This window comes from Theobroma cacao, chromosome 4 (genome assembly GCF_000208745.1).
Source record: "Theobroma cacao cultivar B97-61/B2 chromosome 4, Criollo_cocoa_genome_V2, whole genome shotgun sequence".
Classification (NCBI taxonomy): Eukaryota; Viridiplantae; Streptophyta; class Magnoliopsida; order Malvales; family Malvaceae; genus Theobroma; species Theobroma cacao.
Genome location: NC_030853.1, coordinates 22,636,743 through 22,705,073, shown reverse-complemented (window position 1 = coordinate 22,705,073; position 68,331 = coordinate 22,636,743). Strand labels below are relative to the sequence as shown.

Here is a 68,331-nt window from a genome sequence, read left to right as displayed (position 1 = left end):
TATATGAATTGGATAAGACTTAACAAAACAGTGGAAATCAAGAAGACTACATACTTGGTAACAAAATGTGTTGTTTAGATACACGGTATGAGAAATTCCTCCACCAACTCTCTTCAAACTTTCTATGCATTTTTTTTTAGTATGATCATAGGAAAAGTTCAAGACAGGAGAGAGAAGTAGAGATATATGTGGAAAAACAACAAGATGTAGAAAAGTATTCGATAAGAAAATTTAAAGTATTAGATTCCTACTAAGAAAATAATTCCTCAAAGACTACAAATTGGAGAGAATAGTTTTATGGAAATTCACAATCAATTTTTCTATAATTTCTTTCTAAGGTTTCTTTAAACAAGTAAGTTCTTTTTACAACAATATTGTGTTTTATTTATACAATTTCTTCTTTTTTTAATTTTACTCAAAGTTTCTTATAAAAAATTTTTATTTAAGTTCAAATGCCACAATCAAATTCTGCTAAATTTAAATTTAAATTATTAATTTGGATCTACAAAAAATTTGTAAGTACAAAATAAAATGGAATCAAATGATCAAGTAGTAAGAAAATATTTTTAGATATTTCTTAACACCATAAATCTTTTACACTTAAACATTTGGTTTATTAATAAGTATATATATTATCTACTTAAAGATTAATATTTTTAAATATTTTTTCAATTTAGTTTTTAAATACTTTAATTTTATTTAATTTAATCTCTGTTTTATATATTTTTATTTAATTTAATCCTTATGACGTGACACAACATTTTTTAGAAAATTTTTTTCTCGTTCTGCCATGTCAACATTACCACATGGTATCGACACGTTAACATGGCCCTCATCATCATATTAATGCCACTTGGCGCTACCACATCATCACGTCGATACCACGACATCGTCATGTCATCAAAATGTGTCATGTCAGTACTGACGTCGTTTTTTTTAACGATAAAATTGAATATCGTTAGGAAAGGAACTAAATTAAAGTAATTCTTAAAATCAAAGATTAAATTATTTCGATTTTAAGTATATGGACTAAATTGAACAAAACATATGAGTATAGAAACTTGGTGGGTATTTTGACCTTAAAAAAATAATATAAGAGAAATAAGAAAGCTTGAGGCGTGTTTTAAAATACTTTTTTAAAGAGTTGTTGCTTGTTATGGGAATATGCAACAACAAATTTATTGCAAAATGCTTTTTGAAAATTGAAGTCTATTTTAGAAGTAAATTTTCTTTTATAAACACTGAAAAATTGTGTCTGTTATGTTTCAATTGATGTGTCTGTTGTGTTTTAAACACTTTGTTATGTTTTAATCTTGAATCGTCACATTTAAATAAGACTTTAAGTATTACAAAACTATCTAATAAATCGTCATAATAGGCAACAATTCTTTAAAATTATTAGAAAAATAATAAACGAGAAAGAGTAAGAAGGCTTGAGACGTGCTGTAACACACTATCTGTAAAGAGTTGTTTACAAGGACTCTCCAAAATACAACAAGTTTATTACAAAATGGTTTTTGAAAGTTAAAGTCTGTTTTGAAAGTGTTTTGTTTTATACACACTAAAAATTGTACCTATTATACTTCAACAGATGTACCTATTGAAAACACTAAACAATTAATCAATGTATTTCAATAATTTTATTTGTTAAAAATACTTTCTCTTATTTTAAGAGAGATGTTTTAATTTGGAACAGTCATATTTGAATAATTAAGACTCCCAGTATTCCATCACTAATTTCATTTGCACTATTCCAACGTTAATTACCGATCACATCTACTTAATTGTTGACATGGGGACGCACGCGCTTATAGAAAGGGAGAAGTTTTACATCTTGCCATCCAAGGAGCTGTTTGCACTTCGCAGCTCTTTTTCAGAAGAGAAAAACACAATATTAATTTCTACACTTCAGATTACAAAAGAAACTACTCTATCTATAATCAGTTCATCCAGGTGACAAGCTAGCTAACCCCCCATCAAAACTCAAGCAAGTCATCTAAATCAACAGAATCCACCACTCCAGAGATGACATCCGCATGATCAGCAGCTGACAACACTGTCATTTGAGCTGATGACTCGAACGTCGTTAAGTGGTCAGGTGACAGGAGATAATCGGGTGATGATGTGGATAGGTTGTAGGTGATGTCACTTGGCATATCTTCTTTGCTTTCCTGCTTCACTGGTGGGAAAGCTGAGAACATGGAGTTGTCTTGCTTGTTGGTGTTTGCAAAGCTGAGGAGTATGGACGAGTCCTTGGAAGTGGAATCCAGGATGAGTTGAGAAGCCTTGAGCAGATTTTTGCAAGTGTGATGGCCGTAATATGTTGTTCCGTACTTTGGCGGGTCGTCTTCAATCTGCTGGACTTGCTTGGTTGCTTGGCAGCCCTGATCATGCTTATGGGTGCATCTGTAGTAGTTTCTGCACAGAAATATGTCCCTCCTAGAATTAATTTTCCTCTCACAAGGCAACTTCATAATGAATCAAAGCTAGAAAGCAAAAGCTATCAAAATATAATTAAATAGGGTTTTAAAGAAAATAGCATAAGTATGACCGTGTGATCACAACCAGTTTCATTTGATGTATAGCTTGACCTAATATTTAGCAAAGGAACTATATATTAATTTAATCATTTTCTGAAGTGACACGAGGTAGCTCTCTATTTCCTTATGTTTTTACTCATAAGAATATCTATATGGCACAAGACATGCTTAAAAGCAACTTTTGTCTAAACCAACATTAGAAAAGAAAAATGGAGAAAATCCTACTCATAAGAGGAAAAATCCACCCTGTCTACCAGATGAAAAATTAGGAAAGACTTCGTATTTCTTAAGCTAATTTCCAGTATCTTTCTTGATCATGAACAACCTTGATGATGATTTAATCTGGTGAAAATGAGCGGCGAAAAATTACCTTGGGTGTTTGGCGTTGAGGATTACTTTCTGTCCGTATTTTCTCCATGCATGGCCATCATCAATCAGAGTAGGACTGTCTCTTGTCCATGAGTGTTCACTCTTCCTACCATAAATAAATTCCAGTTAACTGTTAGCCACCTCCAAAGATTGCATTAAGGAACTCTAAAGTAAATTCGTACGCTAAAGTGATAAAAAAGAATTTTAATTTTTTTCCCAAAGAATAATAGAAAAGAAAATGTAAAAAATTAATAAAATAATAAAAAGGTGAAAAGATAAATAGTATAAAGGAAAAGCATGAAACTCAATCCATTGAATTGACAATGATAAATCAAATTGTCTAAATCCAGATGCAGTAAAACCATAAGAGATCTACTAATTATTGTTGCTGAAAAGCACATATATATCTTCTTTTATTTCTAAAACAAAGTTAAAAATATAAACACAAAATATACTCGCTCATATTTTACACAAAAGATTCGAATCAAACCCTCCGAGCAAGGGAAAGCTGGATTCAAATTCAACATCCGTTGCAAAATGCAATTGCCTTTGGCAATGCTACTATTTCTTTGTCAACTTAACATCTAAGACAAGGCAATGAGGGTGTCCGTACTTGTCTTCATCAAACAAATTAAAAAAAAACAAAAAAAAAATACCCTAGCTGAGAAACCTAGACGGATATAACAATTTCTGGTTTTTTATGGGAAAAGAAAATAGTAGAAATGATGAAGAGAATATAATTATTACCTTCTTTTGTAACATCCTCTTCGGTCCTTTTGTGTTGAACTCTTAATGCTCTCTCCCGATTCCTCGGATTTCCGACCATCCCAACTCATGTTGCTGTTCCTGGGATTCTGGGAAACCTCGTCATAGTCACCACTACTGCTTCTTAATATCGAAAGCGTGTTCGCAAACGAGTTCAAGATTTTCGTTACTAGATCTTCACTTCCCAACAAACCATCATCTCCGAAAGATTTAGTAAGGAGATCTCGCAACTGATTTGTCAAGTCCCTGCCTCGAGCAAGTTCTTCAATTGCTTTCCTTCGACCCGAAGACATGTTCTCCGACCAAGCCTACTGCAATTTTTTCTTTTTTTTGCGCGTGATTAAGTTTAGAAAACACTAACCTAAGCGATAAGGAGACAGAAGCCTTTATATCCAAGGTAAAAGTTAAAGCACAGCTACATTGCAAATGCCAGGAAGAGAAAAGGAAGCAAACGAGGAAAATTCCACGTATTGAGGACTTATGATTGCTATCAATGCCACGCGCGGTTGATGCAGACGCCTAACCATGAACGGTAACTCGTCTCACGTTAAGGACATTTTAAAAACGGATTATAAAGGCATTGTGACGGCCGTTAGCTTGTATATTCATTTATGCGAAGGAGGTTGTTAGCGGATTTAACTGCAGCGCGTGGGAAGACGTCGGAGCCTCTCGCGATTGTCTGGTGATGTCATAAAATATATGTCATCCTTTCATCGTCAGCACCCGAGCCATCTGACGTGCCATCATAAAAAAATATACAAGCTGAATTATTATATTATTTGTTGTTTACTATGTTAATTTTTATCTGACATATTGAAAAGACAATAGTAGCCCTTGAGAGCAGTCTTCGAGATGGACTTTTGTGGTAGGAGGGGGTAAATTATAGGGAGAATTGGGGGCCATTTGGGTGCATAAAAGACGACAAGAGTTGGGTTGTTTAAATAATTAAATGACCAAAAAAAATGATTGTTAATTGAAGTAATGAACTAAGCTCAGCCTCGGTGTGGATAGACATGCAGATGCAGTAGGGAGTGGTACTGTGCGGTGAACAATCATCATCGTCCTTGCCGAGAATACGCTATTGTGATCCCAGCATCAAAAGGGCTCAATCATAGGACATGTTTTTAATGTGCATAATGTACCATATCTCTCTTATCCGACGGCTACCATCCTATTCCTACGCAGGTAAGATGAATCAGGTGGTCAAGATTTCGAGCCTTTTTCTTGGTTGGATAGAGTTAATATTTTCAGCTCTTAAACCTTTCGTTAGGGCCAGGGGTCATCTTGACAAACACTAATCAATTAACGACCCAAACACTCATACAGAGTTGATTCTACTCATCAAGGGTTTACCCCACCGTCTAATTTACCGCAAAAAAAGCAAAAAAGTAGAAAACATTTGTTAGAGTTTTGTAAACCCTAATTCTTATTCGCGTAACCTAATAAAGAAACATATTTGAACATGTTAAAATGCTCGACTATTTATAAAAGTATATCTATTTCTGAATTTAATTTGTTGTAATTTACTATTTTAATACTAGTTACAAGTAGTCGGAGTGTTCAACAGTTAGCATTTCCCTATGTTATTAGAGATTGAGAACCTTTTATGTGTAACAGACCAGATGCCAAAGCCGAAGTACATGGTGTCTCCCATCTTTCTGTTTCTAGTTTAAACAATATATTTTAAGGATTTAGAAGAAAATCCAGGATATTTAAACACCGATATGTGTAGGGTTAGTAGTCGAAATCAGTCTACTGCAAGAATCAGATGTGATACTATTTGGTGCGACCTCATCGAGTTAAATCCATTCGTTGCATTGGATTCGGTTTGTATTCATTAGGAAGACATGTATTAGTAATTTATATGTTTTTACACTAAGCAATTCAACTAATTAAATTATAAGATTTTTCTTACACATGACATAGTTAGATGAAATGGTGTTAGAGTCATATTTTATCTTTATTGATTTAGCGTATACTTTGTTGTGGCTATGGAGATTAGAGATTCCCTATGGGGAGCACATGCACGTTCTAATGTTATGGCTACTTTTAGGAATTTTTAGTGAAGGAAGGATCTAGGAATGATCCAATTTGTCCCTTATGCTAAAAATAAAGAGGAAAACTACATTGAACATGTCTTGTTGCAGTGTGAATGGGTTAAATTAAGGGGTTTGGTTTGGTACAAGGGTGGGGTGCAAAAATATACCAGAGGGCAGTAACAACACTGGATAAAATGGATAAAGAAGGTTCTTCAGATGGACAATTTGGATATACAGTGAAAAAATGTTGATAATGTAGCTTTCATTTGTTAGAACATCTAGAAGGGCAGATGTGAGGCTTGTTTTACAGGTCAAAATCCAAATGCCTTGCTGACATCACAAAGAATTAAACACAAAGGGCTATATATGGTAGAATTTTGGGGCATCATGCAACCAAAAAAAGAAAAATTAAAGTATAATGTAAAGCAGGATATAGATTAAAAAAAAAAGGAGAAATTGGAAAGACCGGGTGAGGGGTGGGTAAAGGTAAATCCTAATGGTGCTTTTAATAATACATATATAACCAAAAGCTGTAATTAGTATAATTGTAGTAGTTGATTGGAAGGTTGTAAATGCAAACTCTGCTTTCGAGAAGGGATTAAACTAGTTGGGGAGGTGTTTGAGACCAAGAAAGACCTATCTAAAATGGAAATTAATGCCACTGGTGAAAGACGTACAAGCTTCCTTGGTGCATACACTGGAAAATGATGGACTCCCAGCACTCCCTGTAGACACACAGTGATTTAGGGTACAAGATAGGAGGAGATAGACCTTCTCATACTTGTGCCCTCAATATTTTTAAAGAGTTTACATGTGCATAATTTTTATAGTTGTACGATAAAGTTTTTGTTGAGTTGTATATAACATGTAACTGGCTAGATAGCTAAAGTGCATGCCCCTTCAGGTGTAGAAAGTTTTTTTTTTTTTCATCCCTATTTCCACATTATACATGCATGATCAATGATAAATAAATTTAGCAACCCATCTTTTCAATTTTTTTTTATAGAATTGGAAAATTATTGAAAATGATTTTTCAGTTTTCTAACCACATTAGAAACCCTTTGTTTTTCCTACCAAAAAGTAAATCCTTTTTATTTCATTTTTCAAAATTAAATTATTTAACTTATATATTAGCGATCATAGTTAGAGTATAGATAAAAATAAAAATATAAAATGGTTTTCTACAATTATTTACGTTGAGTTTTGTCTTTTGATGCACTGTTTGGTAGATTTGGTCATCAGTGCTGATTATAATACTGTATTAAAAATGTTAGATAACATGGGAACACACAGGAGTAAGGAAGAAAGAAAGCTGGTGGTTGGATTCGCCAAGTTTAATTGGTCCAATTAAATATTAATTTGGAGCTTGAAGTTGATCTGAACAAAGAATTTGACTTCACATTTGGTGATGTAATTTCCACGAGGAGACACTGCAACAACCATCAATGTTTGTTTAATTCTTTCTAACCTAAAAACTTTGCTTAGGTGCAAGAGGAATAGCAGATACTAGGTAGTTTGTTTTAGGAATTAATTGTCATGACAGCTAGCTCCAATAAGAAGATAATGTTTTTTATTTCTTTCTTGTCATACATTGGAGAAAATGTTGTCATTTGTACCCCAGACTTCCTATTGGGACATCCCACTTTGATTTAACTTAAAAATTTTATTCTTATAAATCTACTGGGACAACTAAAAAAAATAATGTTTAATTATAGTCATATTTTCTTTGTATAATGTTTTTAAAATTTTTTTAAAATTAAATAAGTATGTATTCTTTTTTTATATTCAATCAAATTTATATATTTTTATTTTGAATCAAATAGACATTTATAAGTATCGTTTGACTAATTGTCATCGTTGTTTGCTTATTTATGTGCACATAATGTTGATGTAGAAGCTAAAAATGTTATGCGATCATATCATTATGCCACATAAACATATTCTGTCATCATTTACTACTACATTTTAGCTTACTACATCAACACATGGAGATATAAAATGATAAGTGATATTTTAATTAATAATAATTAATTTACCATTAATTACAAAATCTTATTGATCCAGGATAAAAATATAAAAATTTGATTAAAGTTGAAAATTAACTACTCCGTCTAACTCTTTTTTGTCCTATGCACATCCTCTTCTTATTTTCGAGTTCTTAATATTCCTGTAACTTTTATTACAAATTAATTAACTTTTCAAACATTATTTTTGTTTTTAGTTTTTGCATTTTGATATTATGAAAGAGATTTGAGTAAACTAGTAATTGGTCATTTTTTGTTCAACTACCATTGAAAGGTCACAGTTTGGTCATTAAATATTTATATTAAGTCGCATATTTTAGACACTAACGAGACCTTTCGCTAGCATTCCGCGTCAAGCTTGTAGTTCAAAAATGGTGACCTGAAAGGCTAACAAAGCGTTCTATCGGTGTCTAACAGTAGCTGATCAGCAAAGGCAACATGTAATAGTAGTGGTCAAAATTTAACTTTCAAAAGTATACGAAACTGTCCAAAAAAAAAAAAACATGGTAACTAAATGAATAGTTTACTTAAAAGTGTTGAATCTCTCCCTGTAACTATAAGAGTAGTTTCCTTCGGAGGAATGGACATCCTTAAATCTGCAAGTTAACATTCATGTTTATACTATCCGAGTCTGATTAAAACTCACTTCATCATTATAATATTTCTTAATGAAAGTCAAGTAGTCAATGCCTACAAATGTTTTTAGTTACATGTCCGATAACCATATTTATATATATGAAACAACATAAGGCTGAAGATATTTGTGTATAATTAGATGATGTATCATGCATATGTCAAAGAGTCATTATTTTCTTTCTTAAAAACTAACTTAACGAGTACGTTAATAAATATAAAATCTCTTTTATTTATTTGACGTGAAATTTCATGTATGTTTTTTACTTGTAACATTTTTTAGAATCATTTTGTTTATTTTGATTTGATGTGACATCAAAATCTAATTTAGATTGACTTTGACACGATTTTCTCGAGAAATCATCTCAAAATCTCTCCCCCACTTATCTAATATTGAATTTTGAAATACATGTATGCTCTACGTTAACTTTCGTGCTTCTCCAACAGATGATAGACATTGGAAAACTAAGTGTGTTTTTTTTTTTGGAAAGCAACCGTGAGAATTAGAGGATTAATGGGTATTGAGAGAAGTGAAGAAGGAAATGGATGCATTAAAATCTTTCTTCTTAAATTTTAGTACATGTATTAAGCCAAACATGGCTTCAAAAACCGGAATGATGCAGTTGGGTTTCCCTTTTACAGTACTTGACCACACATGTAGAAACACAAAAGCAAAATAGATGGTCATACAAAACATTTCCGACTGAATGGCTGCAACGTCTAGAAATGAAAGGCAGGAGGAAGGATGATTGGTTCGGTTGAACATATCAAGGAGGCAGGGGGCGTTGATCAGTAAATACTATTGACTGTAGCTTCACATTTAACTATCTCCAACACAGGGATGGATAAATGAACGTGGGAGTGGACTCTGTGGGACCCCCAAACATAAACAAGTTTTGTCCTGCTTTGGTCTCACACTTGAGATTTATGTAGGCCACCAAGTACGGATCATAACTCACCTTCTCAAATCTCAACTCGACATTAATATTTAAAGACAAACCCAACACCCAACAACTTCTTGTCCTATGTGATTAAGACTCGTTATTTCTCTTTTGGGGAAACTATTTACAAATCAAATACGAATGCAAGAAATTCTGCTGAGGCAAGCCTCAGGTTGAAGCCCTTGAGGCTTAAAAGGGAGTTTACAATATCATATCGGCAAACAGATTCATAAGAATTACTTATTTATATCATGTATTGCTCTCAACACCTCATTCTATTTGGAAAAAAAAAAAAGTTACCTGATTTTTATACAGTTCTTATATAATGTTACTATACAGTTTTCCACTATTTTTTCTATCATTTTTCCTTTAAATGACTCATCCTCTCCGTTGCCCTAATACTCTGATGGAGTTTTGACTCACCAACTGTTCATTAAATTCAAATAAATATCAACCAGATTTAGGAGATTCCTCTTTCCACCCATTTCCTGACCAGAGCTGAATCATCCAAATGACATTGCTGTATAGTATACATCATCCAGGCCACTCTCCTTTGCTATCACCTTCCTCTCTTTCCCTCCCCATAAGAACATTGATTATCCTGCTGCGCTGTCAAATGTCAATCATTTGTTTCACATGCTTGCGCAAAATCAGCTTTTGCAACTCATCTGAGGAATCAGAATCACACAACGTCAACAAGGTCCACCACAAAAACTGATAACACTAAATATACTAAACTTCCAGGCCGCATACATGATACAAGGATGTGTTAGATGACCGCCCCCGCACGGCGAGAAAATAGCTAAAACTGTATTAATGCATTTTATCAGAAGTAATGGTTCCAAACTATCTTTTATCATGAAATTCTGGATTCAAAGCTCAAAGAAATTAAGACTAAATAAGTAGCTGGATGACTTATTCTGTGTTTCTCCCAAAATTCGCAGCATGAAAGCAGGGTGGGGGTGGAAGGAACAGCTGCTATCAATTTCAAAATTACTCTGAAGCATTATGTTACAATATTAGAAAGAACTCCATTCCAGGCTTGGCAAATGGTAGCCTACCCTGTCCAAGATTTAGACCCTTCACTACTAAGGTTACTCTACCAAGCAATAAGTGCATTTGCTCAAAAAATTTTAGTACCACACTGACTACAGCATGCAAGTTACACTTAATGCAAAACAAAGTCCCAAAATGGCAAGGAAAGCCCAGTAGGTAAAATATTTGAAAGGGCTGCATATAAAATTTCCAGCTTCTAGATAATATACAAGATAATCACTGGCCTCAAATTTTGCATGGAACAGTATTTACATGCAGGTACCTACAAATTTAAGCTTCCAAACATACCAATAAAAACACATATGAAGGCTATTTAGTGACATCTAAACTAGCAAAAAAAAATTCCCTCAAATCTATTTTAAGTAAAATTCTTAAAGATCTTAAGATCATGTGAATCACAACCAAGAAAGATTCTTCTCAATTTTAGCAAAGGTGATCACCACATTTTGTCCATTTCAATATAAAAAATTTACTAATTGTGGGAAAACAGTTCACATAGGATGCTTCTGTTATAAATGTTGACTAATTTCATTAGTAACAGGTGTATGCATCTTGAGTAACATGAAAAGATAGGAACATGTGCGTACCGTAACTTACAATTGCATGCCACAGGACAGCCATATGATGGACAGAGTCAGAAAACCATCTCAATAGAGGGTGTAATGTACATGTTAACTGGACGCTTCATCTGGTTTTGACCTCAAATTAGGAGGCAATTATCTTAGTATCTCTGCTTCTCTGGCTATTTGAATATCTGAAGGCCAAAAAATCTGATGTACAACTTTGACAAGAAAGCGAGGAAGTAAAGCAACAATTATTATGAGCAAAATGGTGAGCCAATAGGTGGGTGACGTTGCCAGATGGTAGATTGTCCTGCCAAATGTAAGAATAATATGAACTCACTCCAATAAAACTTTAGAATCATAAACCAAGAAATCATATTCTCTGAGGCGAAACTAACCAGTAATTTGGGAAGATAGGTATAGAATCCAATACCACCATACAGGCATATGTAATCATTATTGATCCCCACACTGCAACATGTGTAATGAATACCCAACGCCGAATGTCCATTGCCAAGTGAATATTAACAAGAACAACAACAGCAATAGTCCACAAACTGCCCATGCTCCATATATCAATCGAGCTCTCCTTATACATAAAGAGAGGTATATAGAACAGAACAAGGCTCTGCCATAGTGTGTCAATCATTGTTATCCAGAAGAGTTGCAGATTATAGGCCTCATGTCTATGCCCTGCACCATAAAGTTTTGGATACTGTAGAAGTGTCCTATGACTTAAGTCCTTGTCCAGAATGCCAACAACAATAGTAGGGACAGATGTGTATATAACAGAATAAAATACACTACTCCAATCTGTTAATGCAGAAGTTGTTGAAAAGGCTGTGCATAATATGTACCTACAACATAGAAAAAGCATGAAATGTTAAACCCACATCCATTAACTACACAAGTTACAGAAGAACGAGAGCAGAACTTGATATTTCTTGATACTGAAAACACTGAATTGCTACATGTTTGGCCCACATAAAGACTCTACAGCATAAAATTGCCCATCACTGAAGATCTAAAAAAGAATCTTCCCAATACTTAAAAAGAGGCACTAAGTTCAGATTTTGTGGTACTAAAGAAACAGTGTTAGTCATTAGGAAGCCTATCTTATATTACATCAAAAGTCATTTTGGATAAAACAGAAACAATCTAGTTAAAATTTCCTTAAACATCCAACAACAGTTATAAATGTGTAGGAGCAGACCAACAGTTCATAACTGATTACGATGAGAAATTGCAACCAAAAAAATGTGTCGCATATCAAACCTTGATACTCAAGGATGACGAACATGAAGAATTACAAGGTATCAAATGCTTCTCCACCAAAGAATGGCAGAAGTGCCTCAATTGTAGAAAAAAATAATCGCATAAACTGCACCAGAGGTCACTAATCTTATACCAACTTGCCACTTAGGTCACTGAACTTCAATTTGTGCCAATCAAATCAGCAAACTACAAAATTGTCTCAAATTTGTCAATCCATCAATTACCATTAAAATTTTTGTGATGAAAAAAATGCTGATGTGGAGCCACATCGGCATCCATGTCGGCTTATAGTGGGTACTCTAAACCCACTTTTTTTCTTTTTCCTTTTGCTTCTTATTCTTTATTTTTTTCGTCCCTTCACATGCTTTCTCTCTGACCTCTTTCTGCCTTCTTTATCCACACATCCATTGCCAGTTGCTAACTACCAATTCACCTTTCTTTCTTGATTTTGGCTTCATTTGCAGGTTTCAGGTTCAATGGCTGTTGGAGGTGATGACTATAGAAAAATAAAGGTGGTCGTAGCCTTCTCTTTTTTTTTTCTCTCTTGAATCTTGATTGTATTATTGAGAGGAGCAAGAAAATGAAAGTCATAGCAGACAAATGAGAACGAACAACAGGAAGAAAGAGTGAAAAAGAGAGTTGAAAACATGATGAAGGGGAGTGGCAGGCTGAAGCAGTACTAACAACTGGCCACCCTGCACTTAGAGGAGAACAAAGGGAAAGAAGTAGCAAGTCTAGAGAGAGGCTACAAAGAATATCTGAGAGAGGGAGAGAGAGTGACTAATGATCCTGGAAAAGGAAAAAGATAAAGAAACAACAACAAATTAGAGGAAAACTCATAGCTAGGTGGCAGAGTATTCCTGGCACCATCAATAGGTGTGTCAAGAAGAAAAGGTGGCAGAGGGTAGAAAGAGTGAAAGAACTCTGGAAAAAGAAAAGAAAAGTAAAAAAGTTGGTCCAGTGATGATGCTGATGTAGTTGCAAAATCAGTATTCACTTGATTTTAATGGTCATTGACAAAATGACCAAATTTGATACAATTTTTAGTTTGTTAACCTGATAGGTACAAATTGAAGTTTGCAAACCTAAAGTGAGAATTTAATATAAATTCAGTGACCTGAGGGGAAATTTCCTAGGATTTTTTTTTTTTTGAGCATGAACCTAGCAAATTTTAGAAAGCTCAAATTCACAATTAAGAAAATGGTACATACCAGAATAGCATCAACACAAAGACAGCATTGCGGTAGAAGTTGTAAAGAACTAGGTAACCAACACGCTGATAATTCCAATGACCATGCACCAAAAGTAATCTTTTTAGAAACCGAAACTGGCCCATAGCAAAATCTGATGCCATCACCGCCTGCCGTCCTTCCTGACCACATATTCCAACACCAACATCCGCCATTTGGATCATTGAAACGTCATTAGCCCCTGTCAAAATGTCATATTATCAGAGAAAAGAAAGAGCACAGAGAAAAACAAAAAGTGGTTCACTAAGCAAGAGGAGTTTTGTAGACGAATTCAAATGCAATTCCACAAAGAGCCAGTGAAATCAGTGTTCAAAAATCAGTATTAGCTTATAACATGTGAAGTACAGAAACTAATGAACCTCCAGACCAAAGGAAATGCAGTCTAAACAGAGCCCTCGCTTGCAACTGCAAAGGAAATCATCAAAAAGAAAACTCACCATCACCAATAGCCAGTGTCATGTCATCAGTGCGGCTCTTGATAAGATCAACAATTCCAGCTTTCTGCAAGGGCGCGACACGACAACATAGCACTACCCTACAGGAAGTTGCAATGCTGAAAAGCTGTCGAAAGGTGTAAAAAAGGAAATAGAAATATTTAGGAATTAAGAAACAATGAGAGTAAATTCATATATGAAAGCCAGTCAAAAAATAAAATTCAAAGATTGAACCATTTCCAAACAATACACTATCCATACCATGAGCAATTAATCTTACTTAAGAATCAAAATTAGTCTTACCTCTGATTCTAAATCCTTCTCCAATATATAGACTAAACTGTTCCCGTCAATTATGAGTGCCAGGGGTGCACGTACAGCTAGTTCTTCCCTTCCAGCAAGCCGCTGCAGCACATTGGAAGATTTTGTATCATCAAGTATATCAAGATATCCATTTTCTGAGTTCTTTTTCCTTTTCAAGTTTTGCTTTTTTCTGTTTGATGATTGCACACCATGTCTAGTCTTTGCATCAGCCAAAAGATTTCTACACTCCTCCTCTGAATTGCCATTTATGATTATTTGCTGCATATCTGCAGTCAGAAGTTTACAAGACAGACCAATAGAAATTGCTGTTTCCTGTTTATCTCCAGTCAGAACCCAGACTTTAATTCCTGCCTGCCGAAGAGCCTCAATGGCTTCCGGTACACCATCTTGTAGCTTATCCTCAATTGCAGTCGCACCAAGTAAATTTAAGTTGCATTCTACTAGAGCTGCTGTTTGACGTAATTTTGCAGCTCTGTCAACCAAAGAAGTGCTAGCATCTTCATATCTGCATTGCCACAGCTCAAGTTCTGCATCTGTAAGATCCTTTGCAGCAACTACAAGAGTGCGGAGACCTACCGACGAGTATTCAGTCAAATGACTCTGAGTTGCTTGTCTAATCTGATCATCTCTCTCAGTGTCCTTTGCTAAAATGCTGAACATTGAGGTATCAGCACCTTTCACTAACACTTTGACAGTGTTGTTGGGAAATCTTATAACAACTGACATTCTCTTGCGCACACTGTCAAACTCATGCAACCCCAAAACATCCAACCTGCAACATGAAAGTTCCATTTGAGCAACACAACAAATCTTTAGCGCTCGACACTCATTCTTGGAAAAGTAAATAGAGCAGGATCAATAGATAATGATCTCATTGGCTGCATGGAGACAGAAATAAGAACTAACTACAAGAAGTACATACCTTAGTTTATTTCCATTGATATCGACCACAATATGCCCTGATGTTCGCTCAAAGAGAGTGTACCCATAAGCAGAGGCTGCAGAAACTAGTGCTTGCTCATCAGGAGATTCACCCTGATAATCAATAGCTTCCACATCTTCCCATGATTCACTTCGTCCATGACCAGAAGAAGTATCCTGGGAAACAATTGGGATCACAGTATTACATGCAGCCAGGGTGAGGAAAAACTCATGTGCAGCAATTCTTTCATCTCCAGGCAAATCTTTATGCAACATGTCCAGAAGTTCAGAATCAATAGAAATTTCAGACTTAAGCTTCCATCTGCTTCTAAGAACAGCTGCAGTTGCAAAGATCATATAAAAAGGAGGAATTACCACATGCTCATCACAGAAATCAGTTCTGATCAATTTACTCTAATTACAAGATCATCAACATTATACACATGATCAACTAACTTCCTAGCAGTGTAAGATACAGCATTACAGGATAATGCATAAAAAAAGAAGAAGAATTTTTCGTTGATACTTAACTTATTATCACGAATAAGAGACTGGTGCAACAGCATAGACTACCCAGGCAACCCAATCAAAGACAAAGTCATACCTTATTAACAACCTAACCAATCATTCATACAATTTAAGAATTGTCTTGCTACCTGAAGAATGCACAGAAAATTAAATATAAGAAAAACAACTGAAAAGAAATTTAAGTAGACTGTCTCATCAAGAGTTCAACAGAAAGTTGTGAGAAAAATTTTGTTGATAAGTCCACTTAAGTTGTCAAGTCAATAATCAAAGCAAGCAGGAATGCCTAAAAAGAATTTTAAATTTATCGAAAAAAGAGCAGATTCAATCCTGCACATCCATGGATAACAAAGAAGCTGAAATTTGCAATAATTATAGAAAGAACAAAGAAAAGGACAACATAAGTGAAAGCAAACAAGTACCAACACCCTAAATTACAAGATTATAGTATATAGTAAAGAACATTATCAGATGGCAAAGGGCTTAATATGTTATACCTCTGATGTTATGTTCCTCCGATAAGTCATCTGTGAGATTGGAGCTTCCATAATTTTTCCCATGGACACTTGCATTTCGGAATTCCATTTTATTTTCAGTAAGGGTGCCTGTTTTGTCTGAAAAGACATATCGTACTTGACCCAAGTCCTCATTTATGTTCAATGATCTACACTGAAACCTTGAACCAGAGTTGCTGTCATACATATGCTTATCTTCAATCATGAAATAAGACTGTCCCAAGCGAACTAACTCCATTGTAATATAAAGAGAGATTGGTATCATTATCTGAAAGACAATAATAGAACTTAATAAGGAGAAAAAAGTTTCCATAGGGATCCCATAATATCTGTATGTTTTCCCTTTATCCTTTCCATTTGTTAGGTATCTTTTTCTGTAATAAGGTAAGGTATCAAGCTTGTCCTTGTGACGATGAAGCCAAAGGCCCATCCCAACAGCAACAACAGAACACATGACAAGAAGGAAAATTGACAACCATAAGGTTTCCCTGTTCATGTAGCTTTCCAATTTGCTTCGCTTTGCAGGGGATACTGCACTGTTTAACATTGCTTTTGTTTCCTGCCCGGCATAAACCACCACGCCAATTATCCAATCAGTGTTCTTCAGCTGACAACCACGCAAAACAATGTTTGATTGGCTGAGGGGGAACTTTTGTTCATTGAACTCCATATTGGCTGTGAACTCGTAGATATTCCTATTAGGCTGCTCACATCTGATCAGCCCCGTTACATTACAACCTTCAAATACTGAAGAAGCTGTTTCCTGCCTCGCATATCTCGTCTTCAGGTTTGATTCACCATCCAAATTCATGGTCTGGATGTAGGCAAGTCCACTAGGGTCACTTGTCCCTAACAAAACCATGTCACATGGAATTGTCTCATGAGCATGGATCTTGACAACCTCCCCAGCTCTTATCTTTTTCCATTTCTTCAATCGGAATCCCCCCAACTGAAGAACCAGGGCCTCTCGGTTGTTCTCATTACGGTCCGACCTGTGTCTTCTCCAATCCTCATAACCATCTTTAATTGCCGTGACACAAAGCACAAACAAGAGTGGGAAAAGAGACACGGTTCTCCCAAAGACTGCTAGAGGTGGAAGTTGATTGAGAGCAGCGATAGCCAGGAAATACAAATAGGCAACCCGATGAAACTGAATGAAAAGGTTCTTGGGCAAGAAAGTGATGAGCGTATATTTGCTTGTCCGAATCTCATTCCCAGTGAACTCATACTTGTCATTTGTTCTCCTCGGATCATTAATGTAGATCAACCTGGGATTTCCCGAATATAACAGATTATCATCAAAATCCACGCTTTTGTTGCGAACCCTCCTGGACTTACTTAACTTATCTTGCACCAGAGATGAACCCCTGGAAATATCAAAGGTGGTACAAGTATTATTGTTGTTGTGCAGCTCCATGGAACCCCACGATACCTGGCTTCCCCGATCCTTCGTGGGGCATTCCAATGAGAAGTGCTGAAAGAAACCAGAGTCAGCAGAATACAACTGTTTCGAGGTAGCAACAGAAAGAGAATGTGCAAGAGAGGTAAGAGGTTTCAAATGAGAACGGGGAGCAGCTCCAGCAAAGACAGCAGTTTCTTCCTGTTCCTGGTCCTCTTCTTGTTGGTCTTTTAACTCTAAAAATCTGCTCTGAGTCTCATCGAATGTGGAAGAAGAAAAAGACACATTGTGGCAGAGGCAGCGAAAGGAAGGCAAGTTGCAAGAGGAATTACCCCGGCGATGCACCACCACAGAGGAAGACTCGGATGAAGACAGTAAAGGGTGCCCTGAAATCATAAGTAATACAAATTCTCCCATGTAACCGTCCCCATTGGAGAATTCTATAAAGTATTATATTATATGCTAGAACTACTATAAGCCTGTTAGGTAACTAACTCTCCCTTCTTCTATGTTCCCGTCCCCGGCAAAATTAAACAAGCCGGTGAATTTGTACCAAAATTACATCCCCAAATCCCCATTTTGCCCACTTTGCCAACTATCTCATTTCTTCATTTAAGACATAAACAATGAACAATGCAGCTCAAGATAACAAATGCAGAGAAGACAAAGAGGGCATAGAGCCCTATGCAATCGTCGAACCAGAGGCAACAGCAATAGCAGCAGCAGCAGCAAATTCAGTACAGGCCCCACAGAAAATCTACAATGTCACAAAATCAATGGAAAGAAAAGGAAGAGCTCTGTGGAAGAAATTAATTGGAACGTTGACAGATCTCTGATGGGATCCAGATAGAAACAACTCAACTCAGGCCTCCACGGATCTCCTCTCTTCAATATAATGCCAAAGCTAGAAACACACACTGACAAAAAAATACCTCCAAATGATAGATATGGCTATGACAATAGTCCTAGCATTTATTTTTAACACAGCCCTGAAAACCCTAATTCACGAATTAAAGAAAAATTAAGATTAAAATATAGAAATTGAAGAGAAGGGTTATCGTCTCGGGAGAAGAGCAAAGCACGAATCAACGCACTGAAAACGAAATAATAGTGAAATGGCAGGCAGAGAAAAAAGAGAAGAAGGAAGAGATCTAAAAACCTGAGAAGGCAGAGATCGGATCGATTGAGAGAAATGGGAAAGTTAAGTTTTGTTAGAAAGGGCACGAAATGCGAGGAAATCGGAAGCGAGACGGGTGGTAAAGCACCAATCTTGGCTTTGGCACTCTTTTTTCCTTATGGGATTGGGTTGGCTGGCCTGGTTCCTCCCCCACTTTGATTTTTTTTTCCTTTTCTTTTTTGGATTTAATTTTTGCCCAAATGCAAATGCAAATGGCAGATCAAGATCATGGATCTTGTTTCCTCCTTCACTTCTACTACCATACCAACATCATCATCATAAGGCATTCATATCAATAATAATTATAACATCCCCATTTTTTGTTCTTTTTTCTTTTTCTTTCTCTTTTTTTTTTTGTTTTTGCCTTTAATTTAACTATACTATATACTTATTTATCAAATTACATAAACTATTTAGTACTACTATACTCAGATTTACCCTTGTAAGAAAAATAACTTATCAAATTCTCATTAAATAAAATAATTAAATAATTAATACATCATATTCATACGTAAAAGTTACTTACATAATGTAGCCCATATAAGGAAAACTATTTTAATATTCATCTGATAAAGAGTGAATTACCAAAAGTAACTTACGTCAACTGTTAAACAAAATTGGGTAAGACTTTTTTTTTTTTTTTCTTATGTTTAGTTTAGTCTTTCAATTCATGTTTGTACCATCAGTAAAAGTAAAAAATGGTAAATTGAGAAGGAAACGGATCTATCACCTGAGAAAGAAAAGAAAGCAGGCACCGAGCGAAGCTCCTATGAAACTTGGTGTTGCCGTTTTCACGGTTGCGTGTCCGTGTCTCCCTTATAATTTAAATTTCCAATACTGTCCCCAACGTACCAGAAAACGTCTACCACCTGCGCCTGCTTTCAGTTTCACAAGCTTTCGACTTTCCAACGCCGTTTTCGGTTGGCTCTCCTCCGTATTCACTTTAAAAAGAAATGATTCGGATTGTCCCTATCGCCTACACGCTGTGGATCCTTAATTTCCGGAAATGCCCCTACGGCTCTGGCTTCTTGTGAAACCTATCTATTTTTTGCCGTCTGATCGAGGCAGGGGGTGGGACCAGAAATTGCGTGGCTGAGATGGGGATTTGCAGGGAGGACAGAGACAGGACTGCTGCTTCTCGATCTTCTTCTTCTTCTTCTTCTCCTAGTTTTGGGCTTTTGCTGATTTCTCACTCAACAAAGATGTTCGCAACTCAGAAACGTGTGCAACTGTCTTCCAACTTCTGCCTCTGGAAATCTTTGTCTTGCCAAAAATTTCATCGATAGTCGAATTTCACTTTACCCCCGTAGTAATTTTCTAGAAAAAGTGAATTTCCGCTCAATGGAAGATAAATGTGATCCTTTTCTACTTTTTGGAGTTTATCAAGTGTTTCAACTTTTCAAACGGTAACGTATTTATACTATTCAATTAATTATTGGTGAACGATTTTTTTTAATTAGAAAAACAGAATTCTCCATGTAAAAATTCAAAATCCCTTTCTCTATATGAACAAAATATGGGTAATGTTATTAGGTAGAAAGAATGTTTAACCTCCAAGCCAATCCAACGGCTCACAAGAGGACGTTTGGCGCTAAAGTAACTTTTTCTGTATAAAAAAAATTAATACATATTAATTATAAAATTTTTTTTGCTCCTTATTAATTATAAAATTTTTCTGTGAATGTTATCTCAGTCGGCGCTGTAAATACTCTTCGTAAATTTAATATTCACCTAAGAAATTTACTTGTAATTAAAATTGGTTGTAAGCGCAATTGCAAGAACTTTTATTATTAAGGGGCCTTTTATTTTTTTTTTCTCGCGAGACATAGAAACTCAAAATAAGTTAAGAATCAAGCCCTTAATTTAGATTAAGTTCAAATGGCTTTTCCTTTAGTTTTCAAAAAAAAAAAAAGATCCATATTATAAAGACAAAAAATGATCATGCATTTTAAAGAAAGAATCCAAAGAAAAAAAAATCAGATTGACAAATTATATTTAAAAAAAACTAGCGGAAAAAGGTAAATGACTAAATTACTAAATAAATCCTTAATTTTTTATTTTTTTAAATAAAACTCTTTTATTCTTTTATTGATTTAAGTAAATTCATATTTTAAAATTTATACCTTAATAAGTCCTCATGTTGATTAATCAATGTCATGTATACTATGTGATTTTCATTATTGTTCAATTTACATGGACATCGAAATAGTTTGTTGTTTGATATGACAAAATTGATCAAATAAAAAAATTAAAAAGATTTTCTCAATTAATTTATTTTATTATTTAAAAAAACAATATCATTTGTTACAAATATGAAAAATATTAATTAATTGTGAGTTTAACGACTATGAATATGAAATGTATGATCACATCTTGCTATTAATATAAATGTTTATTTGAATAAAGATTATAAAATAAAGATTCATTTTATATATAAAAAAATACGAGTTTTCCATTTTAGTAGCTTATTTAGTATTGTATCACTATCAATAACGAGTAAGCAATTGATAAGAATATGTTAAGTGCATAAAGAATGAAAACATATTTCAATACCACATATTTTTCAGAAAAAGACAAAAAATAATGTTTACGTCATTCAATTTATTGAAAAAAATGTGCAAATAAATTTTTACAAAAGGGGAAAAATCAACTAAATTGAATAATTTTAATATGGTATAAGATTGATTAAGATTTTCTACCACCACTTGCGTTTCATAAAAATGGAAAGAACATGCCCAATCCACAAAAATAAAAGAGAATTTTGTTTTCTTTTTAATTTTCCTTTTTTCTATGTTTTTTCCCTTCTTGTCATACTAAACACAGCATAAAAGAGATATAAAAGCCCAGCAGCGAAATGAGTCTAGGTCCAGGACTATGGGAGTAGGAGGAAAGCCCAAATGAAGGAAACGAAACAAGCATCATCAGAGACCGTCGATTCCCTTATGATAAAGAGAAGCCCCTGAGAACATTCACCGTTGGATCCGAGTTTTCCCAAAATACCTTGCCTTAGTTCTCCGCCTTGATATTGACCCAGTCCGGTCCGAAACACCAAACAAAACAGAAAACAGACTCACAACACAAATTCTACACAAAACCAAAGCCTCTGTCTTCCTCTCGGAGTTGGTTACTGTCTCCCTTTAAAAGTAAAGGACTTCCTCCAGATCTCTTCTGTTTGTTCACTCTAGGGTTATTCCGCTTTGGCGATGGAGAGGGAGCTAGTGGATTTGTTCGAGGCAGCCAAGAAAGCGGCTGATTTGGCCTCCACCGATGCCGTTTCCTCCAACGGCCCTGAGGTTTCCAGATGCGTCGACGCCTTGAAGCAGCTCAAGGCTTTCCCTGTCACTTACGATATTCTTGTTTCTACTCAGGTTTCTTCAGTTTCCTCCTCCCCCAAATTAATATATATTTTGTTATCTTTTAATACTGATGAAGCAATTATCGCATGTCTAGATTTAAATTTGTCTCTGAGTTATATTTTTATTTTAGTTTTGTGACTGCAGATTAGGAGCACAACTAATTCCCTTTTCGAAATTTTTTTGTTTTTTGGTTGGTTGAAAAATTAACCTTTCTTTTCCTTTAAATGATTATATACCAGCTGTACAGTTTATAAACTTCAGAGGAGGATTTAATTGATTGTTATGTGTTAATTTAAGTATAGATAAAATAATTAGGTAAATTAGAAACTGCTTGAATCTTTTGATTTTGCACACATTCACACATATACAATTTGGTGTCCACAATGCTGGTTTTTAGATTCTTAGCACAGTTAAATTGCATTTCTTTCTGAACAAATTATAGGGATACTTAAATTTATTATATTATTTCCTAAGGAAAGTTCCCCTTTATGGCATGATTGTGACTAGAAGGAATCATAGAGAAGTAGATTAATATAAAGTTAGGAATAAAAATAGAGCGCAGGGAATAAAAAAACTTTATTTTTTTTTCCAAAATTGTGCTGTTTCCCTCTTGTTTCTCATATAATTAGGAGTAAATAACAAAAAATCTTAGAATAAATCTTGTGTCTTCCTCATTTTCCCTACCCTCAATTTGTTTGTTGGGTTATAGGGAATATATCTGTGCATCGCATTTTTGTTTGTCCTCACTTTCCTTTCTTACCAAGTAAAGGAATAAAGTGTTTCTTTCCTTCATTTTCCATCCACCTTTTGTAGCATCACATTTTCTCCCCCATCACGTATGTTAAAAGCTTTTGTGTTTTATAATTTTTGAAATAGTTGTGAATGAAAACCGACAGGTGTGTTTTTTCTTTTTGTTTATTTTTCACATGTGTTGATTTATCATGAAAAAAATGTATCATGTACGTTTTTATACTAATAAAGAGGCCAATGTTGGTATAGGATAAAGCCTTAAAATATCCCAGTTATTACAACTATGAACTATCGTTGCAAGTAGTTATATTTTAATTATATCTTTTTGAAGATATAATTGTTGCTTCTGACTGATGATATTATTGCAAGTAGTTATAGTTGTAGTCTGATCTGATGATGGTCACCGTCATCCGCTTCTTCTTCATGTTGTTATGTACCTGGTTCCATGTATGTTGGTGAATGTGTATAATTTAAAAAATCTTAACTCCCATACATATTACAGGTTGGAAAAAAGCTTCGGCCTCTCACAAAGCATCCTAGGGAGAATATCCATACTGTGGCTTCTGACTTGCTTGAGTTGTGGAAAAAAATTGTTATTGAAGAGACTACCAAGAGTAAGAAAAATGGCACCACTAGTGCTGTCAAGGTTGAGAAAATTCAGAAGCCAAGTGCTGTGACGGCCGAAAAGATCTCCAATACAGAAACGGTAAAGATTGAGAAAGTATCTAAAAGTGATTCAACAAAACCCATCAAAGTTGAGAAAAACGAAGCAAATGGAGATACTGTAATGTCTGAGAAAACAGATCGGAGAGAGACTGTTAAGGTTGAAAAGACTTATAGGGATGAGAGACAAGCATCGGATGTAAAGAAACCATCACAGCCACCTGCGGGTCCCCCTAAATTGACGTCAATGGTTAAATGTAATGATCCTTTGCGTGACAAATTTCGGGAGATTCTTGTAGAGGCCTTGTCTAAAGTTCCCAGTGAGGCTGATGAGGACATATTGGATCAAGTGAACGCTTGTGATCCCATCCGGGTTGCTGTATCTGTAGAATCTGTGATGTTTGAAAAGATGGGTAGATCTAATGGCACCCAGAAATTTAAGTACAGATCTATAATGTTCAACATGAAGGATCCAAACAACCCAGATTTAAGGAGGAAGGTTCTTCTGGGAGAAGTGAAGCCCGAAAGGCTTATTACTATGACCCCAGAGGAAATGGCCAGCGAGCAAAGGCAACGTGAAAACAATGAAATTAAAGAAAAAGCTCTATTTGATTGTGAACGTGGAGGAGCACCAAAGGCGACAACGGATCAATTTAAGTGTGGTCGTTGCGGTCAACGCAAGACCACTTACTATCAAATGCAGACAAGGAGTGCAGATGAACCTATGACAACCTATGTAACGTGTGTAAACTGCAACAACCGTTGGAAATTCTGTTAGTGGAATCAGGAGATCTGTCATTCAGGCAGCGCACATGTAGGGTTGATCATCTTGGATGCTTCTATTCCATTTTTCTTGAGTTTGTGGTCATTGACTTTGAAATAAACTTTCATTCGTATTTATCCGCTGTAGGCACTTTCATTTAGAGATAACTAGGTGTTTGAGGGATGATTGTGCAAAATCATGACTCAGATGTTTCACATCTTAGGTGCTTCCATACCTTCCACTCTTCCTGAACACAGAGGCCCGCCTTGTTGCAAAGATGAGCTTGGATGCAACTAGAAACTCATGTTGGCTATATGTTAATGTCAGCGTCTGGTTGTAGAAGGCATCTCATGTGAAGTGCATCATGCTTGTTTTTTTTATCATTACCCCTTTAGATGTATTCTTTTCCTAAGGGTAGGGAGGATGCTAGTTGTAGAATTAGGCCTGCTTAATTTCTTAGCGTACCAACAACAGTGCTATATAGAGGCATGCTTTGAGTTTTCCAATGGCTGTTACTTTTCTATCATTTCCATGAATTTTTTTTACAGTGATTACATGTGACAAGTCACAATCTTGTGGTCACCCTGCTACGTAACATAAGCTTTGGATGAAAGAAGAAAACATGCTTGAGCTTCAGATAATTTGTTTGGCCTGTTCAAATTTTCCTAGGCGGTTTCACCAAGCAATATGAAGAGTTGATACGATCATGACGATTACAGTCTTCTGTCCATGGCTGCATCGTTATGCATTGATTCTACCCGGTATATAAAGCTAGCAGCTCCAGCCATACCTCTAAGGCTGTGGGGCCCTATACCTAAGGAAGAAAGGATTGAAAGATTTTAGTCAAAGAGGAGCGCCTCAGAATTTGAATTCCCAACAAGAGTTACTATAATGAGATATTATATTCCATTTTCTTTCAAAACGAAACAGGAGATCCAACCACCATTCCTCTCCAGCAAATAAAGAAGAAACACAAAAGCAAAATGAAAAAGCTCTTTGGACATGATTTTTAATCATCATTATTCTCTATATGAAATTCAGAAGAATCTGATGGCGTTGGACTCTGCAATGTGTTTTCATCTACGGATTCTTCCTCTGAATCTTCAGCTTTTATTTCCTGAAGATTATTGAAATACGATACAAATTAGAAAGAAATGCAAAATTGTGGATTTCAGTACAGTTTGACTCTGTTTAATACAAGTTACTTGTTGTCAAATAACTTACCAGCGAATGCAATTGCCCTCCGTTAATCTTCTTATCATCCTGTTGTCTCTCCCTCAGAGATTTTATTGGAGATATCCTCTGATTCAAAACCAATGCCAACAAATTAATGAAGTCAATTTCGTTTGATTTGCAAGATACAAAATCAGAGATTTCTATTGTTAAGAGCCACCCAGGTTGCTTAATTTAATTACCATGCAATAAGATTTGAGCTCCTTTAATCTGAACAACCTATCAACCTCTATTTCGAGCTGTTTCTGAATCTGACCTCTGTCTTCCAGCTCCTTCGTTTGGAAATGCAGCACAGCATCCCTCTCTTTGAACATCCTCTCCGTCTTCTCCTTATCCAACCTCAGCCGCTCCAGCTTCTTCCTGATGGCGCTGAGCTCCTCTGCCAACGATGAATCCAAATCCAACGCCTCAATCTTCTTCGCCGGTGTAGGCTTAGCGTACGTGGGAATATGAGGATGGTTCTGGTTCAGGTTCTCCTTGTTGGACTCGTCCGCCACCCAGATCTCCACCCCCATCCTTTCTTGACCTTGTTTGGGCTTTGACTTCTTAATCTTTGAGCCTTCCTTGCTCACTACCGCAATGTTGTTGTTGCCGGTGGCTGCAAAATTCTTTGCTTGGAGAGGTTTGCGTCCGCTGATTTGAAACTGAGCCGTCGCCATTCTTAGAGATTTGGAACTTGATGACTGACGAGAGAACAGAATAGGAAAAAAAAGGGCCAAACGGGGAAGATAAGAAAGGAAAGGCGGAGAGTTTCGTGTTTGTGAGGGAGAGAGACACAAATAAAATAAAGAGTGTTTGAATTTGAATAGGGGCAGGCGCTAACGGCTAATACTTTATAAATACAAATACGACATTTCTTTTTCTTTCTTAGGTGGGGCGCGGGTCACTTCTTTTTTGTCCTTTTCATGTCCTATGAAAGGAAGAATAAACGAAGTGAGCAGTGAATTAAAGACCTTTAATTTGGATTTTAACAAATAAGTTGACAAGCCTGTTAGCTCAGTTGGTTAGAGCGTCGTGCTAATAACGCGAAGGTCGCAGGTTCGAGACCTGCATGGACCATTAGTCTTTATTTTTGCTGAAATTTCCATTGCCGTTTCACTTTTCAGGTTCAATCAAATCCATGATTGTTGTTCCTTAACCAATGGAAGCAGTATTTCATCAAATTGAAATTTACTTTATTATATCATATACTATCCTTGGTTTTTAGCTGCAGTCCATCTGCAACCACATGCCAGTAATGGAACAAGTAATGCAAAATGACTCCAAGAATCCATTACAGATGATCATAACACTCTTTCCTTCATCTGCAGTAGCCTCCAGAAAGTTAAAGGGAGAACATGATGATAAACACGAAAGGGTGGCTTCAAATTTCAATTAGCCAGCAACTTCCATTCACATAATTTACACCTTGATTATGTAAAATTTGAAGAAAGAAAAATAAAGAGGGATGAGGATTAATGCTGTAAGGATTACTACCAATTTCTTTCATATATATGCATACAAAAGAAAGGGAGAAAATAATCAAGCATGAAGACCTAAAACCAATTCACAAGTAGTCCATTGGAAGTTCCCAATCATCATCTGCTTCCCTCTTCTTTGAACGCGACTTCTGCCCACTGAAACCTCTCCGAGTTCTCCAACCATCACCAAGATTAATAGACCTTTCATCATCATCATCATATTCTGTGTGCTCATTTAAGGAAATACCAGCACTCTGAGCATCCCAGAAACCCTGGCATAAGCAAGTCAAGAATTTAACTACTGGTAGAATTTATATTATAGATAAAATGAAACATATTAGCAAGCACCTCTGGCAGCAAGTGTTTTCAATTCTGTAAGCAGATATCAGCTTTTATAGCTATATGAGATTAACTTATTAGCCAACTTAGGGTGTTAGACCAAGACTGAGTCGTGGCATTCCGAATGATCCCTAGAACTGAGAAGTAGTTATTACTAAAGATCTGAAAAGAATTAGGAAGTAATCCATAGATTATAAGATGTCCACTTATTGGTATAACCATAAACATAGTGATCATACAAGATGTTGATATGCTACTATGTATGCATGCCCAGATTCAGTCAGCCAAAGACTACAGAAGAGCGGCAGTAGAATAGTTGTATGCTTGTGAACCAGACACAGGAAAAGTTGCTTGTTTGCCTCAATACAAGCTTCTTAGTTATGATTGCAGGGTCTAGATTAAGCTTTACCAAGTGCATGTACAGAAATCTTGTGCATAAAGGTGGTATTGCTGAGTTAAACTGGGCCAAATAAGCATGCATATCTACATGAGTGCCAGTACATACATTTGAAATGACAAGAGCTACTTTCGAACTTCACCACTGGTCCAAATCAGAAAAATTAGCAAACAAGTACTTTTTAATAGAAACACTCAGTGACAAGTAAGATACCTTTGTCAGCCTCTGTATGCGTGAGGCTGCAGCTTCTTGAACAACTACTGTGTCAGCTATAACTTCCAGCACATCCTCAACAAGCAAAGCATAAGTGCTCACCTGGAATCATAATCTGGTTATGAAGGTAAATACTACTGGCAATCTGCATTCTTCTATTACTTGATATTAACTATATTAAAAGGGAAAGGAGCAGTCAGACTACCAAACTCGATGGAATGATGGATATCCCGAAAGAATCCAGCTCAAGAGACACAACAGCCCCTGAATTAATGTTGAAACTATAGCCCCGCACCTAGAATCAGACAAGATATATGAGATGATAATTGTAAATCAAACTGAAATAAGTAGAGATTTTCTAGTGCATAAACTATGTACTCACCTTCCCAATATTTTGATGTCCTGGTGTTACAACTCTGTATCCTACCTAACAAACATCAGAAATGAAGCTCTCAAAAATAAAATCTAAGATAGAAAATAAGGAAAAAACAAAGGGCCAATTTCAATATCCCATGAGAATTTAGTATATGAGCTTCACTTGTATATTAAAAAACCATGGTAAAAATAATAATCATCACTTAAAATCATTTTGTGCATACTTTCAAATTTAATAAAATAGAAAACCAGTTGACTCCAAGACATGGAAAGATTTCAAGTTTTCTGCATAATTTCCACAGATGACAGAACCATGACATTGTTCAACAGTCAACGGTTGCATTTTATAAGTGCTGGCTCCAAATTGCAAGTCAAGTCTCTACATTCTAAAACAACTAGAAGTCGCCAGCTGAAACAATACTACTTCACTTCAAATGAACAACTAGTCCTCATCTCTGCATCATACCAATCATGAGACAATTCATACCACCAAACACATAGCAGAAAATGTGCATTGAAAAACTCTATTCTATACAAGACACCGTAATTAATAATGTGGGCAGAATTATCAACGAATTATAGATCACAAATGATGAGATTTACATCTGAACAGTGGAGTATTACCGGTAAGAAACAACACCTACCAGAGTCTCAAGTCTAATCATTTTAAAATCATTCTCCATCACACTCTCATCTTTAACAAGCACAACATCACCAACCTGTGAAAGAACAAAAAAGCATTACATACTATATGGAAAAGATAACTGCTGTGCAGAAAATTACAGGCAAGGAAGGTAATTGTAAATAGTGGCTGAAGCAAAGCATAATCCTTTATCTACAGACACACACTCTGTTGTGGTTAAAGGCGAATTTATAGACACATGAACCAGAGACTGAAATGTAATTAGCAGCATTTAAATGCAAATACAAAAACATACTATCTGTTACCATTTCAACATCTTGCAGAAGAAACCTTTCTGATTCCCCAGCAAGCAAGCTTGGCCTCACCTCCACAACCAACACCAGCCACTGAAAAAATTAACAACACAATGTTTATTAACAACTTGAGCAACTAACGAGGTTCCATTTGGCTGTGACTTTTGCTACTTACTTTTTTCATATTATATTTAATTTAAAAACAAACAAATAAATGCATAACATGTTCAAACATAATTGTTCCATACAGTAACAAAATCAAACATTTTGGTATTCAAAAAGTAAAATTTTTAACTTTTAATTCGGTAATAATATAAGCTCTTGCTTTTCTATTGAAGAAAAGCTTTTGCTTTTTACTTCCAGAATCAACATGTGAATAATAAAACTAACAACCAAACTCAGGCGTAAAGATACTCGTAGAAATGATATATTTCATAGATATAGATAGAATGAATACCAAAATTCCAAATTCAACTGCAAATTGGCAATAATACAACAATAATAATATAATAATAATGGGCTGTGAAGAAGAAAGTACTGACTGAAGTGGTATCCACCCATAATTGAGACACAAAGCCTAAGCTTTGAGCAGATTGGATACTTATGACTTGCTTTGCCACCATATTTGACCTCTTCATCACTTGCCTCCTCCTGCTTTCCATTTTAACCAATTCATCCGCGCGTTTTCCACTCCCCTTCTTGCCCCTCAATTCGTCGGCACTAATTCTCTCCAAGCTAGCATCGCTGCGACGTCGTCGGAGCTCGAATTCGTTGTCCCCTTTGTCTTCAAACTCCAACTCGCCATATCCCTCTCCCTCCTGTTCTGAGCCGGATCTTGGAGATGGAGTGGCTTTCATACTGCATTCAATAAGCTGTAATCTGCCATCATTTCTGATAATTGGGAAATGGGCACCTGGAATCTGTACGTTATTGATCGTGGTATTTCCAAGTCTGATGATGGAAAAGGAAAAGGGCAGGGGGCTGGGGCTCCAGAGGACGCAGTTGCACATGCTAATTCCTCAAAGCTTTGGTCGTCAGAGGCGGAGCTATGCGGATTTCAATTTATGGCTATGGGCCACGGCCACTTCGACGCCGCTGTTGCTCAGGTGCTTATCAGTGGCTACAAGCACCAAGAGTTTCCTCCAAATTTTTGCACGAGAAAAGTGATCTTGAACATAACAAATGAAAAACACAAGGAAATGGCCCCTGGCGCCTAGCCTATTGGAAATGGGAATGTAATCGCTTGGAACGAACTGTAATGCAATTGCTCACCACGTAACATTGCAATATTTGATATATATGAAAAAAAAAATATGATTACAATTTGGAGAAATTATGTAATTTACATGATAAACTTACATGTAAAATTTTAAATTTTAAACTTTAATATTTAAAATAATAAATAATAATATGAAAAAATTTTATAATAGTTGAATATTAATTATTTAAATTTAGAAATATGTGAAAGTTATCAAATTTTTATTTTTTTAGTAATGTCCAAAACTATTAAAAACAATTATTTTGTAATAATACCTATAATTATTTTAAACATAATAAAAAGTATCTTTTAAATTATTTTTTTATTTTTTTGTTATTGACCTTCTTTGGTTAATGATTTTTTACTTTTATTTTTTAAAAAATAAATAACAAATGCTTTTAGTAATATTAATAGTAGTAGAATATTTATCTTTTACAATCAATTTCCTCTTAACAGGCAACAATTATGTATGCAAATAATGAAAAATAAAAAATATATATAATATGTATATATGAATGGTAGTGCTGAGGTTAAATTAAGGAGATAAAAATAAAGTATAATATTTAAGGAAATAAAATATTTTTTTGATAATATTTTATATCAAACATGAAAATGTGATGTTACCCAATTAAAATCTTAAGCAGATGACTCACATTCCCAATTCCAAATATTGGTGTTTTGATTATTTCCATTTTTTAATTTTTAAAATGTTAATAGTATAAAGTTAAATCTTAAACTTTAAATTGATAAAAATGTCATAGCCAATATGATAAGGTTCAATCTATGCAATTATTGTTATAAATGTGATAAGATATGGTAATGATTCAATTTGTAATTATAAAAAGATATTTATAAAATACTTGCAAATAAGACCAAATTTTACAACCACAAAGGTTGTCTTTAGTCACGTGACAATTAAGATGTTAAGCTTATCATCGCAAACATGATAAGCTCTTGCAATCAAAAAACTGTTGTCACCAAAATATATTTAAAAAAGACATTACAATAAAAAAGATGTAGCTTAGAGCTATGTAGTTGCAAATACGACAAAGTTTTGTACCGACATTGTTATTTAAAAAAAAATTAATTCTGTAATTTAAAAATAATAAAATTTTGTAATGACAAAATTTATTATTATATAAAATATTCAAAAATATTAATTAGACAAACAATTCCTCAAAATGGGGTAACACAATTTTTTTAAATTAGGGTATAGTAAATCTAATGTGAAATCTTAAACTGTTGACGGCTCAAATCTATAATATTTTTTCAGCGGATACTTAGCTTACCACTTGATTAAATAGTCTAATGCGTCTCTTACTACGTACAAATAAAACTTTAATTGAAAATTCCTTTTCATCTATTGATGACCACTTTATTGTTTTAACTATGAATGGATGGCATTATCCATTTATATAAATATATTCCCGACAGAATCACGAATAAGTTATAATTATTATAAAAAGTTGGATTGATGAGGTAGTTGAGACCAATTTAGTATTGCTTTCGTTGGGATAATTTCATTTCATCGTTCCAAAAGCAAAATAAATATATTTATATAAAAAGAAAAAAATAAAAAAAAAGAGGACGGATGCTGCTCTTAACTTATATTACGTGGCGTAGGGGCCCCTTCGAAACGAAACCGAGAACAGAAAGCGAATCACGTAAATGGCAATTCCAGTAATTTGGTGAAATAGTTTGGGGTAAATGTAATGCTGGTTGCCAACTCAAAAATATGTGCCAGCCTTGCCAATCCAGTCCTGAATTAAAAGCCAGCATATTCGAAGTTGAGTCCAAGTGGATCCTCCTTTTCGTTTTTATTTTAAATTTAATAATAATAATAATAAAAAAATAAAGCGATCTAATCAATCAACCAGTATAAATAAGCCACGTGTACTTTTAATGCATCCAACGGAAGCATCGAAATCCAAAATTAATAGGGGAACAGAGGAATAGAATAGAATATGCGGAGAGACGGGTTGTTATGTTGGTATATAAGTGGCGACGCGTCGCGTTGTTTCAAGCATTAGTTCCGTCAAAGAAAATCCTTGGCCCTTGCTTCTTCCCGGCACGCACCCTTCCCAGGTAATTCTTTTCACGTAAATCTAATCGCCTTCCTCTCTCTTTTCGCGCTTTATTTTTCTTTGTTATTCTCTTTAAATGGGTATGGGAAAGAAAATAGGAACGATTATGATCGATGGCGTCCTTATTGTTAGATGAGCTGGCACTTTTATTTTTGAATTTGATGGCTTTATATCAGTTCGGTTTTGTTTCTCTGTTACAACTAACAAAACGTCATTCTTGTTCGTCAATATTTATCAAGTAATTTTCTGCATGCGTTTCTGCTTCTTTATGAAGTTTCAGTTCATTTATATATCTTAGATTCTCTTTCAATCAAATAAAAAAAGCCAAGAGCTTGTATCCGTTTACCCTCTTTGTATGAACAATTTAGTTATATGGTAAATAAGTAGATTTGAATATCCTTGTAAATTGCAAGAGAATTAGACGACTTTTTTTTTTAACTAAGATTGGAAACGTTTGTCTTCCAATTTTCCGACTTTAGCAGTTTTTCTTATCTTATTGATCGTATTTCGAGTAAAAGGATAAGACATTAAATTGTAAAAAAAGAAAAAACCAGCTTGTTATGTGGTTGGCGATTGTAATTTCGTATTTTAAACTCTTTTGCTTGCTAAGTTTCTTTTTTAGAATCTGCTTGGTCTCAGTAATTTTCTCTTAAAAGTCTTGATTTTCTGCTTTAGCCATCGTTTATCAGTAATGGAAGGACCTTTTTCTTTGTCCTTCTCATTGCAAGATCAATTTTTTATTTCTTTTTTCCCCAATTTTTATAATTGTGTCAATTTCTAGATTATCATTATCATGTTAAAAGAAAAAAAGATCGTTTGATTTTTCTGTTGCTAATTTTAGGATTTTGTTGTGAACTTTGAGTGGCAGATTTGACTGCACGATCTTCATGAATTCGAGAACCACTGGAGCTTCCACTGTTTCCTGCAAATCGGGAAACAAGAACGACTTCTTCTTCTGGATCTTGTTCTGCTTACTTCCAAAGTTTCTCGGAACTCCTATCACATACGTCAACTTTGTCTTGATCAAGGCCATTGATAGGAGTCCTGTAGTAGTACACCCTTAGGAGACTTTTCAGGGGGGTTGAGCCATAGTGATCACTCGTTACTTTGTTGGCAAATTGGCCTCTTAATACTTTGATAACATGGTTTCCTCACAGTTAACTGGTTTGACCAAGGCTGGAACATGTAAACCTGTTGATGCTCAGTTACTGTTTCCTGTAAGTCCCCTGGAAGCTGTTGTGCCTGATCAGGTTGAGTTAGATTTTTCTGATGTTTTCGGCCCCCCGCCAGTTCAGGCCTCAATAGATGTCAGTTGTGGTGAACTAGACAATACTCTTTCTGCTGCAGTTGTGACTGCACTTGTTTATGATGAACCAGCTATTGTTTACAACCGATCACATTCTTTGCGTGGCCCCTCTTCTTGTGTTGGTCAATGCTTGAACCTAAGCAAACTCACTTTAAGTGAGACAGGGGATTCTGGGCATATGGTAGGGTGTGTTAAGGGAGAAACTATCAGTGAAGTTGAGGAGCAATCTCTTGGAGATGGTGATGATAAGAAGTTTGTTGAAGATGTTAATGGAGATCACATGAAGGTCCGCAGCATAGACATTGAGGATTTTGAGGTTTTGAAGGTTGTTGGGCAGGGTGCATTTGGAAAAGTATATCAGGTAAGGAAAAAGGGCACACCAGAAATTTATGCAATGAAGGTCATGCGGAAGGACAAGATAATGGAGAAGAATCATGCAGAGTACATGAAAGCTGAGAGGGATATTTTAACAAAAGTTGATCATCCTTTCGTTGTCCAGCTCAAATACTCATTCCAAGTAATTTCTCTTCCATGACTCTAATCTTCAGAATATATTTTTATATGCTTGTAACAGATGTTTGAGGAGTTAGATATTTATGTTGCCTTATAGCTAATGAATTTAATATAAATTATTCTTTGGCAAATTTTGGAGCATTAAGCTTCCGTTGTCTTGATTTGCAGACCAAATATAGGTTGTACCTTGTTCTGGATTTCATTAATGGGGGGCACCTTTTCTTTCAGCTTTACCACCATGGTCTTTTCAGGTATCACTTTTATCCTTGGATTGTATTGTTGTAATTTGGCCAACACAAGGTCAAATGGTTTATTAGTAGTTTGATTTGTTTTTCAGAGAGGACCTGGCTCGTGTCTACACTGCTGAGATTGTTTCTGCGGTTTCACACCTTCATGCAAATGGCATAATGCACAGGGATCTTAAACCTGAAAATATTCTTTTGGATGCTGATGGCCATGTATTCACTTTCTCCTCTTTATCTACACATCATTATTTGTGCCTGCTGTAAGAGGAACAAATTTAAAATAACCGTTTTACCATGTTTTGTGCAGGTAATGTTGACTGATTTTGGCCTGGCTAAGCAATTTGACGAAAATACGAGATCAAACTCATTTTGTGGAACACTGGAATACATGTCACCTGAAATAATTGCTGGGAAGGGCCATGATAAGGCTGCAGACTGGTGGAGTGTTGGGATTTTATTATATGAAATGCTTACAGGAAAGGTAGGTGTTTCCATCTTTTGCTGCTTTCTTCTCTCTGCATTTAATGTTGCTATGTTGGATGTTCAATTGCTTACTTTCATTTGTTATTTACCTATTTATTATTTGCTCGTTGGATGAGTTTTGGGTTTCTACATGCAAATATTGGTAGACTGGGTTTTTGTTGGATCCTTAATGTCGACTTCAGGAGACAAATTTATATAATCATGGTGAATTTCATCAGAAACTGGTAGTATAGACACACATTTTATTTACTTAATGTCTGAGTTAGATGATGAAATATTCATTATGAGTCTGCACAACCTCAGTGCCTATATTAGGAATTAGTTGAATATTTAGATTGTATAGATAAGCAAATCAAGTGTAGAGAATGACATAGGAATACAGAAAGAGAGGAAGCATTGGTTCAGATCAAGGTGGTCTAAGGAGAGTGATTGATTTGGTTGACAAATGAAGTATATTTTATATTTGGAAGGTGGTAACCATGCTTTGCTCAAGATAAAGCATCATGACTTTGTAACATCTATGTATGACCTCGTAGGCCTTTTATATGGGATTGCAAGTCTCTCAAAGGACTTATTTCAGCAACATCAAAAACATGGTTTTTTTTTTTTTTTGCTATTTCAACATTAGGTACACTTTTGGGAGCTTTTTTGCGTTATGGCAGTTTGTGAGAATTAAACATTCATTTTTGGTGCTTTCTGTTCCTGCAGCCTCCTTTTATTGGTGGAAATAGGGAAAAAGTACAGCAGAAGATTGTTAAGGAGAGGATCAAGCTGCCCAGCTTCCTTACTGGTGAAGCACATTCTCTGTTGAAAGGGGTAAATATTCAAAAGCCTTAATTTATGTTTCTCATTTCCAGTCTCAAGTCTTGAGTGTCGACACATTATTAGCATCTTTCTGGTTGATTTCATGATGGTAAGTGAGGATGTTGGGATCTCCTTCCATTCCTAATTTACATAATGGAATGAATGCTCATACCCCAGTCTAGAACTATGTCTTTTCTGTTTATGATTCACCTGACAGCCCTTGCACGAAACAAACTGTATGGGCGATCTTGCTAACACTTTTTGTGGGGTTATGGGTGGGGGGTGGGAGCAAGGAGATTCATTATTATCATTAGTTGAGGAATTGATTATTGGGTTTTATATATTTGTGATTCAAAAATTCTGATAATTGGTTTTCTGCTGTTTTAGCTGCTACATAAAGATGCCAGCAAGCGCCTTGGGAGTGGACCAACTGGAAGCGAGGAAATTAAGCGACACAAGTGGTTCAAGCCAATCAACTGGAAGAAACTAGAGGCCAGGGAAATCCAACCCTGTTTTCGTCCTGAAGTTGCTGGGAAGCATTGCATCGCCAACTTTGACAAGCGATGGACTGACATGTCATTGTCGTTTTCCCCAGCTTCTAGCCCAAAAACCAATGTAAACCCTTTCACCGATTTCACCTACATAAGGCCTATAACCCCTTGTCGTCAGAGTAGTGCCTTGCGTTAGTGTACCTTGGGTCCATACTGTTTCGTGTTTGAAAGAAAGACCGTGGAAGGCGAACCGGGGCACATTTATGTTCTGTGCTCAGATTATAGATGTCTGATTTTACTTCAAGTCTGTCCTTCATGGGCATGTTAGCCCAACTTCTATGCTACTTTATAGTTATGTGAAATTATAATAGAGACTTAAAAGATTGTGAACTTTACCACTTTCAAATCATATTGTTTCTATCTGTTTCCCAAAGATAAGTAAAATTTTTATAAATTAATATTATTAAAATCATGAAAATTTATTCATGAATGGAAATATTATTTAATCGATAAATTAATAATTTATTAATTTATATATTAATTTATCAATATATTTTTTATTTTATATATTAATAAAATAATATTTTTATTGTATATCATAATTATACGAATTTTATTTAATTATAGAATTATAAATTATCATTATTCATAATTAGTAAATTATTAAAAAGAAAAATGACAAAAAAGATGAAATTGAAGAAAAGTTGAAAATGATGTTCAAGGAGACATCAATGAGTCATATTTTACACAGAGATGTCAATTTTAAGAAGAAACAAGTAATATTGAAATTATATTTTATAAAAAAAATTTAATTGATTCATGTATATATATATATATATAATTTTGATATATATAAAAATTATTAATTTATATATAAAGAGACACTTATATATTTTTTTAAATATATTATTTTATAAATTTAATGAATTATTAATTTAACATATTAATCTCAAATCGAAACTAGTTAAAAATATAATTTAATTAAAATTATTAATTTATAAAAATTATATTGTATATAAAACAAATGGAAGGAGGAGCATAAACTAAACTGCTTTAGCTGTTAGGCCATCTTTGTCTTTTTCTAAGATCAAAGGCCTGACGCCCATAAAGTTATCACTTTTTGCTGACTGGGAAGCCAAATCAGGCTGTTTTGTATCCACATATATCATGCTCAATGGATAAATCTAAGAGAGACACGTGGACAAAAAGCAGCCTTTGGCCCTTCTGCTGACGCTTCGATTTCAATTTGTGAAAAACCAGACACAACTAGCAACGTAAGAGTTCACCCTATTGGAAAACCAGTATGGCTTCCCTGCTCTGCCCAACTTCGGCAACAGTCCAGCAGAATCCTAAGATTCTTTGCTTCTCTCCTCTGAAGTCCATTTCCCAAGTTAATCTTTTTTCTTTCACAAACCGTCTCAAAAGTAACCCAGGAAGGTGCAATGCATTCTTTGGCAGCATCCCAGATGATTTGTTGGGGCAGTCCTTGTCTCAATTCCCTGTCATTAAATCCGGGTTTGTTCGGTTTGAAACGGTTACTGGGGAATTAACAGACGTGCAGAAGTGGGGTTTCATTTTTTTTGCAGGGCTTACATGGATTTACTTGACTGCAAGGCCAGGTGTTCTTATAGGTGCCATTGATGCATACCTTCTTGCTCCTCTGCAACTAGGGTTGGACAACTTGACTGGTAGGAGGAGCCTGAAGAGGACTGATTTTTTGGTTGGCGATAAGCTGGGAGAAGGGTCTTTTGGTATTGTTTATTCTGGTGTGATTGTTCCAAAGAATGTTTCTGTTGAAGAAAGAGGGCCAAAAAGAGGAGGAAGAACAGGGCTGGACATGGATGGTAGGTTTAAGGAGAAGGTCATTCTCAAAAAGGTAACCAGCTGATCTTTTAGGATGCTTTAGTCGAATATATCAATTTTTTTTATTTTAAATTTTCTTATTGGGAAGCTGCAGGTTAAAGTTGGTGTCCAAGGGGCTGAAGAATGTGGAGATTTTGAGGAATGGTTTAACTACAGGCTTTCAAGAGCAGCCCCAGAGACATGTGCTGAGTTCCTTGGAAGTTTTGTTGCTGATAAAACAAGTTCACAATTCATAAAGGGTGGGAAGTGGCTTGTTTGGAAATTTGAGGTACAACAGTCAGTTGTAAATATGCAAATCCATTTAATCTCCTGTTTTGAAGCCATATTCTGCTTCCTTAGATTACATTATGGTGAGGATGGTTTTAAAACTAATATACCGTTTAAGGCAAAAATTGAGTATGACTAATAATCTTGGAGGATATATGCTGTTAAACTCTACGGCCTATATATGTCCTGGTTCATTCATGCTGAAATTTGTAACATACGTAGATTAAATCAACTCAGTCTTTATGTATTTAATTGTAGAGATGTCCATGTGACAGGGAGACCGCACTCTTGCTGATTACATGAAAGATCGAAGATTCCCTTTAAACTTAGAGTCTGTCATGTTTGGACGTGTACTGCAAGGAGTAGAATCTGTTAAACGAAATGCATTAATCATCAAGCAAATAATGCGCCAGATCATTACTTCACTTAAGAAGATTCACGACACAGGTATTGTTCACCGTGATGTAAAGCCAGCCAACCTAGTGGTGACAAAACGCGGACAGATTAAACTCATTGATTTTGGGGCAGCAACAGACCTTCGCATTGGCAAGAACTATGTACCCAACCTTGGGCTGCTTGATCCTGACTACTGCCCGCCTGAGCTATATGTTCTACCGGAGGAAACACCAAGTCCTCCTCCAGAGCCAATTGCTGCTTTTCTTTCTCCAATTTTGTGGCAGGTACAAGGTTCTTTCGTCTGTTGTTTCATTTGTAGTGCTGAATGTATCAAAATTCTACTGCTTCTTAGGGGCTGCATATGTGTGTAGTCTTTCAAAGTGACAAGTGGAGTTTGTATTCATCCTTGCAGCTGAACAGTCCTGATCTATTTGATATGTATTCTGCTGGCATTGTACTCCTGCAAATGGCAATACCTTCCCTGAGGTCAACAGCATACTTAAAGAACTTTAATTTGGAACTGAAAGCAGTTCAATATGACTTGAACAAATGGAGGGAGAGAACCCGGTTAAGGCCTGACTTAACAATTTTGGATCTTGACTCTGGTAGAGGTTGGGACCTAGCCACAAAGCTCATTTCAGAGAGAGGGTACCTTAGAAGGGGGCGTTTATCTGCTGCTGCTGCCCTCAGGCATCCTTATTTTTTGTTAGGTGGTGACCAGGCAGCTGCTGTTCTTTCAAAATTCAGCTTTAACTAGGTAATCTGCTGCTGGCGGGGTGAGTAAATCTTTGCCTTCTGATATCTATAATTGTTAAAATTCTTTTGGTCCTTGCCTGCTCTTTGCACCAGTTGCTGAATATAACTTGAATGTCAATGTCTGCAAAATGTACTCACATTCAACTTACCCTGGCAGCAATTACAGGTCCATTATTGATATATAATTTAACAGCTGATTAGAATCACAAAGTTATACATTTCCACTTTCAAAGCTGAAAGATTTTTTTTTTCTCTTTTGGATATGAATAGCTTGTTCCAGTGTTCGCAAGTTTTCTTTCTCAATCAATGCCAAAACATGGCTATGAATGACCATGACTTATTTTGAAGGTGTGCAAATCATCAACTAACAAAACCAATTGTCTTCAAACATCAATATATCAGTCAGGGGACTCTTACACAAAGCAATGCAATGTTTCATAAAACGGTTTTGGCATCAGTAGGGGATTACATTTGGAACACAGAGAAAAGCATGTTTCAAGTAATCAGAACTGTAACAACCAAACACAAGATTGCAAGTCCTTGCCCACCACTTACAATTAACAATTTTAGGGTTCCGATATAGCAACTGCAGAGAGTGGGTAGTCATCTCCAGTCTAACAACATCTAATTCAGAACCTGAAGAAGGCCAACCACATTGGCAAATGATTTCAAATAGTGTGCAGAATAAGTGTGTTGCCACTATGCAAATCAGTGAGAAGAATAATGTCATAAAACCTCTTCGTCCAACTCTTCCTGTGAGCAAGCCAGCGAAGTGCAACAAGCAGCGACATTGCCTTTCAAGCTTAAGAAGACAGCTTCCACGATAGTGGTATGCTCAACCAGGACTTACCCTAGTGATTGGGGAATAGCAACATGATAAGTTGGGCATAAAGTAGTAATAGTTTTGGGAAATGATTATCAACAAAGAGCCTCATAATCTATTTGAGTGAAAACTTCTGCTTGAAAGTGAATTACATTTCTTGTTGTTTGCAACTAAATTTCCTAAAAGGTTACCACTTAAGAATACTGACAGCAAAAGAACTTTGCAATTAATAATCTAACTGGAATGAGGAAGAGGACCGGAATCAAAAAAGACTTGGGTTTCTGCTCTACTTGCTCTGAATCCAACAAAATTACCACGAATGCATGGCATTATCAGGGGAAAGAAAGAATCATTGATCTACGATACTGATGGCCAAAAGAATTTCCTATGTGTAAAACTTACAGATCCGACCTTTGAAGTCTGGAATTTGCATTGATTAATCTGACAGGTAGAGTGATAAGGATAAACAGGGAGAAGATGCAGAGTACATGATAAGGATGTTGTAATTTAACAGCAGGTTTGGTATCCAAATTCTGATCCACATGGATTACATGTGATAAGACAAAGAAAAGCTTATAATGGTTTGTAGACAGAGATAGGAAGTATTGCTGGAACAAGTAATTTGATTGGATGATAATCATGTTGTGGAGACCACATCATACGCTACAAAGTTCTTATTTGTTCCCCTTTTCTCTTTCATTTCTCATTTGACATGTATAATAGCTGTTTGTTTCATGCTTGTCCTAGAAGGATCCTTCATCCATAAACAGTTTTACAGATCATCATGGTAGAGGAATGTCTCCAGAGCATTTTTCTTCTTGCAACCCCAACGGCATTTCCAAGAACACATGGAGTTAAAGATTGCTAGTCTTGTCGAATGAAGGGATATTATGTTTGATGTTGAAGGAGACTTTGCAAGGACAATTGCATAGCCATCATCCATGTAGTCTGTCCCATCAGGGAACAGCTGCCACAAGAGGCTGCCAGCCCCACTCCCACCTTTCTTTGTCGAGTTCAAGAGTGTCTTGTAAACTGTGCTAATAAGAGTGTCACGGAATGATGAGTTGTAGCCAGGGTCTTTCGTGGATACACCAAACTCAGAAAAGATAACAGGCATTCCTAGATATTTCTCAGCATCTTCTATGTGGGCTTCCATCCATGATTTTGTGAATTGGAGATGAGCATCAGAAATAGTTTGTGAAATCCTTCACAAATTAATTAAATCATCTATTAGGAAGTTTCCATACACGTAATACGAAGAAGAGTAGACAAATGAGCATAAGCACAAAAGCATATTATGATGAAGCGGCAGACACACATATGCTGGAGCTTAATATGTCTTTAATGTTAGCATGACTGAATACTGATGAACTGCATAACGCCTGTATCATATCATAGGAAGTATAAAATGTTTACAATAGTTACAAAAGGAATGACGGCCTTTACCAGGAATCTGCATAAATGTGAACAGAAGCAAAATCAACGCCAAGAGCCTGATGGTTTCTTACAAAGTCAGTTCCCACTTGAGTTGCATATGAATTTGGGTTGAACTGAGCCCTTGCAGGTGCCGAGGGACCATAAAATCCTTCTAGTCCAATTTCAACCAAGTGCTTTGCGTCAAGGCTCTTCACATACACTGCCATTTCTGCTATCCATGACTAGAAGATAATGACAACAGTAGAATTTAGTGGCTTCAGATTGTGATGGTAATTGACATAATTTTATTTGTCACTAGTTTTTAGAAGAAAACCAAACCTGCAGTGTATCGCCGGAGGGATCTGAGGTGCATCGAGGTTCGTTCATCAGTTCCCAAGCAAAAATTGTAGGGTCATCCTTGTAAGTTATGTTTGTGACTGTATTGACTCTATTTAGCACAGCCTACATTGCCAAAAAAATCAACAGACATAAACAGAAATGTAACTAAGGTAGGAGTTTGTAAAATGCTGAACACAATGTTCATTCAATGAATTCCACTTTGTCAAACTATTGAGAATGGAGTTGATCAGCAAATTCAACAAACCAAAACTGTAACATACGGTAGAAAAGAACTGACCTTAACATGGGCCTTGTAGTAACTTCTAAGAGTTTGATGAGAGAAAAATTCATCATCAGAAGTCAAGTTGAGGCCGGCAGCCTTCCCCCACTTAACATATTGTGCCTTGCCACCATATGCATCCCAATTATTAACCAAAGACAATATTAGCCTGATCTTGTACTTCTTTGCTTCACTCACCACAAAATCCAAGGCCTGCAATAATTTGGATACGAAATTACATTATCTGATGAATGCCAATTTAAATATGCCACTAGTTCAAAACCAAAATTTTGTACGTCTAAAACTTAATAAAAATTTGAACACCAAATAATATCAACATTGAGAGTGAGATTAGTACCTTGAATACTTCCTCATCATAAACAGATGGAGACTTCTGAAGAGCGCGCCATTGGCCATCATTAAAAGCCCAAGTCCTGCAAACAGTTAGTCCTACTGAAGATGCTTGTTGGAATAGTTCAGAGACTTTTCCTCTTGTAGATTGATCCGCTGCGAATACCATCAGCCAGTAGGTATTAAATCCATTGACATAGAAAGGTTGACCATTAACAACAAACTGGTTCCCGTTCCTCTCCACCATTAGCCAGTCTTGATCTCCCACGTCTTCCACATCATATTTCCTGAACAATACATAGTAAATCATGAATACGTTATAATGTGTAACTGTTGAAACTTGAAATAGAGTTAAACTTGAACATTAGAAAATTCTAATGGGAAGGCATGCTCCTCTGATTGGTTAGTACCCTTGCCTTGTGTTAAAATATGGTGAATGATCCAGGGATTCCTCCACCATGGTTTCAGTCAGCTCATTGTCCTCAGTAAAACCAAAGACAGTGGTCCCTGAATTTTCAAAGAAAATCAGGAAAAAAGCCAAGGCCAATGTAAGAATGAAGCATCTCTTGCAAGTATCCATGGCACTGAAAACTGACTCAAAAGCTGCATTTTGCATCTTCCGAGGATAGCATACTTATACATGTCTTGGGTGCAACTTTGTCTATCCAAATGTAACAATCATTACTAATTCTTAGTTGGATGTCTGAAATTGCGAAACAAGAAGAGTATGGAAGAGGGGATGATCTTTCTAGCTTTGACGCTAAGAAAAAATTCTTGCTTTGGTCAGCCATTCAGCCATTGCCTTCCCTTTCAAAAACAGATATAGGGTAAGATGATAGGCTGGTGGGGTAGACAGACACGGTAAACTGAATTCGAAAAGAAGGGAAGGCTAGCTTCAGTAACATTTGATAGAGCTGAAAAAAGAAGTCACTCCCAAGTTAAGTTTCTGAAGTAGGTCCAGATTCAAGAGTCCAACAAGTAGTGGTTGGGATGTGAATATCATTGCATTTCTTGGGGTACAATCGAACTATCGAGTCCAATGAAACTTGCACTTAGAATATAAAGCAAGAATGAAAGAAGGAAAGAAAGAATTGGGCACTCACTCACACACTCAGTCTCTGCATATATGATAAAAACTTGTTGGAAAATTAAGTCTTTAGCTTCTGCTGTAGTGTGTGAAACTCGATAGAGGAGAGAAACAATTTCAACAAAGTTAAGAAAGAAGAAGAAACCAATCAGCAGCCATTGATTGCAGGAACAGGACAGTTTGTGAAGTCGTTTTCAGCTTTCACTCATTGCAGGTAAGCAAAACTGGAACGAATCCTTTCATTTTCATTTACAAAGCTTTGATGTGTGATTCGTTTAGGTAATGTGTTTGGCCGATAAAACTAGAAAAAAAAGTTTCGGGAAATAAAAAGTAAAAATCTGGACAGGAGTTTTGAGAATATTATTATTTCTTATCGTTTTTCAGAAGAGATAAAAAGGAGGGAGGAAGAGAAAGGGGCAGGGAGAGAGTGAGGTAGGAGCCGGCAAGAACAAGGGCTAGAGGAACAGCATGCCAGTTCAAGCACCAAAGGCCCAAGGGTGAGAGAGGAAGAGAATGCCGCCCGACATTCAGGAAGGATCGTGATGGGCCAGATTTGGGCCTTATGGTTGGACTAGCCCTTCGTCATCGGCGAGGGAAGGAGAAAAGAGAAAAAAGAAAAAAGGAGAGGAAAAACAACGGGAAAAATGAGAAAAAAAATAAAGAGAGAATGGAGGAAAAGCAAATAAAAATTAAAAAAATTGAAATATAAATAGAACGAATTGAAACTTTAGAGTAAAAAAAAGAAAATACAACAATTATGATATAGATTATATTGTTATATAAAGATAAAAAATGATGTATAGATGTAGCGTTGCAAAAGTGATGTGAAGATAAAATTAAAAGTAAAAAACTACTATTTGTGATATAAACAATTACCAAAATAGTGAACATAGTTAAAAAAAAATGAGGAATCTTTTCATAACCAATTTAAATTATTTAATTATGTATAACATAGAAAAAGTGAAGTGGAAGGAAGAAAAGAAAAAGACGAGGAACGATAGAGAGAACAATAGAGTTTAAATTAAATAAAAAATCAATTTAATTATGCAATAACATGAGTAATAAATTTAAATAAAATATATATTAATAAAATTAGCTTTAAAGTATATTAAAAAACCATTAAATAAATAATATGAATACAAAAGAAAAATTTAGCGAGACAGGGAAAGATATAAAAAACAAAATTATTAAAGAATATTTGCATAAAAATTATTGAATTTTTTTTTAAAAAAAAACAAAAATCATTGCTATTGAAAGAGAAAAGAAAGAGAGAGATAGAATATCCTTAGGAAATTCTAATTTTATGGTTCGAGTTTATTCAAATTTAGGTCTTTGAATTTTTGAAAATGAGATTGAATTGGATTTGATTTTAAATTACTTTGAATAAATTTTCAAATTCAATTTCATTTTGTCACCTTGTCTTAAAGGAAATCTTTTATTTTTTCATCCTTGTTTAGTGATTAGGAAAATAGTTTTTAAAATTCTATTTTATCATTTTTTAATAGTTGAATAAAAGGTAATAACATAATATCCAAAAAAGTTCTTAAAATTATTTTAAAAAATTTAAATAAGTCTTTATACTTCAATTGCATTCAATTAAGCCCTTATATTTTTATTTTGAGTTAAAGTAGGCTTTTATACTTTTATTTCGAGTCAAATAAACTCTTATGACTAATTATTAACTTAATCAAAATATCATTTGTCATTTTTACCTCATGGAGCTAACGCGACATGCTAAAATATCATAATTGATGATAATATGACATGTTAATATATCATAATTGACGATAACGTGATATGTTAATTTCACATGATAATATGATTATAAGATATTTGTCACATTTCATATTAATGTCACATCAATATCATGTGGATATAAAATGATAAATAGCATTTGGACTAATGATAATTAATCAATTATTAGTTATAAGATCCAAAATAAAAATATAAAGATTTAATTGAATTTAATAAAATTATTTAAAATTATTTAAATAGTTTAGAGGCTTATTTGGGTATTATATTAAAATAATAATATTATAAATAAGAAAAAAACTTTTGATTTATTTGCTTTATTTTTTTTCTTCTCTTCATTCCAAATATATAATATAAAATTTCAAATATTTAATTTAATAATTAGTACATAATTTTTTAAAAAATAAATTCGAATAATTATTTTGTAAATTTACATATATGTTGCGTAAATGCTTTGGATTTCAAGATTATTGTACAGTAACTTAATCACGCGGCTAGATAGATGCAAATGGAGCACAGCTGGACGATATGCGCAACTTGGCCCACCTTGATGTGGGACCCACCGCTCCCATATGCAATATTCCAAAAGGGGCCCCAAAAACTAAAATCTTCAACTCCACGCTCATAAATAAAACCACTTTCTGGTTCTATTTTGGAAACCAGAAAGCAAAAACAACGCGTGTACGCGTCACCTAATCTGCTCCTCCCTGTGATCGCCTCCCTTCCTCTGTCTGTGCATCATGATCTGTCATCCGATCATCAAAGCCTCTTTTAGTAATATTTTAACACATTTAGGGGTGTTTTTGTCATTTTAACATACAACTGAATTGAGAAAAAAAAAACTATACTACTACTGCTAGTAAATTCAACGTCAATGCAACTAACAAACTTAAAAATAATTAACCTTCGAATTCAGACACTAAAACTAAACTAAAAACTCCAACTTCCTAAAAGGGTGGTTCAGTTTTCTGGTCCTTTAACCTGCTCTCTTTCTTCACTTTCTCTCGCCCAAAACAAACAACGGCCTCATATATCTCCGTCGCTGTCTTCTCCGATTTGACTCCGTGAGTTCTCTAGTCTCTTCTCTTGAGCTTCCTCAAGGTAAATGGCTTGAAAGTCTCTTCTTTTACACATCTTTCATACGCAACCTTCTGTCTTTCTTGCATTCTTTTAGATATCTATCTTTTTGAGGTTTTCTTTTTTTAATCTTTTTGAGGTTGCTAGCTTGCCCTTTGGATCTGAAATCTTTATGCTCTTTTAGCTAAGGAATTCTGGGTTCCTTTCATATTTTCAAAATTTTTTTTTTCTGAAATTAAGTCTTCTCTGTCCCGGATCTCGCATTGTGAACTCCATTTGATTTGTTATTTGAGTTCATGAGGAACTCAGCTGGTCACTCCTTTCCCATGTCTGTTATCATTTTCGCCTCCTTGTTATTTCAACTCGTCTTAGCTGCTGATTATGTGCCAACTGAGAAAATTCTCCTAAATTGTGGTGAGAAGTCCGAGCTGACCGATGACGATAACCGGAAATGGACTCCGGATGTTGGTTCCAAGTTTTTGGTGGGAGGTGGGACTAATTCTGTCCCTTCCCAAGCTGCCACGCAAGATCCCGCGGTTCCTGAAGTTCCTTATTTGACCGCCCGGGTTTTTCTCTCTAACTTCACCTATAGTTTCCCGGTAGTAGCTGGTCGGAAGTTTGTTAGGTTGTATTTCCATGCTAATTCGTATGATGGCCAGAATGCAACCAATGCTTTGTTTTCAGTCACTTGTGGTTCCTATACTCTTCTTAAGAATTTCAGCGCTGCTCAAACAAGTGAAGCTTTGAATTACGCCTTTATTATCAAGGAGTATTCCATCAATGTGGATGGCGACCATTTGAACTTGACATTTAGTCCCTCTTCAACTCCTTCAAATGCTTATGCGTTTGTCAATGGGATTGAGGTTTTGTCAATGCCTGATATTTACAGCAATACCGATGGAATAACGATTGTGGGTCAAAATAATCAATTCACCATTGATAACAGCACAGCGCTTGAGAATGTTTACCGGTTGAATGTGGGTGGAAATGATATCTCGCCTTCTGGTGATACAGGTCTGTTTAGGTCTTGGTATGATGATCAGCCATACCTTTTTGGGGCAGCATATGGAGTTTCAGGAGCTGCTGATCCAAATGTCACTCTTGATTATGGAACCACGCCCACTTATATTGCACCAAAAAATGTGTACGCTACTGCTAGAGCTATGGGGCCGAGAGCTGAAATAAACATTAAGTACAATTTAACCTGGATGTTCAGTATTGACTCTGGATTCTCTTTCTTGGTTAGGCTCCATTTCTGTGAGTTTACGGAAAACATCACTAAGATTAATCAGAGAGTGTTTGATGTCTTCCTCAACAATCAGACTGCCGAAACTGGTGTTGATGTGATTGCCCTGGCAGGTGAACAAGTTGATGTTCCTGTGCATAGGGATTATGTGGTCCTTGTTCCCGGAGGGAGTCCACAGCAGGATCTTTGGCTTGCATTGCATCCATCCACAAATCTAAAGCCCCAGTATTATGATGCAATCTTAAATGGCGTGGAGATATTCAAGATAAGTGATTCAAAAAGCAACCTTGCAGGGCCAAATCCCACCCCTGGTCCAAAACAAGGTGTAGTCGACCCATCATTGGCTTTGCCATCTCATCAAGGCCATTCGAAGAACCAGAAGGCAATTATCGCTGGGGTAGTCAGTGGTGGAGTGGTTCTAGCTCTCATGGTTGGTTTCTGTGTTGTTGCTGCTTTACGTCGCCGTAGGCATGGAAAGGATACGAGCACAAGTGATGGTCCATCAGGATGGCTTCCTCTTTCTTTATATGGAAATTCACACTCTGCAGGTTCAGCAAAAACAAATACGACAGGAAGCTATGCATCCTCCCTTCCATCAAACCTTTGCCGCCACTTCTCATTTGCTGAGATCAAGTCTGCCACAAATAACTTTGATGAGGCTTTACTCCTTGGGGTGGGAGGTTTTGGCAAAGTTTACAAGGGAGAAATTGATGGTGGGACAACTAAAGTTGCAATCAAGCGTGGCAACCCACTATCTGAGCAAGGTGTGCATGAGTTCCAGACTGAGATTGAAATGCTTTCCAAACTCCGACACCGCCACCTTGTTTCATTGATTGGTTACTGTGAAGAGAACTGTGAAATGATCTTAGTTTATGATTATATGGCTTATGGAACATTGCGTGAACATCTGTACAAAACCCAAAAGCCTCCTCTGCCGTGGAAGCAAAGGCTTGAAATATGCATTGGGGCTGCCCGTGGTTTACACTATCTCCACACTGGTGCCAAACACACTATTATTCACCGGGATGTCAAGACAACAAACATTCTTCTGGATGAGAAGTGGGTGGCAAAAGTTTCTGATTTTGGATTGTCAAAAACTGGCCCTACATTGGATCATACTCATGTGAGCACTGTAGTGAAGGGTAGCTTTGGCTATTTGGATCCCGAGTATTTCAGACGGCAGCAGCTAACTGATAAGTCGGATGTCTATTCTTTTGGGGTCGTCCTCTTTGAGATCCTTTGTGCTCGTCCAGCATTGAACCCTACACTTCCGAAGGAGCAAGTGAGCCTTGCAGAGTGGGCTGCACATTGTCACAAGAAGGGCATCCTTGATCAGATTATGGACCCTTATCTGAAAGGGAAGATAGCACCAGAATGCTTCAAAAAGTTTGCTGAGACTGCAATGAAGTGTGTTGCCGATCAGGGAATTGATAGACCATCTATGGGTGATGTTCTGTGGAACCTAGAGTTTGCTCTGCAGCTACAGGAGAGCGCAGAAGAGAGTGGCAAAGGAATTGGTGGAATGGACATTGAGGAGGGGGCCTATGATGTAACCTGTAAAGGCAAGAAAGATCCTAATGCATCCCTTGGTTTTGATGCTAATGTGACAGATTCCAGGAGCAGCGGTATGAGTATGAGCCTTGGTGGTCGCAGCCTAGCTAGTGAAGACTCTGATGGGTTGACACCTAGTGCTGTTTTCTCACAGATCATGAACCCTAAAGGGCGTTGAGATCAGAAGTGCAGAAGTGATCGCATTTGGCAAGAGCTCAGCTCAGACAGAATCCAATAAGCTGATGCGCTTGCTGTTGTTACTTGACCCACGGAATCAAAATTTGGCTTTCGTTATTCGTATTCATTTACTTACTGTTAGCATAAATATATATTTTTTTTCACCCCTTCACTCGATATGTTTTGATCAAGTCAGTTGTAATTTGTATCTAAAATTTCCTGAAAGAGTGTAAAAAATAATGTGTTGCACTGTCATTTGCACTTAACTGGTAGTCCTGCTTTGTTGTGTATTTGGCAATGTATGCTGGTTATGGCATATGCCTATTTCATGGTGCAAAAACAACCTGCCATTGTTCCCATTTGCTTGATGGTTTAAAACAAAGAGGGAAAGAAGGCCTAAAAGAACACTAACTAAAGCAATGTGGTGTAATCCCATGTGCGTGGGGTCCTTGTTAGGTTGTTAGATTGTCCATGACAGTGACAAATTGATTGTTTTTGCCCAAATATTTTAAAATTGGAGAGAATATTTTGGAGCAGCTGGCAGTGGCAGCAAAACGTGGGATAGAATTAGCGTAGAGAGCTGTCTATGACTTTTGTATACGGTGCCAAATGAATTTTTGAATTATAGCGTTTTGATAGGCAAAGTCCTTTTTGGTATCAAAGTTTATATTATCGGATGATGTGGGTAGGATTAGGTATGAGCCCTTTGTTTAAAAGATGACGTGCTAGTTGCACGTATTCCTATTAAAAAATATTAATCTAGAATTTCTATTTGCCAAATAAGAAAATATTCAAAATGCTAAGCTCCAACCGTTCTCTCTCCAAATTAAAAATGAAACAAAATGCATCTTTAAATTTCATAGACATTTTTGCACAAGAAACGAACTTACAAAATTAAGGAGGGTAATGGATATTTTATGATTGAAATTTTTGTATTTTTTGATTTGTTATATTAAAATTAAATGATCTGATATAAAAGCTATGTTTTAACGATTAGTTCGATCTATTCAGTTTTAGATATCTCATAATCAAAGTAATCAAATTTATTTTCTAAACTAATCGAAATCGGACTAAATTGTTATTATAATCGAAAATTGAAATAATTCGATTAATTTAATTTAATTTTTGAAAACTGAACTAAGAGAAGCTAGTTTGAAACTCAAAATTTTGGTTCCCTAAAACGAAACATTCACAATTAATTCTTTAATAGAAAAATAGAATTTTGAAAAAAGTAAAATCACTTCAATATTAAAATTCGATGAAAAAAATTCTTAATCGAAATCATTTAATCATAATAATCAAATCTTTTATAAAAAAAATCAAATTTTAATATTCAAATTAACAGAATATTTGAACTAATAAAAAAAATTAATCTCACTTCAATTCGGTTGGATTCGATTTACATTTGCACACGCTAATTCTAACCATGAAAGAAACCAAAAACAAAAAAAATTGAAGGATTACCATGAATGGTGTGCAAGTTACACCCGTTTTTGGGGAAGGGGAGATGTTTTTGGGGGGTCCACACGGATTCGGTGAAGGAGGTGCCGCCACTTGTTGCGCTTAAAAGCGGAAAAAAAGGCTACATGGGTTTGAGTGATTGCATGGTCGAACATGGCTTCCACCACCACCACCACCACCCGCTCTGAAATTTGACCTAAAAAACCACATCAAAACGTGGAATTTTCTTCTAATTCTGTCGGGAAAAGAACAAATAAAAAAAAATTCAAATCCGACTTCAGAATTAAAGAAGACTGAATCAATGCTGCCTTTTCTAGTAAACTCGGACCAAATGGAGTTGGGAGCTTGATTGAATTATTTAATTAAAAGGAGAAATAGCGTATGGAAATGGAAATGCGTTCAAACGAAAACAACTCTTGCACTTGGGATGAATGTTGCGTTGAAGAATAAGGGGGGAAGAGATTCCCAAGCGGCAAGGACCAGGTCATTGATTACAAGGCCTTCTGAAGGAAGAGCCGTTGATGCAACCAGATAAGGTCATATTTACATGACGAGGCCAAAAAGAAAAAAAAAAGAATAGTATTTAATTTAAATACACAAAGACAAGTTTAAAAATTACATGCAACCAACCAAAACTCACAACACCACAAAATGTTCACCGGGAAGAGTAAGCTGCGAAGCAGGAACCACCATAAATTGTCATTGCCCAGAATTGGCCGCCGAATCTAAAATGGCAGTAATCTTCTTCTGCAACTCCGGTTTGTTTGCTCCAACAAGCTTGTCAATTTGCTGCCCATTCTTAAGAAAGAAGAAGGTCGGAGTAGCTTTAATATCCCACGAAGTGCTGAAGTCCTGCATCGCACAAACACATGTACTTTTCACCAATCAATTAAAATACTTCAACAACACATGAAATACACACTGTTTCTTTCTTTATAAATTTATCTCCTTGTGTAGCTACATGGGAGACCCATTGACCTTGACAATCCCCATCATATAAACCCTAATTTCCCTCTAGGTTGTTTTGAACCAAAGATCTCCAAGATACCAATATCAAACTGATGGTCTGCCCCCCCGGGATCCTATACTTATTTACTTATTTGCTACTGAGTGTATGGCTACGATACATATATGCCTAGCCAAATTTGTAACGCAAAGCGGACAAACTTCTTGCAGCAGCAAGTTCCACTAACAGCACTAAGAGAAAGTTAATTTTCAGGATATGGTCCACAACACTCGACTAAGTTGATGTCTCAATTATATATTCCCCTAGCTGCAAAAAATAAATAAATAAATAAAACAAGAATACACACTCACACTTATGTACAAAGAGGGACTGGGCAGATAGATATCACAAAATACTTTCCAGTACTTACAGTTAGTTCATCAACATCAATCAACAAGAACATAAGAGATGGGTATTTCTCTGAGAGCTCGCAAAAAAATGGTGCAAGCATTCTACAAGGTCCACACCATGCTGCACTGAAGTTTGCAATTACCTGATAAACCATTGCGCTTCAAACCTTAGATAAATCACAAATTCTCAAGTAAACATGTTGCATATGACACAGATGAGTGAACAAAGAGCAAGTAGTCTTTCCAGGCACAAGCAAATGAAAGGAGAAAGGAAGCCGTACAGCAGCAGGATACAAAAAAAAGACTCGTAATGATATTTTCATGCTTATGAAGCCACCTCATCAATGTAAACCAAAAAAATTTGAAAAATGTGCAGTCAAATTACAGAGTAAGCCAAACTTTTGCTGGGCCTCATCCAACTTGAAACTCAATAGAAGATAGCTAGAATAAAATAAAATCATAGAAAATTTGTATCTTCCTGTCAAGTCATTTTTCCAATTATTGAGATTATCTCAAATAAAAATATTATAAAGCTTTTCCCTAACCAAGATTTAGTTATTGTTGAAGAGACTTTCATGATGAACAATCTAACATCATAGATGTAGCTAATCACATATAGAATTTTCATGTGTGAGATCATAACAGAACAGCTAGGTATTTATCTCCAAAGGGTATAGAAAGTAAGATATAATCAAAAGATAAATAACTTCACTCATAACACAAAGGGAAGTTTGAGAAATGATGGCAAGAATCCTGTACCAGAGTTACTACTGCACTGTTATCTTGACTGAGTAGAAAGTGATAAAATACTTACAATCTTGCCATCTCTCTTCGCTTCAGACAACTTCTGATCCCACTCCTCTTTGGAGGTAACAGGGCGTACATTCCCACCAACAAACTCAACATGCTGGTCTGAATCAGCTTGATCAGACTGAGCCTACAAGCATCACAGGCATCATGAATTCTCTTAATACAGCTTTAGCAAGGCAAAAATGAAAATCAATGCAGGATTTTGTAAAAAATCTTGAAAAGAAAAATTGAATAGACTAAATTGTGATGTTTGTTAGTTAAAAGAAAACAACATTATTAAAATCACTACTGTTTAACTCATCATAGTGTTCTGAATGGTGTTCTCAGAGTACACCCCATTCCCCAAGGAAAGACAGTAGTATATTGAGGCACATCCTATAAGGTATAAGAGTTGTCGATTAGTAACTGTTTGGTAAATGGTAAGACTTTCGGCAACCTTACAATTTACTAATATGTTTTCTAGTAGTTTGACATGACTAGTGAGACTTTTACCCTTTTACATTGCTTTTTATAATACGTAGTAGCAATAACAATGGCCGCCCACCATAATGATCCATGTGTTCTTTATTTACTCTTCCCCCTTTTCATCAGTATCTCTACTTAGGTGAGTAATACTATGTATACTAGATAATTGCAATGTGTTTTTGTGTAATTGCATTTTTAGCTACATTAAACTATTGTCATTGATATTTATAATAGATATCCAGAATAACTTTTATGGAATTTCATTCAAATTTATTTAGTATTTTAAATTATTAATATACTTCACTATTTACCTTAAATTTTTTATCAAAAGAATTACTTTTAAAAGGCTCATGTCATGCCTCAATACTTTGAGGCTTAAGCCTCACCTCTCAAGAGGTAAAACACCTTGCCACACTTTCCTCTTTTAAAACATTAACTAGTAAATGCTATCAAGTAAGAGAGCACCAAAAAAAAAACCAACAAAAAATTTATAAGGCGAAAGAAAACTAGAAAACCAAAATCGAATCATGAGCTTTGTTTCTGTTTGGTTCAGCTTGGCACCTTCCGTTTTTTAGTTTGGTATTAAAACTTGAATTTGACCAAACTAAACTGAAGTGAGAGTTGTCACCAATTTAAATCCTTATTTTCTTTTCTATAAATATATGTGAATTGTTTTTTATTAATAAAATTGCAAGTAGAAACCCAAATAAAATTGTTGCAAATTTAAAAGCATATTTTAAAAGTTCAAAACAAGGATCTGAAACATGAAAATTTGGTTCGGTTGTTTAACCTATTCCATTTTGTTTCAGTTTTTAAATTTAAAAAAAAAAAAAACCAAATACCTTGATTCAGTTTTTTTTTTTTTTTTCAAAATCCAAAACCAAATCGATATAGAACATGAAGAGAAAACATGAAGAAAATACTGATTCAAGGAAAGGGAAACAAATTAAGAGACCCATAGGGAAAAATCAACTCCAATAACGCAAATCTCAATCCTTAAAATTCCAATAATTCATAAGAATTCAAAGCAACCAAAAAAATGAACCAGCTTAAGTACTTGTAGGACTGAAACAACATAAACAACTTTATGAAGGGAAAAAAAGAAGCAGATTGAAAAATCAAACTTATTAAGGACTTTGTTAAATTACTTTCTTTTTTTTTTGTATTTTTGCAGGTGTTATTGTAGTCTCTAGAATTCAGCAGATTTCAGGGTTATTTGGTATTTTACATTTATATTAATAGCATTAGATTAGGTTTTCTTTCTTATCGAAATTTTGAATATTGATTGTTGAGATTTCCCCTGGTTCAATCACTTCGTTCCCAAATTTCCTCTATTTCCCCCATGTTCTTCTATTTCTTTCCCTTTCCCCTCTATTTTCACTTTGATCTGTATTTCCTTCTATTTCCCCTCTCTCTTCTACATGACAAAGCAAAATGAATACACCATTACATAATTACCCTCCAAGACTACATTGAAATAATATGGATAATGATGTAATGAATCATGCCTTCAATCAGACTAAGACAAAAATTTATTCTCAAAAAGCTATGAAAAAGAAAGGAGCATAAACAGGTTCCCATAGGACAAACTACGAAATATAACGATATACTAAACAACTGAACAAAACAAAATTGAAAAAAAAAAAATCAATTTATGGTCTGTTACAAACATTAACAGATTGCAACAATATAACACATAAAGGAACAAAATCCAATAGCTACATAAGAACATAAATTGATTCGGTTTCCGAGAAACAGAAGGACCTCCACTATTCTGCTTCTCAGGGTTCTTTCTTGCATTTTTAGTTTTCTTAAAGCTGTGGACTAGTCCTCAGCTCTTCATTGCTCCTTTAACTCAAACCAACTAACACACCCAATGTAATGGAAGTAAAAGTTTAACAAATTTTAATTTTAAAACATTTCAGACTTTTTCTAGTTTCTTTAATCAAAGATTCATGGTAGAAGATCCATATTTACCACTCTACTTAGGTAAAAAATCAAATTTACCATTTATTTTTGAACGGGTGCAATTCTACCACTATATTTTTTTAATTTGATTCACAACAAGTCAAAAGTTAATGGTAAAAAGATATTATATGAGAATATGAAAAAGTATTCCATGGAATATTCTAACTTTTGAGCATTTTTTAATCAAATTAAAATGCACAGTGATAAATTGCACCTTCAAAGCTGGACAGTAACTTTGATCTATCACCCCAAGTAGAGGGGTAAATTTCTACCTTCACCCAAGATTCATTACATTTTGGCAAACAAAATTCTCTCATCTGATACATGAAGTGATTTAAAAGATTAAATTTCATGTTCTTCTTGTAGTACAGTTAATAAAATTATCAAATTTTATTCACCGATAGCAAAAGAACTAATATAATAAATGCAAGAAAGTGAAGGAACAATAACAATAATAATAACTCTTAGGCAAGAAAGAAGGAAAGAGATGTTAAAGGAAGCAACAACATGTGCTATAAAGTAACTGAACGAGCTATAAGCACTTACCTTAGTGAAGCACTGTCCCATATTTCCTAAATTGCCAAAACACGTGTTGTAGCAATGTATCAGCACCCTGAAAGTTGGAAAGGTATCAAAGTCCAGAACTCTCAGACTAAGCCAATGGAAAAAACAATTTAACCCATCACTTCATTTATAGTAACCAATCATTAAAGCAGTTAAATAAAATCCTTCTACTTCAATACCTGCAATAAACTTCAAAAGGCATAGTAGCTCTAGTTTTGCCTCGTGAACAGTCCTTTCATAAAATTCTAAAGGATTTATTTAAATAAATTCTGAACCAAAGTAACAACAAATGAAATCTAACCGTCCATCTAGCACGGTTTCAATTCAATAGTAATATGATCCTAAAGAAGGAAATATTTTGGATATCAACTTTAACAATCCATCAAAGTCCAAAACCCCACTGCTTTTGTTAATCCGTTGATGAAACCACTGGAAGAAGAAAGGAAAAAGTCTCTCTAGACTTAATCATTGCCAGCTTTTTCTAAAAAATAACTATACAAGTTCACCTTTAGATTTAGAAAGTTAGAGTAGATCCTGTTTTGCAAGCCCAGAAATTATGAATATTAAAAATCAACTCCTTCTACTTGCTTTCTCAAAACTTTGCCATAAAACAAAAGAAAATATCCAAAAATGAAAATCCTATAGGGTTGAGCAAATAGTCGAAATGGAACAACAATTCCGACATCATACTGGCATATAGACATGGCTATTTTACTTAACTTATCAAATTATTAGGCTTTAATTCTTTGAACCAAGCCTTTTGCCTTTAACAAAAACATAAAAAGAGTAATCTGCAAGTCCTCTATACACATAAGCCAAAAAGGAAAAAAAAAAGCATATTTTACTGAGCAAAAAAAAAAAAAGGAAGTCCTCCATAAATGAATATAAAGTGATAGCAAAAGCAAATTAGGAATGTAAAGCACACCGTCAATTAACTCATACAAGAATGAACAAAGCACAAGTTAATTTACCAGGAAAAAATTAAGCGAGTGATCCACGATTAGATGCGCCTTAATTGATGCTTCATTTGCTGTTGAAAGACTCTAATTACGACCAGATATTTAAAAACCCTGACCAGAGAGCTTAAAATTTGGGACTATTAGAAAAGGTTTTATGATTTTTTGAACACTGAAATTTCTGAAAAATCAACAGACGATGGGCAAAAAACCCCAGTACCAACGAACAACACAGAGTCAGGCGTCGGACGACCTATGCCGTGACCGTTTGATCTCTGCCTTTTGACAATCAAATTACTTATTTGCCCACAAATTGGGAAATGTTAACCGTTGTGAACAGGGTGGTTACGTCAATTTGCATACGTTTGATTAATAAATTAACAATTCTTTGTTGTTGCCTCTGTTACCAATGAAGGGACCAAATACTTTATCATCGTGTTGTACAACTATACAACTTTTTGTTTTTTCTTGTTTTATATATATTTGGATTATAACAGTGAAATTATCGAATTTGGAACATGAAGAAAAGTTTTTTCCTTTTATTTTAATCAGAGTATGACCCGTATGCTACGCACGGGCCTTTTTGCACCCTCTCTTTGCTTCAGCATCTTTTCTTTATCTCTTTGTCTCTCTATGTGGTCAATTTTGACCTCTTTGCACTCTCTTTCTTAAATTATAAAAAAAAAAATTGAGAGAGAAATTTTTTCATAAGTTCAATTTAAAAATATTTTTTTTTTTAATTTTAATTATTTTTAGTTAATTTTTGACATAACTTAACAACAATATCCTTTAAATAATTTCAGATAAATTAAAATAATTTCAGTTTTCTCTATCTCGCTATTTAGATAAAAATTTTAAAATTAAATATCGATTTCTCGATTTGGTCAAATACTGTCTATCTCACCATCCAAAGAGCAGAGATGACATCAAGCTCTTTTTTATTTTATTTTATTTTTTTGGATGGTGGATCTTGAGGTTCTCAATGGGATAAACAGCGATTTTATTTTTCTATGGTGATTGCATGCAACATGATGAATGTGATAACTAGATGCTTTTTGGTGATGACTTGCTTCGAAACGTGTGCTGCGATGGAGATACCTGTGTTGATGAGTTTGATCGGATTGGTTAAGATGATGGGCTTAGGGAGAATGAACAATTAAGGCATGTTTGATGGGTTTTATGATGGTTCACGATTTTATTGTGTTTGGGATGATTGTTAAGCATATTTACTGGAGATTTTGATTTTTTTATGGGATTTTAAGTTGAAATTGTTTCAGAAATATTTTGTCAAAGGAGTATATTTTGTTTTTGCATAAGAAGAGTGAGCAAGGCCCTCCAGATAGGGATATATTTTGTCTTGCTTTGGGAGTTATAGAGTTTTATAACCTATCTTTTATGAAATGCACAATTTCGTGGTTTAGCAAAAAAAAAATTATGTGTTTTAGGTTCTTAAATTTATTGGTTTATTCATAGAACTTCAAAGTTGAGGAGTTGAAATTTATTAGACTGGTTTTTAAGTATACGAGATTGATTTTTAGGTATTGCGTGACTTAATCACTACGTGACTGATTTTTAAGCATTACATGATTGATTTTAGGCATTGTGTGACTGATTTTTAGGCATGACGTGACTGATTTTTAAGCAATGCTTAAGTCACGCAATGCCTTACTAACTAGTCACGTAATGCCTTACTAACAAATCACACAATGTCTATCAATTAGTCACGTAATGCCATATCAACCAGTCACGCAATACTTAAAAACTAATCACGCAATGTCTAAAAATTAGTCATGCAATACTTAAAAACTAGTCACTAAATGCTCAAAGTCAATCACGCAATGTCCAAAATCAGTCACACAATACCTAAAAACTAGTCACGAATGCCCAAAAATCACAAAAACTATTGAATTCCGTTTAATAAGATCAACAATTTCAAACGATACACCATATTTCATTTAACAACATAATTAACAAATATGCCTACTTGACAAAGAATGCTCAAAATGTTCAAAGGTTTTTTTTTTTCATATATCAAAAATCACTTCAAAATGCTTAAAAATGCTCAAAACGCACAAAAGTTTTCTTCGTGTATCAAAAACTACTAAAAAATGCTCAAATGCTTAAAAGTTTTTCTTTCTGGTTAGAAATACTCCAGAGATGAATAGTTTGGCGAGGAAGGCTCAAAGAATATGAGTCGATTTGAGGCGCAAACATAAACATACTTGACCTGTTAATAGGTTTCGAGTTGAGACGCGAAGCCAAATAAATGAGTCAATTTCATTAAGGGTAATTTTATCCAAATTTTAATTCTCTTTGCTAAAAACAGTTAAAATTATAGGGAAGCCTATTGTTAGAAACGTCTATGTATGTGGTCCATTAAAAAAAGAACCTTAAATTATATATTAAAATTATTATTTGATATTTTATTAAAAAATTTATAATTGTGAAATTCGATGAAGAAAGAAGCTGAAGAATGTAGAAAATATCTAGAAGGGAAAAGTCGAATCATTTTTTGTATATTATTCACATTATACTGAAAAATTTGTACAGACCCTTGTTTTTATATATAGTGCTAAGTCTCTATTTTACAATTCAACAAGTCAATATTATGTACATTAATGATATAAAGAAAACCATTAGAATACAAAATTGTATATAAAATACTATACCTCTATTACCCCCTCAGGTGGTGCATGAATATCTTCTATGCTCAACTTGCTCTTTAAAAAATTGAAATTGAGATGGATGTGAACAAATCTGCAACTTGTTCCTTAGTACCAATGTGCTGTGGATTGATAGTTTCGTCTTGTACTTTATCTTGTATAAAATAACAATCAATCTCAATATGCTTAATCCTTTCATGAAAAGTAGGATTTTTGCATATATACAATGCTAATTGATTATCATAGTACATAACTACTGAATCTTTGTAACTGATGCCAAAATCATGCAATACATAGATAAGCCATAGTACTTCACAACAAGCTAAAGCCATTGCACTATATTCTGTTTTTGTGGAGCTGCAAGCTATAATGGATTGCTCCTTAGATTTCCAGCTTATTAGAGAATCTCTAAGAAATATTCCAAAGCCAGATATGGATCTCCTAGTGGCTTTAGATCCAACCCAGTCACTATCTGTGTTGACTTGAAGCTATAGATTAGAGTTTGCTAATAGTAAAATGCCTTGACCTGAAGCTGATTTTAGATATTTTAAAACTCTATAAGTAGTTGCAGATGTGTGACTCGAGGCTTATCCATGTATTAAGAAGGATATTTAGAGCTATCAATATGGTTTGGCTTGGCCCAACCCAGCCTAAAACCTTGTGAGTTGAGAAAATATGAGTTGGGCCGAGCCAGCCCATTTTTTACATGGGCCATTAAAACCCTAACCCAACCTACCCCTTGTTAGCCCATGGGTTGGGCTAAGCCAGCCCACTTCTTTTTTCTAAAAAAAAAAAAATCATTTTTACGATTCTACCTAACAAACTCCATATCAATAAAATTGTTCCATGATTTAATCCATAAATTGAATGATAAAAACATGTTACAAATAAATAAATTACACCCAATATAAATAAACAAATAAATTACATCAAACATAAATAAAGTTTCAATCTTTAACACAAATTACCATTCCATAAACATAAGTATATACCCAAATAAATAGAAACTTTAAAACTCATTATGTCCTCCTCAATCCTCATCTTCATGCGAAACATTTGAATTTTGTTTGGACAGTAATGATGTCTCAAGGTCTAAATTATTATCAATTTATCATCTAATATTCATTGCCATAAAAGAAAAAGAAAGAATAAGTTTCAATCTTAACTAAAATTATTAATTTGACAAATAAGATTAAAAATATTGAAATATATAAAATAAGCAATACCCTTGGTAACTAAATTATTAATTTTATATGGCTAAATATATAAAATTATTAAATTAATTAAAATTATTAATTTTTTTTCTTTTGACTCGCAGGGCTAGCCTATCCCAACCCAGGACAGCCCACTGATCAGATGGGCTAACCCATTTAGGCCCAGTTCTAATGTTGGCTTGAATTTTCAAACCCAACTCACCCCATTTTCAATAAAACAATGGATCGGCTTAATGGGCCAAGCCCATTTTGACAGGTCTAAGCATTGCACAACATGTTGTATTTCAACTATGTTATCGGATATTATTTGTTAATTTTATGATTAAGTTGTATTTCAACCATGTTGTAAAAACTTGGGACAATGTGAGAAACTTCAAATTTATTTTTCATAAGAAAAGTCTAGGTGAATTTGCTATAATCATCTACAATGGTAGGAAATATTGATAACCTTATATTGTAATAGCAAAATCTAGACCCCAAATGTCCATGTGGACCAACTCAAAACAAGAAATAGTAGATTTTTCATGTAAAGGAAACTTAAGCCTCTTTTGTTTAACAAGTGGGCAAATTTCACAAATTATGTCATTAGAAGTAATTAAATCAAAACAAAACTATTGAATAACAGATAATTTGTTTGAAAAATGATGTCTTAAACAAAAATGCCAAACATCAAAATTTCTAGAAATTATGTCACAACTGACACTAAAAACATTTGAACTGTTAAGAACTAAATTCTTGGATACATATTTAGAAATCTTCTGATGAGGTGATTTGAAACAGAATCTCCAAAGGCATTACTCTCAACTTGAGTGGTAGGAAACTTGATTTTCAATATATATAGGCCTGCTTGTACTTTAGCAAGACCAGTCATTCTCAAAGTACTTGTGTGATGAATTACACAACCATTATCAGTACATGTCAAATGCTATGTTTTGAACTTTGTAAAACCACTCACTAAAATTAAATTGAATCTAAACTTAGGTACACACAAAACATTATGCAGAATGATAAGTGGTGATATCTTAACAGTTCTTATATGAGTCACTATGGCTTTAGTATCTTTAGGCATTTCAACATATATGTTTTAAATAGGCCTGGATGATATGAATGACATTAAAGAACATGCTATATGATTTGTTGCACCAGAATCGACAATCTAGGTATGATGATTAAAATATATAGTAGGCTTAGCAAGAGGTAAATGTTGAATTGATAAAAAGTTTGAGACTAGAATCATACCTGCCATAGTAGAGTTCATAATGGAAAGAGTATGTTGAGGAAAATCTGTCCCAGAGCTGGTGTTTAAGGGTGGATTATCAACCAAATCTATTCCTTGATCACTGAGTAATACCATGAGCCTTTGAATTTGACTCTTGGTAAGGGAAATGTTAGACAAAGAGTCTATAATATCCTCACCATAGAGTTATGAACACGAGATGCAGCTTTAGGAGTTTTAGGATTTCTCTTGCCTTTTGTAAACTTAAAATCGGGAGGAAAACCTAGCTACCAACTTATAACATTTTTCCTTTGTGTGCCTAGATTTACCACAATGACTACAAATGACATTAGGTTTTTTCTTCCTTTTACCATTAGTAATAGTGGTCATAGTAGAGGCTTCATGAAACACTTGATTGACAGATATAAATCGTTGACTTTCCTCCCTTAGAATAAGGTTATAAACTTCGTCTAAAGTAGGGAAAGTTTTCATTAACAATAACTGAGACCTCAGAACAGCAAAGGATTTATTAAGACCATGAGAAATTTAAACACAATATCTTTCTCATACTGATCTATATATTTTTGAAAACACCTCTTGTTACAAGAACCACAGTCACAACTAAGCAAAAGTCTAAAAATTCTTAGTTCTTCCCATATTGCATTTAGCTCAATAAAATAAGCATCAATACCTCTCATACCTTGATCAGGTTGGACAGAGTAAATTATAGGTGATAGATCCGAGCATTATCGGGCTGAGAGAACCTTTTTTAAGAATTTTCTAGATCTGGCGTGTTGAGTGGATATAGAAAATGATGAAAACAATCAGTGGAGAGATCAATTCAATTAGCCATGCAACGATCAAATTGTTGCGACATAGCCAAGAAACATAAATCTCATCGGTATTTTTATGCTATTTAATCATTCCATCTATAAACCCAACCTTATTCTGAATGGAGAGGGCTAACATAAACTGATGACTCCAAAAGACATAATTAGTGGAGGAAAGTTTGAGATTGATCACCACTGACCCATGGTGATCTGAATGATGAAGAAAGTAAAAAGACTAGGGGTCCTCAGAAAGGGGAAGAAGAGTTCTCAAGCTTGTAGTTCCAACCATGGAAGAACAAAGGAAGGACTGGAAAACGAAGATCTTATGAGGAAAATAAAAGGAAGACTGAGAAAGCAGTGAAGAAAAGTTTGATAGTCTGAAAAGGGTTGACAAAAAATATTGGTAGGAAAATCAAAAACCTCCATGGATCAAGCAAGGCTTTGATACCATGTGAAATTCGATGAAGAATGGAGGAAATATCTAGAAAGGAAGAGTTGAATCGTCTTTTGTGTATTATTCACACTATATTGAAAAATATGTACAGATCTTGGTTTTTATATGTAGTGCCAAGTCACTACTTTACAAGTCAACAAGTTGATATTATATACATTAAAGATATAAAAAAATTAAAATACAAACTAGATATAAAATACTATATCTCTAACAATAATTAAAAATTTCAACTTTCCCTTTATTAAGTTGGTTCATCTCTTTAACTATTTAATCAAATCATACTACATGCTTTTAAAAATAGACACAAAAGGAAAGGGTAAGAAATGGTCATGCTTTCAACCTAAAAATACGCTTCTTTATTTATAGAAAGAGATTACACTAGTATGAGTTTATCTGAATTTATTTTGATATCAATTATTTTCAAAATATATGTCTATTAGAAAAAGCAAGACACATATTTATATACTCAAAATCTATCTTTATCTTTTACTAAATTCGAATATGTGACAGTTGGAAATAGATATATTTTGCTTTTAGTGGTGCATTGTGGAGAAAATAACAATGAAGCCATAGCTAACTCTTAAAAAAGCTAACCTTTTGAAAAGTTGAAAAAAGCTACTCTTCTTTTCTTTCTCCTTTCTCTTTCATGCAGGACTATACTCTTAGACTCAAGCATTTGCCCTTTTTTCAAAGCAATAGTATTTAGGCCACCCGTTGGTTCCTAATAAGATAAAATGCTTTTGACAGTGACTGCAGAATCAATTGTTACCATTTTTCATTTCATCCTTTTCTCTTGACCAACAAGTGCATTGAATTACACTTGAATGTGTAATTTTGTGTGGCATTCCATTGATTTAATAGTTGTGCCCAAGGGTCTCGATTTTCAATCGAATCAGTGTAATTGACCAATCTAATTTAAACAAAAAATATATATTTTATTACTGAATAAGCATAAAATGTGATAAATACATAATGTTAAGACATTAATAAAAATATTAAACGGTTTGACATGATATAAGACATTAAGAGGTCAATCATTCAAATCTCATCTTTGCAAAATTTTTTTAACTTAATCAAATTCAAAATATTTGAAAAGTTGATAGGTTATTGACCAACTTAACATCTTTCATACAAATAATTTATTTCGATCAAGATGAGTCACTTATTAAATCGATTTGACAATTTCGAAAAGAATTTTGAGGGATTAGATTAAATTGCTTGCCGAGTTTTATTGGTTTGCAAATTCTTCCTCAACAAGTTAAGCTGAAAGAATAAAATTGGATCTGGTGCATTCTAAGAAAAAGATATTTAAGTGATTGGGGAGTATAATTTCACGTGGGAAAGAGATGAAAGATGACACCATTTGACTTTAATTATATCATAAAATTTAAAATTTGATTTAACACAAAATGCTATATAGCTATGGCGACAAAAGAAAGAACAGCCAATATCTAAAGTACAAGCACAATGACAAGTTCCTTACTATAAAACACCCCTCTCTTTCCAAAGTACAACAAATAAAATACAATCGGTGAAGTGTCTCGATTTAACCTGTCGTTCTAATTAAGGGATCGTAGTATTATATTAAAAGTACAATTCTTGTATTAAATAAATATTAGATGCAGTCAATATTTAACAAAAACATACACTTAAATAATGAAATAAATGTTGAAAATCCATTTAATTCTCAATTTGACCCACATCTAAGGCTTTTGATTGATCCAATATCTCTCTGGTTTAATGACCCTTTGGACTGGACAGGCCACTAGATTTTAACATCAAATTAAACTGTAAAAGGTAAAAGAAGGAATTGGTTTACAAAATAGGAGAAAAAAATAGAATAAAATAATTATTATATAGTTTAATTCATTGAATGAAATTGTCATTATGATATTATTTCAATATTTGATTAGTAAAAATAATTTTAAAATAATAAAAAATAAGTGATAAAATGATAAATATATCTTTCATTATAATTTAATAAAAATTTTGAGATTTTTGAAATTCATTATCTTTTAACAATGTGTTATCATTAAATTATAATTTAACATGTTATCATGAAAATATTTACAATTTAATCTTCAAATGTTAAGATTTAGTTGTAAAATGATACGATTTTTTTTCTATTTTTTATTTTTTATTTTTTAATATTTTAATATTCTTTTTTATTAAAATATTAAATAATTGTTTATAATATTAATTAATTATTATAAAAATATTATTTATAATTCATATTTGAATATTTAACTTATTAGTTGATGCATAATCTTCCTACTTAAAAGAACAAATTTAAATCTCGTTTCTCTTCATTACAAAAAAAAATCAATAACATTTTATTTTGATAAATTTTTTATTTTTTTTTGTTTTTTTTTCTTTGCTCTTGACCAAATCTGACTATTGAAAGTTTCTCCTCTCACGACGGAGGTGAAGGGCAAATAAACAATAAGATTTGGCGGTGTTAGCGGAGGAAGACGGAGCTTGCTTAGAGAAAAAAGGGTGAGAGGAAGACGAGAAAAGGAGAGGAATAAGAAAACGAAAATGAGAAAAAAACAACTTTTTATATAATAAAGTTAGTAATTCTTAAAATAAGTAAAGGAGTTTTTATCTAAACATATTTGGCCTATATTTCACAAGAGGTCGAATGGTTGATATCAAGAAGAGTTGGTATTAATTATTTCGTATCTTTTAAGAAATTATCATATTTTAAAAAATAATTATTCTTGATTTAAAAAATAAACCAAACAAGATAATAATTTTATCTAGAAATAGGGGAATGGCTACCAAACGAGCCTTAAGTTTATTGAGCGAGCAATCACAACCGTCAGATTTGCTAAATACAGTATTAATTTAATTAAGTTTAAGAAAACATTTTTCTATATAATCAGTAAGTTGACAAAGAGACAAAAGGTAAGGAGGGGAGTCGATCGAACAAAACCCCTAAAGACAAAATCAATTCCTTAAACAGTCTCCCTTTTGGAATTCCTCCTTTGATAAAATAAAACATACTAATAGAGTCGTAGGAAATTGTTTTTTTAAAATAAATTTAAAAATTATTCTTCTGTGGATCGAACCTGCAAGTGTAAGCGGTCGAATCTAAAAGAAAATGGAGGATGAGAAGAAGAAGAAGAGAAACAAGAAGAAGAAAAACAAGCAGACCAAAACCACAGAAGAAGATGTAGATCAGAATAATCATGTCGGCAATTGCCAGAACGGCGACGTCCCCGGCAATGCTGAGGTGGATCTGGATACGCATCAGCCTAATGGCGCTCTTGCCGTAAGTGACTGATTCGCTATTGTTCTTAATTTTATTCTAGTTTGGTTAATGGCTTTGCCTTTGATTATTCGCCATTCCTTTTCTCTTTATTATGAATCGAAAAATGATAGCTCAAATTGTATATGGAATTGTTGTAAATTGTTTGTAGACATTCATCTTTCTTAGTATGTATGACAATATCCTTTGATTTATCTGTATTTTAAGAACGTCGATTATTTTGTGACATTAATAACGCAAATGCACGAATCATGATAGACGGCCACAAGATAAACTTGTTTTATAGCCCCAACTCTCCCTTAAAACTTGAAAGTGTTTTAGATTTCTTTAGGAGTTCTAATGTTTAGATATATTAGGTCCTACCGGGTAGTGTAATGCTAAAGAATAATAGGAAATTGTTTGTGTTCCATGTTACAATCACAGGGATCCTCAAGATTCCTTTGCATTCTCATCGTGAAATTTTGATTTCTTTTAGTCACTTACTTGTAACTATTGCTATGCATTTTTATAAAACCCGATGTTTAATCCATGGTAAAATGAGAAACATGAGGTGGAGCAAATGGAGCTAAAGTATTTTATTGTGTCATTTCCTTTCCTCCTCTCTTTCGAATTTTCAATGTAATTCGCTGTCTCCATTACTATTTATTGTTCATGCATTAACCATATTGCTTTTTTTCAGAACACTGTGGAAGAGATGATTAGAGAATTACAAAAAGAGAATGAATCGCATGTACAGGAAGAGGTAATATAGATTCACCTGGTTGTGGAAATAGACAAGATATTATATCAACTTGCACTTTATCTGCATATTTCATTTATTTATTGGCCTTGGATTTTTTATTGGTACGACTAACCTCAGCATAACTTATTTTATTTCTACAGGCTACTTTGCAAGAGACAATCAAACACTTACAAAATGAAAATGAATCACACGTACAGAAAGAGGTTAAATTGATGTTATCACAGGAGGAAATAAGCAAATTATCTTGTTAAATTTTGTTTAAGCAAGAAAATGTTTGCTTTTTTCCTGTTCTCTTTTTATGAAATTTCCTGTCCTTTTCTTATAGTGTTTAATTTATTAGCTTAAGCTTTAGTGCTAAACAGGCTACCTTAGAAGAAGCAATCAAGCAGTTAAGAAATGAGTTTGATTCACACTTAAAGAAAGAGGTAATTTGATACAAACCTAATTGTGGTTATCAACAGAAAAATGTTTCCTGAAATTGTATTCAGATTTTTTTTCTTAGAAAAATCTGTTTCCTAGTTTAGTCATTTTACAACATTTCCTTGTTTTGGTTTATTTTGC

The 68,331-nt window shown here is 34.6% G+C and overlaps 11 protein-coding genes and 1 non-coding gene across 17 annotated transcripts in view; 6 read left to right on the top strand and 6 right to left on the bottom strand.

Annotated features, from left to right (window-relative positions):
- Positions 1,726-4,071, bottom strand: LOC18602206 (probable WRKY transcription factor 70). The gene is made up of 3 exons (XM_018120477.1): positions 3,657-4,071; positions 2,911-3,015; positions 1,726-2,418 (listed from the first exon to the last, which is right to left on the bottom strand). Exons 1-3 carry the CDS (start codon positions 3,965-3,967, stop codon positions 1,977-1,979), a joined length of 858 nt encoding a protein of 285 aa, XP_017975966.1. The 5' UTR covers positions 3,968-4,071; the 3' UTR covers positions 1,726-1,976.
- On the bottom strand, positions 9,498-20,127 carry LOC18602204 (phospholipid-transporting ATPase 1). 2 transcript variants are annotated; one of them, XM_007033448.2, is made up of 8 exons: positions 16,157-20,127; positions 15,136-15,472; positions 14,193-14,985; positions 13,893-14,016; positions 13,417-13,636; positions 11,329-11,787; positions 10,965-11,240; positions 9,498-9,979 (listed from the first exon to the last, which is right to left on the bottom strand). In XM_007033448.2, exons 1-7 carry the CDS (start codon positions 17,988-17,990, stop codon positions 11,084-11,086), a joined length of 3,924 nt encoding a protein of 1,307 aa, XP_007033510.1. In that variant the 5' UTR covers positions 17,991-20,127; the 3' UTR covers positions 9,498-9,979; positions 10,965-11,083. The 2 variants fall into 2 exon arrangements, with proteins under 2 accessions (XP_007033510.1, XP_017975254.1); XM_018119765.1 differs by having other exon boundaries at positions 10,955-11,240; positions 16,157-20,126.
- Positions 21,710-24,783, top strand: LOC18602202 (transcription elongation factor TFIIS). The gene is made up of 2 exons (XM_018119930.1): positions 21,710-22,118; positions 23,359-24,783. Exons 1-2 carry the CDS (start codon positions 21,954-21,956, stop codon positions 24,295-24,297), a joined length of 1,104 nt encoding a protein of 367 aa, XP_017975419.1. The 5' UTR covers positions 21,710-21,953; the 3' UTR covers positions 24,298-24,783.
- Positions 25,120-26,316, bottom strand: LOC18602201 (high mobility group B protein 6). Its single transcript, XM_007033440.2, has 3 exons — positions 25,698-26,316; positions 25,507-25,584; positions 25,120-25,399 (listed from the first exon to the last, which is right to left on the bottom strand). Exons 1-3 carry the CDS (start codon positions 26,172-26,174, stop codon positions 25,292-25,294), a joined length of 663 nt encoding a protein of 220 aa, XP_007033502.2. The 5' UTR covers positions 26,175-26,316; the 3' UTR covers positions 25,120-25,291.
- TRNAI-AAU lies at positions 26,501-26,574 on the top strand. Its single transcript has one exon. It is a non-coding gene; the product is annotated as a tRNA-Ile (tRNA).
- Positions 26,766-30,497, bottom strand: LOC18602200. Its single transcript, XM_007033436.2, has 7 exons — positions 29,778-30,497; positions 29,248-29,328; positions 28,944-29,018; positions 28,307-28,351; positions 28,130-28,219; positions 27,925-28,026; positions 26,766-27,247 (listed from the first exon to the last, which is right to left on the bottom strand). The coding sequence occupies exons 1-7, from the start codon at positions 30,243-30,245 to the stop codon at positions 27,062-27,064; spliced, it is 1,047 nt and encodes a 348-aa protein (XP_007033498.2). The 5' UTR covers positions 30,246-30,497; the 3' UTR covers positions 26,766-27,061.
- Positions 32,478-36,828, top strand: LOC18602199 (serine/threonine-protein kinase AtPK2/AtPK19). 2 transcript variants are annotated; one of them, XM_007033435.2, is made up of 7 exons: positions 32,478-32,578; positions 33,446-34,400; positions 34,565-34,647; positions 34,734-34,854; positions 34,949-35,122; positions 35,833-35,940; positions 36,316-36,828. In XM_007033435.2, exons 2-7 carry the CDS (start codon positions 33,720-33,722, stop codon positions 36,613-36,615), a joined length of 1,467 nt encoding a protein of 488 aa, XP_007033497.2. In that variant the 5' UTR covers positions 32,478-32,578; positions 33,446-33,719; the 3' UTR covers positions 36,616-36,828. The 2 variants fall into 2 exon arrangements, with proteins under 2 accessions (XP_007033497.2, XP_017974107.1); XM_018118618.1 differs by lacking the exon at positions 32,478-32,578 and adding an exon at positions 32,745-32,815.
- LOC18602197 (serine/threonine-protein kinase STN8, chloroplastic) lies at positions 37,723-41,388 on the top strand. Of its 2 annotated transcripts, XM_018119456.1 has the most exons (5): positions 37,723-38,295; positions 38,377-38,550; positions 38,825-39,229; positions 39,358-39,721; positions 41,303-41,388. In XM_018119456.1, exons 1-4 carry the CDS (start codon positions 37,723-37,725, stop codon positions 39,700-39,702), a joined length of 1,497 nt encoding a protein of 498 aa, XP_017974945.1. In that variant the 3' UTR covers positions 39,703-39,721; positions 41,303-41,388. The 2 variants fall into 2 exon arrangements, with proteins under 2 accessions (XP_017974945.1, XP_017974944.1); XM_018119455.1 differs by lacking the exon at positions 41,303-41,388 and having other exon boundaries at positions 39,358-40,044.
- LOC18602196 (mannan endo-1,4-beta-mannosidase 6) lies at positions 40,617-43,599 on the bottom strand. 2 transcript variants are annotated; one of them, XM_018119457.1, is made up of 6 exons: positions 43,321-43,599; positions 42,918-43,197; positions 42,578-42,772; positions 42,280-42,402; positions 41,971-42,182; positions 40,617-41,729 (listed from the first exon to the last, which is right to left on the bottom strand). In XM_018119457.1, exons 1-6 carry the CDS (start codon positions 43,524-43,526, stop codon positions 41,297-41,299), a joined length of 1,449 nt encoding a protein of 482 aa, XP_017974946.1. In that variant the 5' UTR covers positions 43,527-43,599; the 3' UTR covers positions 40,617-41,296. The 2 variants fall into 2 exon arrangements, with proteins under 2 accessions (XP_017974946.1, XP_007033492.1); XM_007033430.2 differs by having other exon boundaries at positions 43,327-43,599.
- LOC18602195 (receptor-like protein kinase FERONIA) lies at positions 46,663-50,140 on the top strand. Its single transcript, XM_007033429.2, has one exon. The coding sequence runs from the start codon at positions 47,123-47,125 to the stop codon at positions 49,799-49,801; it is 2,679 nt and encodes an 892-aa protein (XP_007033491.1). The 5' UTR covers positions 46,663-47,122; the 3' UTR covers positions 49,802-50,140.
- On the bottom strand, positions 51,584-57,656 carry LOC18602194 (thioredoxin H-type). The gene is made up of 5 exons (XM_007033428.2): positions 57,396-57,656; positions 56,407-56,473; positions 53,432-53,554; positions 52,638-52,760; positions 51,584-52,113 (listed from the first exon to the last, which is right to left on the bottom strand). The coding sequence occupies exons 2-5, from the start codon at positions 56,425-56,427 to the stop codon at positions 51,961-51,963; spliced, it is 420 nt and encodes a 139-aa protein (XP_007033490.2). The 5' UTR covers positions 56,428-56,473; positions 57,396-57,656; the 3' UTR covers positions 51,584-51,960.
- The window catches only part of LOC18602193 (binder of USO1 and GRH1 protein 1), a 4,845-nt gene continuing 3,177 nt past the window's right edge, over positions 66,664-68,331 (top strand). The window contains exons 1-4 of one of the 2 annotated variants that reach the window (XM_007033427.2): positions 66,664-67,031; positions 67,708-67,770; positions 67,911-67,973; positions 68,133-68,195. In XM_007033427.2, the coding sequence (XP_007033489.2) occupies positions 66,861-67,031; positions 67,708-67,770; positions 67,911-67,973; positions 68,133-68,195 (360 nt within the window). In that variant the 5' untranslated portion in view covers positions 66,664-66,860. The remainder of the gene's footprint in view (positions 67,032-67,707; positions 67,771-67,910; positions 67,974-68,132; positions 68,196-68,331) is intronic. The other variant, XM_018119489.1, reaches the window with a different exon arrangement.

Excerpts from the sequence above, each read along its gene's own strand:
- LOC18602204 (XM_007033448.2), bottom strand. The coding sequence starts at position 17,990 with ATGGGAGAATTTGTATTACTTATGATTTCAGGGCACCCTTTACTGTCT. Across the intron at positions 14,986-15,135 it reads ATCAATGGAAATAAACTAAG|GTTGGATGTTTTGGGGTTGC; the intron begins GTATGTACTTCT and ends TTCATGTTGCAG. Across the intron at positions 11,241-11,328 it reads CCTATCTTCCCAAATTACTG|GACAATCTACCATCTGGCAA; the intron begins GTTAGTTTCGCC and ends TACATTTGGCAG.
- LOC18602194 (XM_007033428.2), bottom strand. The coding sequence starts at position 56,427 with ATGGGACAGTGCTTCACTAAG. Across the intron at positions 53,555-56,406 it reads TGGGACAGTGCTTCACTAAG|GCTCAGTCTGATCAAGCTGA; the intron begins GTAAGTGCTTAT and ends TGATGCTTGTAG. Across the intron at positions 52,761-53,431 it reads CGAAGAGAGATGGCAAGATT|GTAATTGCAAACTTCAGTGC; the intron begins GTAAGTATTTTA and ends ATGGTTTATCAG.
- LOC18602202 (XM_018119930.1), top strand. The coding sequence starts at position 21,954 with ATGGAGAGGGAGCTAGTGGATTTGTTCGAGGCAGCCAAGAAAGCGGCT. Across the intron at positions 22,119-23,358 it reads ATATTCTTGTTTCTACTCAG|GTTGGAAAAAAGCTTCGGCC; the intron begins GTTTCTTCAGTT and ends TACATATTACAG.
- LOC18602200 (XM_007033436.2), bottom strand. The coding sequence starts at position 30,245 with ATGTGCAACTGCGTCCTCTGGAGCCCCAGCCCCCTGCCCTTTTCCTTT. Across the intron at positions 29,329-29,777 it reads TATGGGTGGATACCACTTCA|TGGCTGGTGTTGGTTGTGGA; the intron begins GTCAGTACTTTC and ends TAATTTTTTCAG. Across the intron at positions 29,019-29,247 it reads TTCTGCAAGATGTTGAAATG|GTTGGTGATGTTGTGCTTGT; the intron begins GTAACAGATAGT and ends GTTCTTTCACAG.
- LOC18602206 (XM_018120477.1), bottom strand. The coding sequence starts at position 3,967 with ATGTCTTCGGGTCGAAGGAAAGCAATTGAAGAACTTGCTCGAGGCAGG. Across the intron at positions 3,016-3,656 it reads AGAGGATGTTACAAAAGAAG|GAAGAGTGAACACTCATGGA; the intron begins GTAATAATTATA and ends TATTTATGGTAG. Across the intron at positions 2,419-2,910 it reads CTCAACGCCAAACACCCAAG|AAACTACTACAGATGCACCC; the intron begins GTAATTTTTCGC and ends ATTTCTGTGCAG.
- LOC18602201 (XM_007033440.2), bottom strand. The coding sequence starts at position 26,174 with ATGGCGACGGCTCAGTTTCAAATCAGCGGACGCAAACCTCTCCAAGCA. Across the intron at positions 25,585-25,697 it reads AGCTCAAATCTTATTGCATG|AGGATATCTCCAATAAAATC; the intron begins GTAATTAAATTA and ends GTTTTGAATCAG. Across the intron at positions 25,400-25,506 it reads GAGGGCAATTGCATTCGCTG|GAAATAAAAGCTGAAGATTC; the intron begins GTAAGTTATTTG and ends AATAATCTTCAG.
- LOC18602197 (XM_018119456.1), top strand. The coding sequence starts at position 37,723 with ATGGCTTCCCTGCTCTGCCCAACTTCGGCAACAGTCCAGCAGAATCCT. Across the intron at positions 38,296-38,376 it reads AGAAGGTCATTCTCAAAAAG|GTTAAAGTTGGTGTCCAAGG; the intron begins GTAACCAGCTGA and ends GGGAAGCTGCAG. Across the intron at positions 38,551-38,824 it reads GGCTTGTTTGGAAATTTGAG|GGAGACCGCACTCTTGCTGA; the intron begins GTACAACAGTCA and ends TCCATGTGACAG.
- LOC18602199 (XM_007033435.2), top strand. The coding sequence starts at position 33,720 with ATGGTTTCCTCACAGTTAACTGGTTTGACCAAGGCTGGAACATGTAAA. Across the intron at positions 34,401-34,564 it reads AGCTCAAATACTCATTCCAA|ACCAAATATAGGTTGTACCT; the intron begins GTAATTTCTCTT and ends CTTGATTTGCAG. Across the intron at positions 35,941-36,315 it reads CACATTCTCTGTTGAAAGGG|CTGCTACATAAAGATGCCAG; the intron begins GTAAATATTCAA and ends CTGCTGTTTTAG.
- LOC18602196 (XM_018119457.1), bottom strand. The coding sequence starts at position 43,526 with ATGCAAAATGCAGCTTTTGAGTCAGTTTTCAGTGCCATGGATACTTGC. Across the intron at positions 42,773-42,917 it reads ATGATGAGGAAGTATTCAAG|GCCTTGGATTTTGTGGTGAG; the intron begins GTACTAATCTCA and ends AAATTATTGCAG. Across the intron at positions 42,403-42,577 it reads ACTACAAGGCCCATGTTAAG|GCTGTGCTAAATAGAGTCAA; the intron begins GTCAGTTCTTTT and ends TTGGCAATGTAG.
- LOC18602195 (XM_007033429.2), top strand. The coding sequence starts at position 47,123 with ATGAGGAACTCAGCTGGTCACTCCTTTCCCATGTCTGTTATCATTTTC.